Source organism: Chlorocebus sabaeus, chromosome 1 (assembly GCF_047675955.1).
Source record: "Chlorocebus sabaeus isolate Y175 chromosome 1, mChlSab1.0.hap1, whole genome shotgun sequence".
Lineage (NCBI taxonomy): Eukaryota > Metazoa > Chordata > Mammalia > Primates > Cercopithecidae > Chlorocebus > Chlorocebus sabaeus.
This window is the reverse complement of record NC_132904.1, coordinates 99,264,049-99,336,137: the sequence shown is the minus strand read 5'-3', so window position 1 is coordinate 99,336,137 and position 72,089 is coordinate 99,264,049. Positions and strand designations below refer to the sequence as shown.

At 39.1% G+C, this 72,089-nt stretch overlaps 2 protein-coding genes, 1 long non-coding RNA gene and 1 pseudogene across 3 annotated transcripts; 3 read left to right on the top strand and 1 right to left on the bottom strand.

The window, feature by feature from the left end:
* Positions 1 to 691: 691 nt before the first annotated feature.
* LOC140709442 (uncharacterized) lies at positions 692 to 3,464 on the bottom strand. Its single transcript, XR_012089937.1, has 2 exons — positions 2,855 to 3,464; positions 692 to 1,182 (listed from the first exon to the last, which is right to left on the bottom strand). It is a non-coding gene; the product is annotated as an uncharacterized lncRNA (long non-coding RNA).
* Positions 3,465 to 26,800: 23,336 nt separating this feature from the next.
* On the top strand, positions 26,801 to 28,005 carry LOC103248334 (casein kinase I pseudogene; annotated as a pseudogene).
* An 8,990-nt stretch (positions 28,006 to 36,995) lies between these two features.
* Positions 36,996 to 45,732, top strand: MMP1 (matrix metallopeptidase 1). Its single transcript, XM_008020656.3, has 10 exons — positions 36,996 to 37,178; positions 37,663 to 37,907; positions 38,001 to 38,149; positions 38,376 to 38,501; positions 39,566 to 39,721; positions 39,882 to 39,999; positions 42,547 to 42,680; positions 44,174 to 44,336; positions 44,863 to 44,966; positions 45,148 to 45,732. The coding sequence occupies exons 1-10, from the start codon at positions 37,074 to 37,076 to the stop codon at positions 45,255 to 45,257; spliced, it is 1,410 nt and encodes a 469-aa protein (XP_008018847.1). The 5' UTR covers positions 36,996 to 37,073; the 3' UTR covers positions 45,258 to 45,732.
* A 9,016-nt stretch (positions 45,733 to 54,748) lies between these two features.
* Positions 54,749 to 64,880, top strand: MMP10 (matrix metallopeptidase 10). The gene is made up of 10 exons (XM_008020658.3): positions 54,749 to 54,890; positions 55,642 to 55,883; positions 56,026 to 56,174; positions 56,640 to 56,765; positions 58,610 to 58,774; positions 58,960 to 59,104; positions 60,070 to 60,203; positions 62,379 to 62,538; positions 63,257 to 63,360; positions 64,491 to 64,880. Exons 1-10 carry the CDS (start codon positions 54,786 to 54,788, stop codon positions 64,589 to 64,591), a joined length of 1,431 nt encoding a protein of 476 aa, XP_008018849.3. The 5' UTR covers positions 54,749 to 54,785; the 3' UTR covers positions 64,592 to 64,880.
* The last annotated feature ends 7,209 nt before the right edge of the window (positions 64,881 to 72,089 follow it).

Genomic DNA, 72,089 nt, shown 5'->3' with positions numbered 1-72,089 from the left:
TGCTACCATGCAAAGTTACACTGTCTTGCTCTTTGATTTCTTTCACTTAACATATCTTGGCAGTTATTCCACATTAGTACACGCAGAATTGCTTTATTCAATCTTTTTTTTTTTCTTTAGGTGCACCTAATACCAAGAATACAATACAAAAGGCCCAAATACAATGAAAAAACACATTTGTCCATTGACACCAATGATAATGCTCTTTTAGCACATGCCTGCTGAATGGAATGGGGATTTAATAAAGTTCACTCCTGAAAAAAATCACCAAGTGAGTCTCACCACAGCCAACATCCTTAAGCAATCTAGTTGTGAAATGAACGTTTATAAGGCTTCAAACAGCTTAAACCTGAAGTTTGATACCACACCTTCATGTTTGCTCAGTTCTCAATAAGATTATCTACAGTATTTACAACCATTCAGAGGCAAACATTAAAACCACATTCATTTAAGACTCAACAGTTCCCATAAATATGTACAGTTATTATGCATCAATAAAAAAGAATCAAGTAATATAGCGCCTCAAACTAAATGGTTAAATATATGAACTACTTATACTGACAACTAACATTTGATTTTCCGTGACTATTTAAGGTTGGTTTTTAGCAAATAATTCCTTTAAAGGCAAAATTCGCCTCATTTGATTTTTGACCCAGCAGTTCAACAATGATGAAGTCCACAGTCTTACTGGCAAAACCAACATGTTGAAAAGTCCTCATTTAACGTCTGGATAAGTTCTTGAAAACTATGATTTTAAGCAAAGGGATGCATAAGGAAACCATTTTTCCCACAGGCTAATTGATATAAAGCAGAGTTAAATTTCTATGGCATATTTCTAAGTCACAAAAACATCACCAAACTTCTAAATAAAGACCAAAACACTTCTAAATAGTAAACACTGTAGGCCCAGCATGGTGGCTGACGCCTGTAATCTCAGCACTTTGGGAGGCCAAGACGGGCAGATCACTTGAGGTCAGGAGTTCAAGACAAGCCTAGCCAACATGGTGAAACCCTGTCTCTACTAAAAACACAAAAATTAGCAAGACATGGTGGCATATACCTGTAATCCCAGCTACTCAGGAGGCTGAGGCAGGAAAATCGCTTGAACCAGGGAGGCAGAGGCTGCAGTGAGCTGAGATCGCGCCACTGCACTCCAGCCTAGGTGACACAGCGAGACTCCATCTAAAAAAAACCAAACAAACAAACAAAGTAAACATTGAAATAAATGTGAGTTATGCATACATTTAAGAAAAATTAATAAAAAACAAGTAAGATAATTATTTACCCTCTTGTTCCAGGTCAGAGTGTGGAGTGGCTGGAGCCCATCCTGGCAGCTCAGGCCAGCCCTGGATAGGACTCCATTCCATCATCACAGGGCACGCTCACACCCACTCACACTCGCCAGACTGTGACCATGTGAGCCTCACGTGCACAGCTGTGGGATGTGGGAGGAAACCAAGTACCCAGAGAAAATCCGCACAGACACAGGGAGAACTTGAAAACGCCCCACAGACCGCGGCCCTGACCGGAAATTGATTTTTTTTTTTCTCTTTGACGTCATAACTAACCCATGTTATTTGAGGACCTGCTGTTTAGAGTTTCTTTTTTTTTTTTTTTGAGACGGAGTCTCGCTCTGTAGCCCAGGCTGGAGTGCAGTGGCCGGATCTCAGCTCACTGCAAGCTCCGCCTCCCGGGTTTATGCCATTCTCCTGCCTCAGCCTCCCGAGTAGCGGACTACAGGCGCCCGCCACCTCGCCCAGCTAGTTTTTTGTATTTTTTAGTAGAGACGGGGTTTCACCGGATTAGCCAGGATGGTCTCGATCTCCTGACCTCGTGATCCGCCCGTCTCGGCCTCCCAAAGTGCTGGGATTACAGGCTTGAGCCACCGCGCCCGGCCTAGAGTTTCTAAGTCACTATGCTCCAGGGTAAGAGTAATGCATAGTCCATTTTCCATTTTACTGGAATTTATGTTCAATTCATGATTTAAAGCCTCCGAGTTGTCATTTCTCCAAACTGTCCTAAGACACTGTTTGCCTTAGGACCTTGTTTCTCCCTCTATTTTCTTCAAACAGAAACATTTCTCAATTATCTACATGTTCCCAAAGAGGAATACTTCAGAGGTGGCCGCTTCTTTGGGATAGTGCAAGTCTACCAGGCCTCTGAAGCAAGAGGGATGGAGAGGGAAAGAACTGAAGTGCAAGGTTCCTTGGTAAGTTTCACATTAGTCATTAGGAGCTGGGGAGTATAAGAATGCACACGTATGTTTACTGTGGCACTATTCACAATAGCAAAGACTTGGAACCAACCCAAATGTCCATCAGTGATAGACTGCATTAAGAAAATGTGGTACATATACACCATGGAATACTATGCAGTCATAAAAAAGGATGAGTTCATGTCATTTGTAGGGACATGGATGCAGCTGGAAACCATCATTCTCAGCAAACTATTGCAAGGACAAAAAACCAAACACCGCCTGTTCTCACTTATAGGTGGGAATTGAACAATGAGAACACTTGGACACAGGAAGCGGAACATCACACACCGGGGCCTGCCCTGGGGTGAGGGGAGGAAGGAGGGATAGCATTAGGAGATACAGTAAATGACGAGTTAATGGGTGCAGCACACCAACATAGCACATGTATATATATGTAACAAACCTGCACGTTGTGCACATGTACCCTAGAACTTAAAGTATAATAATTTTTTAAAAAAATGTTTTTTTTTTTCTTTCCTCTCAAAAAGTCTGAGTGTTAGTGTAGAAACGAGTACTTGGCTGTCCCCCCAGGGACTTTCTAGTAGTGGGACTGTCAGCGAAACATTGACTGAGAATATGACTGGAGAGTTTACCTACCAGGCGTAAACTTCCAGGCACTCTATTCATTTTGGGCTTGTTCCAGTTTGTCTTCAGTCAGGGCCAGATCACCTTTCATTTTTAGGAAAACAAGTTGATGACTCGGTCAACCATTGTTGATCCGGCTATGCTGGGCCACTGGATTTGCTGGAGGTACTAAATTCGGGTAGGGCGCCTCGCATATCCTGCCTCTTGTCTGCTAGTCGCATCGCAGGGATGTTTTCCCCGCGCAGACTCTTGCTGCTGTTGCTTTAGTTTTCACTGAGGTTAAGGTCAGCGTTCTTGCCTCCAAAGCTTGCGCATGTGTTTCATATTGTTTCCATTTTAGAATTCATTCATCTCGGACCATCCGTTTGAAGTCTGTTTCCCCTTTGGGGAAGAGGGTTTTTTCTTGGTCATCTTGAATTCGAAGAGTCGCCTCCCAGATGCGGCCGTGGTGACCCACCGCCAGCCCCACCAGGGAGGAAAGGAGAGGGGGCAGGTCGCCAGCGGAGCCGGATTCGTCGTACCTCGCCCTGGCTCTTCCCCGGAGTCTGGCGCCCCTCCGCGGCCAGGAGACTCTGCGAGCTCCTGCTTATTGCACCAGCTGCGCTCAAAGGAAGAAATACGTAGCTTATTCAGTCCCCTGTTGGTGATTGAATAAATACATTTATACATGAAATAAATGCAAAAACCAAAGAAATAAAATGTTAAAATAACAAAAACATTAATTTGAAATAAGTGTAAATATTAAAAGAAAATAATTGTATAACATTTGAATATACTTATGTATTATTATATTTAAAATTAAAATATATTTAAGATAAAAATAGTAAAACATAAATCAAATAAAATTGTGTGCATCAGTAGATTATTTTCAGTATTCAGTGTATCAGTAGCTTATTTTTTAATATTTTGCTATGATATCCAGTGCTACAATGAATATCCTCAAGCACACTTGCATATTGGATGGAAAGTCTAATCTCCAAAGACTGAGCAGAGATAGAGGAGCTGGAAAACTATTTGTTGGATTCTCCAACATGAGGGTCACTGATGCTCTTTACAACAACAGCGTTGGTAAAGTAACAGAGCTGAATTCTGATTGAAGCTGATAGAAAAGTTAGCAAGTTAGGGTGCTTTTGGCTATAGGTAGCAGAAAATCTCAACTGATTTAAAAATAAGGAGTTTTTCTGGTTCATATTACTTAGAAGTACAGCACTAAGGCAGGTTTTAGTTTCGGCACAATCAGAGTTCTGGCTCCATCACTTTGCTGTTATCTTGATTCTGTCCTTGTGTCAGTTTTGCCTTGAGGCTGGCTTTCCTCATGGCAGCAACACAGCTACGTTGTTTAGTGTCCAGGCAACACACCGTCTTAAATCACCACCTTCAAACGTGAAAGGATAGTTCTGAGTTTGGACTGTCCTCCTGTTTGGACCATCCCTTATCATACGGTCATCCTAGACCAATCACCATGGCAAGGAGGATCAGTCAATTTCACTGCAGTCATGTTTTTGTTATAGAGTGAGGTGAAGGAAAGACATTGAGTCACCAATCTCCGTCCATCTACTACAAAGAGAAACTGGAAGGCGAGAAAGTCGAAATAACAGATGCAAATAATTCTTAGGAGACATTGTGCTGAGAAGGAGGTGGAAAATATTTTCTCTGTGCTATCAGACCTGATTCATAGTTCTTACGCATGTCTTAACTGTTAGGCTGGTGGTTGATCTCAATAATGCAGAAATATAAGTTTAGAGTAATTCAGTAGCATTGTCATAATCACATAGTAAGTACATAGCCAGGATCCAATTTCATATCCTTCTAGATTCAAAGATCATGTTCTTATTTTGTCTAGGGACCCAGACAGTAAATCAGCCTGGCTGCATTATCTTTTTAGTTTTGACTCCATTCTGAACTAGGGGTTCTGCAGTGTCATACCACATGACCACACTGGGGCTGGTTCTTCTGCAGTTCTTCAGTTTAATATCCCCACAGCCCAAGGGCCAGGGTTCTTTTGAGTCTGATATCTAGACCTGCTAAGTTTCTGTGTGCTGTCCTAAATTGTAATGAAAAATGGAGAACCTCACACCAGCTACTTATGAATTTCCCCAAGCAGTCTTGTTCCAGAAATGTTGGTTTGTTCCAGGTATGTATTTTTGTCCTGACAAGCCTGTCACCCGAATTTGGCACCGACCAGAGGCTAAGCCCCAGGGACCAAACATGTAGCCCATGTCAGGACGAGAACAACCCTAATGGTGACTGATGCTGAATCCCAGAATGATATTTGATAGCTGGCTCAATTCCTCTTGCTTCAGGCAGGTTTATTGGAGTACATTTGCATTTACAGAAAATCATGCAGTGACACTAGACTGGGGGAGGAACATTAGACTGGGGGCAGGGGAGGAAAGCAGAAGCTGGGAATCTGGTTTGGACTCAGCAATAAACCAACAGAAATATGGGTTTGACACAAATGAGAACATTAAAGATAAAGTACAGAATCTCATCAGTTAGCAAGCAGATGGGTTATAATGGCAGAAGCATTTAAGTAGCCTATTATCACAAATCAAGCAATACGGAGATGAGCCGTGATCCTATTGTGAAGGAGCACAGTGGGAAGAGCGCATTGAAGCTACTCAGATCTGGCAGGAATAACTTGTGAAAACAGTTTTCTGTAAAATTGAAAAAGTTGGCAGGGCTTAATTATGAGAAAGTGTCCAACTTGCTAACCTGGGATTTGGGTAGAATCATCCTGGAAGCAGCACAAACATCCTTTGCCTTGATTTACAATCACTGATAATAATCTGTGTGTAAAACTTCAGTGGCTGTAGTGGACCTAAAATAGTAATTATCTTTTCTTTGGTTGGGAGCAAATTAGCTACTTCTGGAAGGAATATATGTATGTACATTTTATATAATGCATATTATACATAATGTATGTAATGTATATTGTACATAATATATTATATTATACAACGTAATCTAATATATGAAAATCTATTACATTATACATAATGTATATTATGCGTAATGTATGTAATGTATATTATGCACAATGTACATAATGCTTATACAATGTATATGATATATAATGTATATATACTATATAACATTTATGTGTATTACATATTTATACAATGTAGATCATATATAATGTATGTTATGTATAATATATATTTAATAGAGAGAGAATGAATACAAGTGAGACTTTGGTTTAAGGAATGTTATTATGCTGTGTTATGTTTTGTAGTCACTGCTATTTTGAATGTTTTCTGTTTTTAAGATGTTTGAAAAGTGTATGAGAATTTGAGTTAAGTGAGTCAATTGATTGATTTATTAGATTACTAAGCATTACTTAAGTGTTTAGAAGTATCTAGCTTGTTGGGTTTTAAGTCTGCATAATAGATTTGCATTATCTGAAAAACTTAGCTACATTAAAAGTGTAATTATGATTTGAAGTGTTGATGAAAATATTACTTATGAATTCAAATAACATTAAAAGATTAAGGATAATTTATTATTTTTACTGTACAAATCAATAAATATTAATCAAAGCTAGTGAAAATGATTGTACTTTTTATACGAATACACTAGATTAATAAACAGAATAACAAGATTAGAAAGCTGAACTTAAAATATTAAGAAAACTTAGGATTTAACTCTTTAATAAATGGAATATTATTAAAATAAAAGTAAAACTCTAAGTATTAATAGGCATGCAAGAAAAGTCCCCCTTAGACATTAGCAAACCCAACTGAAAGGCTAAAGTGTATTACTATTGCTACCTTAACACAGAAGGGAAACAAATACTTTATATATACTATCTCATTTAATTCTCACCTATGAAGAAGATATCATTAAACTCTTTTACAAATATAGGGATTTATAAAGAGATTGTACAACATCCTCAAGGTCATATAGATAGTAAATAGCAGAACCAGAGATCTAATCCATCTTGTCTGACACCAAGCTTATGTTACATCCACTTTGCTGCCTCTCTATTCTTTAAGTTAACATGAATTAACCTATGATATGGTTTGGCTGTATCCCCACCCAAATCTCATCTTGAGTTGTTGCTCCCATAATCCACATGTATCATGGAAAGGACCTGTTGGGAGGTAATTGAATCATGGGGGTGAGTTTTTCCCTTGTTGTTCACATGACAGTGAGTAAGGCTCACAAGATCTGATAGTTTTGTAAAGAGCAATCCCCCTATGCATGTTCTCTTGCCTGCCACCATGTAACATGTGCCTTTGCTCCTCCTTTGCCTTCTGCCATGATTGTGAGGCCTCATCAGTCATGTGGACCTGTGAGTCTATCAAACCTCTTTCCTTTATAAATTACCCAGTCTTGGGTATGTCTTTATTAGCAGTGTGAGAACAGACTAATACAGTAAATTGGTATCAGTAGAGAGGGGTGCTACTGTAAATATACCTGAAAAGTGACTTTAGAACTGGGTAACAGGTTAGGTTGGTACAGTTTGGAGGGCTCAGAAGATATGAAAATGTGGGAAAGTTTGAAACTTCCTAGAGACTTGGAGGGCTCAAAAAACAGGAAGATGTGGGAAGTTTGGGACTTGCTAAAGACTTGTTGAATGACTTTGACCAAAATGCTGACAGTGATTTGGGCAAAAAGGTCCATGCTGAGGTTGTCTCAGATAGAGATAAGGAACTTGTTGGGAATTGGAGTGAAGGTCACTCTTGCTATGCAAAGAGACTGGTGGCATTTTGCCCTTGCCCTAGAGGTGTGTGGAACTTTGAACTTAGGAGAGATTATTTAAGGTATCTAAGGGAATAAATTTCTAAGTGGCTAAACACTCAAGAGGTGATGGAATATCAAAGTTTTGAAAATTTGCATCCTGACAATGAGATAGGAGAGAAAAACCTTTGAGGAGAAATTCAAACCTGTTGCAGAAACTCACATAAAACAAGGAGTCAAATGTTAATTACCAAGACAATGGGGAAAATGTCTCCACAGCATGTCAGAGACCTTCATAGCAGCTCTTCCCATCACAGGCCCAGAGGCCTAGGAGGGAAAAATGATTCTGTGGGCCAGGGCCAGGACCCCCACTTTGCTGTGCACAGCCTTGGGACTTGGTGCCCTGCATCCCATTCCAGTTGTGACTAAAAACGGCCAACATACAGCTCAGGCAATTGCTTCAGAGGGTGCAAGCCCCAAGCCTTGGCAACTTCCACATAGTGTTGGGCCTGTGGGTACAGAGAAGTCAAGAACTGAGATTTGGGAATCTCTGCCTAGATTTCAGAAGATGCATGGAAATGCCTGGATGTCCAGGCAAGAAGTTTGCTGCAGGGGTGGAGCTCTCATGGAGAAACTCTGCTAGGGCAGTGTGGAAGTGAAATGTGGGGTTGGAGCACCCACACAGAGTCCCCACTGGGGCACTGCCTAGTGGAGCCGTCAGAAGAGGCCCACTGTCTTGCAGACCCCAGAATGGTAGATCCAATGACAGCTTGCACTATGCACCTGGAAAAGCCACCCTCAATGCCAGCCCATGAAAGCAGCCAAAATGGGGGCTGTACCCTGCGAAGCCATAGGGGCAGAGCTGCCCAAGGCTATGGGAGCCCACCTCTTGCATCAGCATGACCTGAATGTGAGATATGGAGTCAAAGGAGATCGTTTTGTAACTTTAAGTTTTAATGACTGCCCTGTTGGATTTCGGACTTTCCAGGGCCTGTAGCCCCTTTGTTTTGGCCAATTTTTCCCATTTGAAACAGGCATATTTACCCAATGCCTGGTACCCCCATTGTATCTAGGAAGTAACTAACTTGCTTTTGGCAGAAGGGACTTATCTGTCTCAGATGAGAGTTTGGACTGTGGACTTTTGAGTTAATGCTGAAATGAGTTAAGACTTTGGGGGACTGTTGGGAAGGCATGATTGGTTTTGAAATGTGAGGACATGAGATTTGGGAGGGACTGGGGGTGGAATGATATGCTTTGGCTGCTTCCCCACCCAAATCTCAACTTGAATTGTAGCTCCCATAATCCACACGTGTTGTGAGAGGGACCCACTGGGAGGTAATTGAATCATGGAGGTGAGTTTTTCCCATGCTATTCTCATAACAGTGCATAAGTCTCATGAGATCTGATGGTTTTATAAAGAGTAGTTCCCTTACACATGCCCTTTTGCTTGCCACCATGTAAGACATGCTTTTGCTCCTCCTTTGGCCTCTGCCATGATTGTAAGGCCTCCTCAGCCATGTGGAATTGTGAGTCCATTAAAACTCTTTCCTTTACAAATTTCCCCATCTTGGGTATGTCTTTATTAGCAGCATAAGAATGAACTAATACAGCCTATAAATGTGATTAACACCAAAAGAGACACAGCAAAGAACAGCCTGACTGACATAATAGGGCAAGAGTTGGAATAGAGAAACAGCTGGAATAGAGGAAGTGGTTGGTTCTTTGTAGCAGGTTGAGTCAAAGGGGTAAGTTTAGGTGACTTAGGAATGGATGTATAATATAGGCATTCAGAAGTGGAATGTTCATAATTTTGATAAGATCCTTTAAGTGCCATTTTATATTATTTTTCCATTAATAAAATAAATCTTAAGCCTGGTAATGAAATATCTCATGTGCACCCAAGGGCCTATTTCTAGGTAATGTAGCCATTTCATAATTCAAAAATAGCTGATAATTTATCAATTAGGAAACGTCCATTACAAAATCACTGCAAAATCTTATGCCACAGGAAAAGCTTGAGTGACTCAAAAAAGAGTACTGTGTAGGACCTCTACACTCCTGTAACAACATGTGGTATCTGAGACCACAAATGGATTCTTAAAGGCATGGAAATATTTTATGCATCTGCTGCAGAATATTGAACCAATATCCCTAACAAATTTATCTGAAATGACAATTTAATCTTAAATTTTTCTGTGCGTGAACTTCCTTTGAATTTATTATCTCTCAAGTCTTAAAGTGTCACCCTTTGACTGTCAGGTAGATGAAGTAGTCTTTTTCTCAATGTTCTGAGCCCACATCAGTCTTGTGCAAATTACATCCTTGTGATTGAGTGATCAACTTATGAAAAGAGTCATAACCATGAGACTATAGTTCACAGAAATTTAGGTCAAAATCCTGCTCTGCTAAGAAAGGATAAAAATGCTTTCTACCTTTTGGGAGTACACAATTTGGGAATTATACCACTAATGTGGAGATACATAAGGAGCAGACAGGGTAGGAGATATTAATTTGCTTTTTCATTCATTCACTCTTTTGGTAATATTCACTAAGCACTCATTATGTGCCAAGCACACTTCTAAGAGCTTTGATAAATCAGTGTATTAGTTTGTATTCATGCTGCTGATAAAGACACACCCAAGATTGGGCAATATACAAAAGAAAGAGGTTTAATGGACTTACAGTTTCACATGACTGAGGAGACCTCACAATCATGGCAGAAGGTTAGGAAGAGCAATCATGTCTTACATGGATAGCAGCAGGCAAAGAGGGCTTGTGCAGGGAAACTCCCCTTTTCAAAACAATCAGATCTTGTGAGACTTATTCACTACCATGAGAACAGCACAAGAAAGACCTGCCCCCATGATTCAATAACCTCCTACTGGGTCCCTCCCATAACATGTGGGAATTCAAGATGAGATTTGTTGGAGGAACACAGCCAAACCGTATCAATCAGTGAAAAAAAAAAAAAGATCTTTGTCTTCTTAGAACTTGCATTCAAACAAGAGAGACAGATAATAGCAAATACATACATTATGTCATACATTAGAAGGAGATAAGTACTATGGAAAATAGAAAAAGTAGAGTGAGGTTGGGATTGCAAGTGGAGAGGGTTTGGGGTGGTGATGGTTGCAGTAGGGTGCTCAAAGTAAGCCTCGTGGAGAAGGTGATATCTGAACAAAGACTGGGAGAAGGCGAGAGAGCTTGCCGAGTGAATCTAGAAAATGAGCACTCCAGCCTGAAGAACAGCTAGAGTGGAGGATCCTAAGATGGAGCGTGCTCATGATGGTGAAAGGACAGCAAGAGGACTACTTACAGCAATAAAATAGGTGGGAAGGGAGTGGAAGTACTAGAAGATAAAGTCCCAGGGATAAGGATTGAGGTGGAAGCAAAGTGCGTGGGGGTATTGGACCAATATAAACACTAGCTTTCACTGTGAGTGAAATGGAGGTGGGCATTGGAAGGTGTGGAGCAGAAGAGCTCCTGGTGCTCTGCTAGATTAGATTGTGTGGGAGAAAGGGTAGATTCACAGAGACCTATGAGGAAGCTACTGCAGTATTCCAGCCAAGAAAGGATGGTGAGTCTAATCAGGATGGGAACAGTGGAAATGGAGAGAAGGATATATTAGAGGGTAGAACCAGCAGGATTTAATGACAGGCTGGCTGGGAAGTGTGAGAAAAATAGAGGAGTTTAGGATGACTTCAAGTCTTTTGGACTGAGCAACTGAAAGGATGAAGCTGCCAAGTTACCATCGCCTGAAATATGGAAGGCTGTGGGTGGAGCATGGAGTTGGAGGAAGATTAGAAGTTCCATTTTGGACACATTGTGTGTTTAAAAGGTCTAGCTGACATCCAAGTAGAGATGTTGGATATATGAGTATGCAGTTTAGGGAAAAGGCCTGGATTGGAGACATAAATTTGGGAGTTATCAGCACATAGATGATTTTAAGGCTTGAGAATGGATGAGTTTAACAATGCAGTAAGAATAAAGAAGCGAAGAGATCCAAGGACTGAGTCCTGAGGCATTTCAATACTGAATTAGAAAACATCTGCAATATAAGTTCATATTTTACCACTCTTCCTTTGTACTGGAATGCAACATCACAATCGTTAATGGAATAAAGCAGGATTGCATATATTATATACAACCTATATAACCTATATGGATTGCATGTGTTTAATCTATAATTATAGGTTGCTGCTTGTTGATATTTGTGAGAGTCAACAGTAGGAATTATAATATATACATTTATATACATGTGTCCGATGTTTATATACACGTGATGTGCTGGTAAGACAGACAGTTTGGTACAGAAAACTGTGAACACTTCATAGATGCTCCTAGGATGTGCAGGTGATGAGTGGAGGACTGTGTAAGCTATTTCCTTTCTCAAGGAAGGAAATGAGGGAGAAGTGATTGGAAAAGAGAAAGGATTAAGATGGCAAAATACAGAATGACATTAGGAAACTAATCTAGATTGATCATGTAGGAAGTGGGCAGGTGTATGGGACACCTCATACAGGAGAGCTCCGGCTGGCATCTGGCACAATCATGGCAGAAGGCAAGGAGGAGCAGTCATGTCTTACATGGATGGCAGCAGGCAAAGAGAGCTTGTGCAGGGAAACCCCTTTTTAAGACCCTTCTCACCCCTCTGGGATGAAGCTTCCAGAGGAAGGAGCAGGGAAGAGAGTGGTATCTGGGGAAAATATTCAGAGTCCCCAGGTTGAGACCAGAGAAGCTGCAGGAGGGTCTTCATTCCTCAAGGATTAGAAGCTGAGAGGGCTTCAGTCAGTCTAACTAAGAAGCAAGGCCAGGCTTAGCTTCAAGCAAGGAAAGGGATACTTGAGGTTGCTTGATTTGTGTCCATCTCATTCATTCATTGATGTATTCATTCCTTAAACAGGACATTTATAGAATGTCTGTGATTGCCAGGCACTGTCCTACAGATAAAAGATACATTCAGAGACGATTCCTGTTTATACTCTAGCAGGAGAGACAGAAAACTGAACAGGCAAGCAGGATACAGGATAAGAGTACTGTTTAGTGCAGGAACACAGAGCTGGGGAAACACATAGCAACTAACCAGGCTTGGGAAATCAGGGAAGGATTTTCGAAAACGTACATTTAAGCTGAGACCCAAAGGGCAAATGCTTAGTAAGTCAAGGAAAGGAGGGGTGGTATCTCTTCCAAATAGATGGTATAGGATGTAAAAGCCAAGAAAGGAGAGAAAAACCTAACTTTTTATCTACTTCGACTCCTTAGCAGGTATCAAAGCCCTTCATAATTCCAGCCCTGGTTACTTCTCCATCTTATCTCTTATTATCTCCTACCCCAAATACTACACTCCAGCCATTCTGAACCACTTGAAGTTCCCTGTATGTACCAAGCTCTCTTCTTTCTCCAGCCCTCAGGATCACTGTACCCACTGCCTGGAATATTGTGAATGATATGTTTGTTATGCGTGCCCACTTGTTTTTCCTTCTCAGACATGTCCTCCAAAGTCCCCATGGATGTGGCAGACCTAGGCAATAATGCTTGTACCAGCAATCTCACCACTGTGGCTCTAGTTGATTGGATTAGAGATGAACACAAGAATAAAGCAGAGCCTGTCAGGTGCTTTCTCCCAGTATTAGATATGATAGACCCAGAACACATGTCCATGATCGAATTCATAAGATGACCTAGGATTGGAACCAGAATCAGGACGACAGCAAGTCCTAGTCACACACAGACTGATGTTACTGAGGGGGAGCATCACTTTGAAGGGGCCTATAGAAAGAAAAAATAGCAAACATTCAGGTTAAGTCTATGTAAGAAAAAGAGAGAAACACAGAGAAGGCAGAGGGATGGGGGAGAGAATGAGAGAGACAGAGACAGAGCTTGTCATCTTTCCATTTCTCAAGAAGGCTGTCCTGAGACTAGATTCCATGAGAATCCCCAAGTTCCTTAGTATAAATCCCCTGTAAATGATCTCCCAACAAAAATATTTTAGGCTTAAACATAAATTAAAAGTGGGTTGGCAAGCTACAGACCTTCAGAGGATATGCAGAATTGGTGGTGGGGGTCCCTGGAAGGCACTGTAAAATACCATGTCAAAGTGAAGCCAGTACTTGAGGAGGGGGAAAAATCAGCTGATTACCTGCCATCTGTATTAAACTGTATCCTGGAACCCAAGCCATGGGCTTCCTGAGGGTGAAGTTTTAAGGTCTTTGGATAAAAAGTAAATGTATTTGAAGGTGTTGGTTATTCCTCATTATCTAAAGTCTATAATGAAAGGAACATGTTATAATCCAGATTTCCTTACAGAAAATAAGTAAATAAGTAAAATAAGTCAAAACACTAAAGAAGGCCTGAGACTTAGAGGCAAGATGGCGGAATAAGAATAACTCTGGTCTGCAGCTCCTAGCGAGACCAATGCAGAAGGTGGGTGATTTCTGCATTTCCAACTGAGGTACATGGTTCATATCATTGGGACTGGTTAGACAATGGATGCAGGCCACGGAGGGTGAGCAGAAGCAGAGTGGGGCATCGCCTCACCTGGGAAGCACAAGGGGTTGGGGAACTCCCTCCCCTAGCCAAGGGAAGCCGTGAGGGACTGTGCCATGAGGAAAGGTGCACTCTAGAGCAGATACTTCGTTTTTCCACAGTCTTTGTAAACGGCAGACCAGGAGATTCCTCAGGTGCCTAGGCCAGTGAGACAGAACCATGCACTCCTCTGAAAAGCGGGCTGAAGCCAAACAGCTGAGTTGTCTTCCCAGCAGATCCCACCCCAACAGAGCCCAACAAGCTAAGACTCACTGGTTTGAAATTCTCACTGCCAGCACAGTAGTCTGAAGTCGACCTGGGATGCTAAAGCTTGGTGCAGGGAGGGGCGTCCACCATTACTGAGGCTCCAGTAGGCTCTTTTCCCCTCACAGTGTAAAGAAAGCCACCAGGAAGTTCGAACTGGTTGCGAAATCAGCGCGGCAAAGCCACTGTAGCCAGACTGCCTCTCTAGATTCCTCCTCTCTGGGCAGGGCATCTCTGAAAGAAAGGCAGAAGCCCCAGTCAGGGGCTTACAGAATAAAACTCTCATCTCCCTGGGACGGAGTACCTGGGAGAAAGAGCAGCTGTGGGCACAGCTTCAGCAAACTTAAACATTCCTGCCTGTCAGCTCTGAAGAGAGCAGCAGATCTCCCAGCACAGTGCTTGAGCTCTGCTAAGGGACAAACTGCCTCTTCAAGTGGGTCCCTCACCCTCATGCCTCCTGACTGAGAGTCATCTCCCAGCAAGGGTCAACAGACACCTCATAAAGGAGAGCTCCGGCTGGCATCTGGCAGGTGCTACTCTGTGACAAAGCTTCCAGAGGAAGGAGCAGACAGCAATCTTTGCTGTTCTGCAGCCTCTGCTGGTGATATCCAGGCAAACAGTATCTGGAGTGGACCTCCAGCAAACTCCAGCAGACCTGCAGAAGAGAGCCCTCAACGTCAGAAGAAAAACTAACAAACAAAGCAATAGCATCAACATCAACAAAAAGGACACCCACATAAAGCCCCCATCCAAAGATCACTAAGATCAAAGACCAAAGGTAGATAAATCCAAGAAGATGAGGAAAAGCCAGCACAAAAAGGCTGAAAATTCCAAAAACCAGAATACTTCTTCTCCTCCAAAGGATCACAACTCCTCGCCAGCAAGGGAACAAAACTGGATGGAGAATGAGTTTGAAGAACTGACAGAAGCAGGCTTCAGAAGGTGGGTAATAACAAACTCCTCCGAGCTAAAGAAGCATGTTCCAACCCAATGCAAGAAAGCTAAGAACCTTGATAAAAGGTTACAGGAACTGCTAACTAGAATAACCAGTTTCGAGAAGAATATAAATGACCTGATGGAGCTGAAAAACACAGCACAAGAACTCCGTGAAGCATACACAAGTATTAATAGCCAAATCAATCAAGTGGAAGAAAGGATATCAGAGATTGAAGGTCAACTTAATGAAATACAACTTAATGAAATACAACAACATTTTTTTTTTCTTTCTTTTTTTTTTTTTTTTTTGCTTTAAAATCCTGAAATGCAATACATATTCAAGGACTTCATTATTAGTTTTTTAAAACCGTAAGAACAGAGTGAGCCTGGTTTTAACCTCTCTGCCACAATAACACCGTGTACATCAGTCTTTTACTGTTTGTTCCTTCTCCAGCAGCTGCTTCCTGGCTGGCCGACTGCAGAAGAAGAGCCCCTGGTACTCCTGGTGGGCCCTCAGGAAAAGCGTGAGCATCACGGTCATAAGATAAGATTAGAAAAAGATTAGAAGATATTAGAAGATATTAGAAGATAAGATTAGAGAAAAAAGAATGAAAAGGAATGAACAAAGCCTCCAAGAAATATGGGACTATGTGAAAAGACCAAATCTATGTTTGATTGGTGTATGTGAAAGTGACGGGGAGCATGGAATCAAGTTGGAAAACACACTTCATGATATTATCCAGGGGAACTTCCTCAACCTAGTAAGGCAGGCCAACATTCAAATTCAGGAAATACAGAGAACACTACAAAGATACTGCCTGAGAAGAGCAACCCTAAGACACATAATCATCAGATTCACCAAGGTTGAAATGGAAGAAAAAATGTTAAGGGCAGCCAGAGAAAAAGGTCAGGTTACCCACAAAGGGAAACCCATCACACTAACAGTGGATCTCTCTGCAGAAACCCTACAAGCTAGAAGAGAATGGGGGCCAATATTCCACATTCTTAAAGAAAAGAATTTTCAACCCAGAATTTCATATCCAGCCAAACTAAGCTTCATAAGTGAAGGAGAAATAAAATCCTTTACAGACAAGCAAATACTGAGGGATTTTGTCACCACCAGGCCTGCCCTACAAGAGCTCCTGAAGGAAGTACTAAATATGGAAAGGAAAAACCAGTACCAGCCACTGCAAAAGCATACCAAAATGTAAAGACCATTGACACTATGAAGAAACTGCATCAACAAATGGGCAAAACAACCAGCTAGCATCATAATGACAGGATCAAATTCACACATAACAATAGTAACCTTAAATGTAAATGGGCTAAATGCCCCAATTAAAAGACACAGACTGGCAAATAAGATAAAGAGTCATGACCCATTGGTGTGCTGTATTCAGGAGATCCATCTCACATGCAAATACACACATAGGCTCAAAATAGAGGAATAGAGGAATATTTACCAAGTAAATCAAAGTAAAAAAAAAAAAAAAAAGTAGGGGTTGCAATCCTAGTCTCTGATAAAACAGACTTTAAACTAACAAAGATCAGAAAAGACAAACAAGGGCATTACATGATGATAAAGGGATTAATATAACAAGAAGAGCTAACTATCCTAAATATATATATGCACCCAATACAGGAGCACTCAGATTCATAAAGCAAGTTCTTAGAGACCCATAAAGAGACTTAGACTTCCACACAATAATAGTGGGACAATTTAACAGCCCATTGTCAATATTAGATCAATGAGGCAGAAAATTAACAAGGATATTCAGGACTTGAGCTCAGCTCTGGACCAAGTGGACCTAATAGACATATACAGAACTTTCCACCCCAAATCAACAGAATATACATTCTTCTCAGCACCACGTAACACTTTTTCTAAAACTGACCACATAATTAGAAGTAAAACACTCCTCAGCAAATGCAAAAGAATGGAAATCATAAAAAACAGTCTCTCAGACCATAGCGCAATCAAATTAGAACTCAGGATTAAGAAACTCACTCAAAACCACACAACTACATGGAAACTGAACAACCTGTTCCTGAATGACTACTGGGTAAATAATGAAATTAAGAAATAAATAAGTTACTTGAAACAAATGAGAAAAAAAGAAACAATGTACCAGAATCTCTGGGACACAGCTAAAGCAGTGTTAAGAGGGAAATTTATAGCACTGAGTGCCCACAGGAGAAAACCAGAAATATCTAAAACGACACCCTAACATCACAATTAAAAGAAGTAGAGAAGCAAGAGCAAACAAATTCAAAAGTTAGCAGAAGACAATAAATAACTAAGATCAGAGCAGACCTGAAGGAGAAAGACACACAAAATCCCTTCAAAAAATCAAAAAATCCAGGAGCTGGTTTTTTGAAAAGATTAACAAAAGAGATAGACCACTAACCAGACTAATAAAGAAGAAAAGAGAAGAATCAAATAGGCACAATAAAAAATGATAAAGGGGAAATACCACTGATCCCACAGAAATTCAGCTACCATCAGAGAATACTATAAACACTTCTATGCAAATAAACTAGAAAATCTAGAAGAAATGGATAAATTCCTGGATACATACACTCTCCCAAGTCTAAACCAGGAAGAAGTCGAATCCCTGAATAGACCAATAATAAGTTCTGAAATTGAGACAGTAATTAATAGCCTACCAACCATAAAAAGCCCAGGGTCAGACAAATTCACAGCCAAATTCTACCAGAGGTACAAAAGGGAGCTGGTACCATTCCTTCTGAAACTATTTCAAACAACAGAAAAAGAGGGACTCCTCCATAACTCATTTTAGGAAGCCAGCATCATTCTGATACCAAAACCTGGCAGAGACACAACAAAAATAGAAAATTTTTAGGCCAATACCCATGATGAACATCGGATGCGAAAATCCTCAATAAAATACTGGCAAACCAAATCCAGCAGCACATTAAAAAAGCGTATCCACGATTATCAAGTCAGCTTCATCCTGGGATGCAAGGCTGGTTCAACATATGCAAATCAATAAATGTAATCCACCACATAAAACAGAACCAATGGCAAAAACCACATGATTGTTCCAATAGATACAGAAAATACTTTTGACAAAATTCAACACCCCTTTCATGCTAAAAAAAAAAAAAAAAAAAAAAAAAAAACACTAAATAAACTAGGTATTGATGGAACGTATCCCCCAAATAATAAGAGCTATTTATGACAAACCCACAGCCAATATAATACTGAATGGGCAAAAGCTGGAAGAATTCCCTTTGAAAACCGGAACAAGACAAAGGATACCCCTCTCTCACCACTACTATTCAACATAGTGTTGAAAGTTATTGCAGGGTAATATTGAAAGATAGCAGGGCAATCAGGCAAGAGAAAGAAATAAAACATATTCAATAGGAAGAGAGGAAGCCAAATTGTCTCTGTTTGCAGATGATGGTGATTGTATATTTAGAAAACCCCATCATCTCAGCCCAAAAACTCCTTAAACTGATAAGAAACTTTAGCAAAGTTTCAGGATACAAAATCAATGTGCAAAAATCAGGATCATTCCTATACACCAATAATAGACAAACAGAGAGCCAAATCATGAGTGAACTCCCATTCACAATTGCTACAAAGAGAATAAAATACCTAGGAATAGAACTTACAAGGGATGTGAAGGACCTCTTCAAGGAGAACTACAAACCACTGCTCAAGGAAATAAGAAAGGACACAAACAAATGGAGAAACATTCCATGCTCATGGATAAGAAGAATCAATATCATGAAAATGGCCATACTACCCAAAGTAATATATACATTCAATGCCATCCCCATCAAGCTACCATTGACTTTCTTAACAGAACTAGAAAAAAACTGCTTTAAATTTCATATGGAACCAAAAATAGCTAAGATAATCCTAAGCAAAAAACAAACAAACAAACAAAAAAACACAAAGGCATCACGTTACCTGACTTCAAACTATACTACAAGGTTACAGTAAACAAAACAGCTTGGTAGTGATACCAAAACAGATATATAGACCAATGAAACAGAACAGAGGCCTCAGAAGTAACATCACACATCTACAACCATCTGATCTTTGACAAACCTGACAAAAACAAGCAATGGGAAAAGAATTCCTTGTGTAACAAATGGTGTTGGGAAAATTGGCTAGCCATATGCAGAAAACTGAAACTAGACTCCTTCCTTCACCTTATACAAAAATTAACTCAAGATGGATTAAAGACTTAAATGTAAGGCCTAAACACCATAAAAAAATCCCAGGAGAAAACCTAGGCAATACCATTCAGGACATAGGCATGAACAAAGACTTCATGACTAAAACACCAAAAGCAATGGCAACAAAAGCCAAAATTGACAAATTGGATCTATTTAAACTAAAGAGCTTCTACACAGCTAAAGAAACTATCATCAGAGTGAACAGTCAACCAACAGAATGGGAGAAAGTTTCTGCAATCTATCCATCTGACAAAGGGCTAATATCCAGCATCTACAAGGAACTTAAACAAATTTACAAGAAAAAAAAAACCAAACAACCCCATCAAAATGTGGGCAAAGGATATGAGCAGACATTTCTCAAAAGAAGACATTTATGTGGCCAACAAACATCTGTAAAAAAAGCTTACAAACATCTGAAAAAAAAAAGGCCTACAACCTGTTATTCACATTCAGACTACCCAAGATGTGTCTAGGGAGGGAGGGAGGGAAGGAAGGAAAGAAGGAAGGAAGGAAGGAAGGAAGGAAGGAAGGAAGGAAGGAAGGAAGGAAGGAAGGAAGGAAGGAAGGAAGGAAAAAGAAAAGAAAAGAAAAGAAAAGAAAAGAAAAAGCCTACAACCTGTTACTCACATTCAGACTACCCAAGATGTGTCTAGAAATTAGTCATTCACCTGGCTGAATTGCAACAGAGAAATGCAATCAAAACCACAGTGAGATACCATTCACACCAGTTAGAATGGTGATCATTAAAAAATCAGGAAACAACAGATGCTGGAGAGGATGTGGAGAAATAGGAACACTTTTACAGTGTTAGTGGGAGTGTAAATTAGTTCAACCATTGTGGAAGACAGTGTAGCGATTCCTCAGGGTTCCAGAACCAGAAATGTCATTTGACCCAGCAATCCCATTGCTGGGTATATACCCAAAGGATTATAAATCATGCTACTATAAAGACACATGCACACATATGTATATTGCAGCACTATTCACAATAGCAAAGACTTGGAACCAACCCAAATGCCCATCAATGATAAACTAGATAAAGAAAATGTGACACATATACACCATGGAATACTCTGCAGTCATTAAAAAGAACGAGTTCATGTCCTTTGTAGGGACGTGGATGAAGTTAGAAACTATCATTTTCCATAGACTAACACAGGAACAGAAAACTAAACACCTCATGTTTTCATTCATAAGTGGGAGTTGAACAAAGAGAACACATCGGCACAGGGACAGGAACATCACACACCAGGGCCTATTGGCAGGTGGGGCAAAGAAAGGGATAACATTAGGATAAATATCTAATGTAGATAACGGGTTGATGGGTGCAGCAAACCACCATGGCACATGTATACCTATATAACAAACCTGCATGTTCTGCACATGTATCTTAGAACTTAAAGTATAATTAGAAAGGTAGAAAGAAGGAAGGAAGGAAGGAAGCAAGGAAGGAAGGAAAGAAAGAAAAGAAGAAAAAGAAAGAAAGAAGAGAGAGAAAGAGAGAAAGAAAGAAAGAAAGAAAGAAAGAAAGAAAGAAAGAAAGAAAGAAGAAAGAAAAGAAAGAAAGAAAGAAGAGAAAGAAAGAAAGAAAGAAAGAAAGAAAGAAAGAAAGAAAAGAAGGGAAGGAAGGAAGGAAGGAAGGAAGGAAGGAAGGAAGGAAGGAAGGAAGGAAGGAAGGAAGGAAGGAAGGAAGGAAGGAAAAAGAAAAGAAAAGGCCTGCAACCTGTTATTCACATTCAGACTACCCAAGATGTGTCTAGAAATTAGTCATGCACCTGACTGAATTGAAACAGTTGAATGCTCTGCCCCACCCAGATGGTAACAGGAATGATAGTAGTGAGTAGTGAGAAATGGGTTAGAGACCAGTGAGGAAAGTTGGTGGAGTGTTCAAAGTAATCTAACTCCACTTGCCCAATGCCTCCCTTCAAAGTGCTTCTCATTAATGGATTCCATCAGATTCCTCTGATTCTTTAAGATAATCCTCCCTTTAATTCAGTTTGACATTCCAATCAAATGGAAAGATTGCCTTCCAATCAAATGGTTCCTGATGAAAATGATCACACTGTTCTCCCGTTTGTCTTGCACTTAAAGACCCAGCTCAGGGGTTATCACCTTTGGGGACGTTCTGAGACCTTGCAACTCTGCCCACTGGCTGTGTTCATTTCTCCTTTTATGTGCTTCTATTCACACACAGCACACTGTAGCTGTCCACTGAAATGCACCCCACATGGGCACGTTGGGACGATGCCCAGCATCAAGCCCCTGACTTAGTCAATGCTTATTAAACTTTTGTTGAATGAAATGAATAAGTTTGGCAAGGCAGCAATGTTTGATCCTTGGTGTGAAGAAGTAGTAGAAGTCTATCAGGTCAAGTGTGAAGAGGAAAGAAAGAGCATAGGCAATGGCATTAAGATATGAGAGAACATGTCATATCTAGGAAATTACAGGGTTTTGATTACAGTAGGAACAGATGGTCTTTTCTGAGTTATAGTGTAGAGGGAAGAATATGAAGTAATTTTCTAATTATGAGGTTTATGAACATTAAATATCATTAAATAAATATAACAATTGAGAAAATTATCCTCAAAACCCATTAATCCATTAATTCAGTCATGAATAATTATTCAGTTTTAGCAGCAAATCTATTTGAAAGTAATCAGATTATCAACAACAAATTAAACTGTTAGCATACTTCGCTAATTTACCCTGCGCAAAAAGTAAATGTCTAAAGCATTTCTGAAATAGAATAAAGGTGCTTCATAAAGGGGCAAAAAATATTGGCTATAAACACCCTGGCCTTTCAAGAATTTACCAAAGAGAGGTACGTGAGGATCCACATAAGTCACGTAATCCCTGTAGGTCAGTAGAAAAAAGAGTTGCTCTGCGGAAGATTCCACCCTGGGGTACGTTCCTCGTAAGTGACAGATCACAGCATAACAGGAAGCTGATTCTTAATATAACTATATTCATCAAGAATCCTCAGATTAAGGGAACATTTTAACTTTCCTAAGATAAAACTAAAGGTAGGAATTATGATGCATGACTTCCTGGCCATGATTTATGCAACTAAGGAATCTGCTGCCTTTGCATTTATTCTTAGAATCACATTTAACTCATGGCAATGAAAGTGATGATGATGACAATATAACACTTTATCATATGGCTGCCTCTCAGGCAAGATTCCAAAATTAGTAAAGAAGGTAACTCATTGTGTTGGTTCATGATGTGCATTTAACAGAAAATTATATTCCAATGGACTTGCTTTACCTCATTGCATTATAACAATTTCCTCAAGAATCATATGTAATTTACATTCTAGAAAATCATTTAGTATCAATATTTAGTGTGTTGAAATATTCTAATCAAGACACTTGAGCCGCAGTTCCAAAAAGTTTTGCTCCCAATGAAATAAAAACAAATGAAAATTTAGGGGCTCAATTTCCTCATCTGCAATGTAAGAGGAATAAAATGGGTGATTTTAGGTGTCTTTCCACTCTAAGAGAAATCGACATTTATTGAGCTGCTATTATGTGACAAGCATAATGTACGTTTGCATTTGGGTATTTAATTATCCTCAAAGCTGTCATGGTGGATATTAATGTTATTATTTCCACTGTATAGATGAGAAGACAGCATTAGAAAGGTTAACATACCCAAGAATACAAGTCTCAAAAGTTGCAAAATCAGTTTTTGAATCCAAATCTGCTTTATACAAAATCAATTTTGTTTTCACATAAGAATGCTGTTTCCAGTTCTATGTTTTGTTTCTGTGTACATCTGGTAATTCAACATTTGTAATCAAGCTGCTTAGAGTATAGTGAATGGGAGTATATAGAATTTGTAATACATGTATACAGGTAGTATTTTGATTAATATTCTAGAGACAAATTTCTTTTTTTAGTTCAAGAAAATGCCATAGACTAAGAAAATGAGTTCTATGTCTGTGAATTCCTGTTTACCTTTTATTGCTGTGTAGTACCTGATAATGAGAAACAGTCTTAAAGGTCAGAAGGCAGTAAAAACAACATATGTAGTCATTCAATTCGCAAAATACTTATCAGTTCAATTATATCATAAATAAATGGTGTAAGCATTATTATTTCCTTTTGGCAGATAACACCCAAGGTTACTAGGCTGTGATTCAAACCTGTATCATTTGATTCCAAATTCTGCACTTTGTCTATTACATCCTTTGGAGAATACTTGAAAAATACATCCCCTACACATCCCCCTTCCACATACGAGATAACTATCTTCACTCACTGCAACTAAAAAGCACTGAGATTGGAAAGTGCATTGACTTTGGAACGAGACCTGGGTTTAAATTTCCATTCTGCCACCTACTGGAGTTTTGGAGAAGACAACGTATGAGTTTCCATTTTTCCTCACTCACACACTCTACCAGATCTGCGGGATCCTGCCTCCCTAGGCCCACCTCACAACTACCCAAGGGGTCTCCAAGGACCTAGAAGTAGAGCATGGGTCTTTATGCCTGCTGGAAACAGCCCAGATGTTGCTCTTTCCAGTTCAAGGAAACCTCTCTCTCTCTCATGCCTCCCCAAAAACTTTTTCCTTTCCCCTCTTAGTTGAAGACATCTGACAACCTCTTCCTATGAGCTCAGGCTTTTCCAAAAGTTGGAAAGAGATAGTGCCTTCATGTAGATTTCAACTGAAGTCCTGAAGACAACTCTGAGACTCGGAGATACATAGTTCTTGGCAAAGTCAGGGAAAAATATAGAGGAAAATATAATTTTATATCTCAATATATTACCCTATGACATACTCTGTCTATAGAATTATATGTATATATTCTTTTGCTGGAACTGTGTTAAGTACATTTACATATGTATAGTCACATAGGTATATTTACAAATATTAAGTCATAAAGATCCAAGTGTGCAACAGGCACTGGTACCTTTTTATAGAAAGACTGCGCTAACCTTCCATGTAAATAGTATGTAGATTTGCTCTTACAACGTCGACAGCAGGGCCCTAGGAGAGCTCAGTAACAGAAGACACTGGGGGACCTGATGGACGCTTATGACCTCAAGCTGAGCCTTAAAGCCAGGGAAGAAAACAAACAGAAGCTCTAGTTGTGTAGCCTTTAAGATAGAGTTTTCTGAGGGGTTCTGGCTCTAATCCTCAGAGATTTCTATAAAAATGATTTTGTCCCATGCATTGTATCTATATACATTCTTCCACACCACCATAGGCATTCTATTTTTGAAAGCTGTGTGGCCTGGAAACCTAGTTTTCTTTCCCAAGACCACAGAGGAGAACTAGGCTGTGCCTAAAGATAGGGCACTGTCTTTTATCAACTTCGCTGCAGAACCCACAGAATCTAGTTGCAGGGTGATAGGCTAAGGCTCTTTCTGCATTTTACCTGAAATTGAATTCAGTTGAGAAAGCACACACAAAAATAAAAATAATAAAGCTAACTCTTATTTAGCATATATTCCGCTATTCTGTGTCAGAAACTATTTTCATTGCCATGATTTAAATGGGAAATAATACATTTATATTACCCTAACTTCAAGGACCATTAATATGAAATAGGGAAGCAGAAGTTGATTTCCTTTTCAATTGATCCCTAGGATTAAAATTTTTTATGAGACAATTCAGATAGTAGGTAATTTGGTCTCCTTTCTGAAATAGATTGAATCTCTAAAATTCTCCACAATGCAGTATGTGATTCTGAAACTGACTAGTTGCATGTCCTCAGCCTTAAGCCAAATCCCAACAAATACCTACTCATGTTCTGGTGTATAAAATGGCTTAAGAATCATTCACTTTTATCAGCTCCCCAAGACCCAACAAAGGACCCTCGCAGGCAGGGTTTATTGAAATAGTCCAGACAGCTGTCTAACCACACAGATCCTTGTAAGTCCCTCTCCACTTACCTCTCCAAGAATGCCCAACAGATATTAGTTATGACAATATGACAAGATCTATTATCAGTAGTAAGAAGTGCCAGAACTAAAAGAGTAGTAAAAAAGGACTTTGATTAAATTTGTTTTGACTATTAACAGATTTCTGGATAAATTGCTAGAAAGCACATACTTGTATTTTGAATCTTATTTTCCCTGTCTTTCATAATAATTTTGGAGCTATATACCCACATAAATATTCATTGGCATAATAGGAATTACACTTAAGATTTTAACAGCTACTTGAAGAAATAATTTATGCAATAATTAGGCTGCATCCATTTCATGAGCGAATTAACTTCTAAGAGTTAAATTGGTGTCTGATTACTTTTGCAATTTCTAGCCTTGCAGATCCCACCCACTCACTAAGTGAGAGTGAGCTCAGTCTACTTTCAATTTGTTCATACAAAAGTCCAGGGGATACTTGACTAACATGTTGTCCACATATACTGAGACAGTCTGATAAATATATTTTCTTTGAGAGTTCACTATGGTTTCTTGGGTTTAACCATGTATTAGTCTGTTCTCACGCTGCTAATAAAGACGTACCTGAAACCAGGTAATTTAAAAAGGAAAGAGATTTAATTGACTCACAGTTCCACATGGCTGGGGAGGCCTCACAATCCTGGCAGAAGGCGAATGACAAGCAAAGTCGGGGTCTTACATGGTGCTAGGTAAGAGAGCATGTGCAGGGGAACTCTCCCTTTTTAAAACCATCACATCTTGTGAGACTTATTCACTATCACGAGAACAGCACGGGAAACACCCGCCCCCATGACTCAATTACCTCCCACAGGATCACTCCCAAGACATGTGAGAATTATGGGAGCTACAATTCAAGATGAGATTTGGGTGGGGACACAACCAAACCACTTTAGCATACATAGTGACTATGCTTCCCCTCAGACTTGCAAAGTGAGAGAACTCTTACTGAAAGAAGGGACACTTACCTTCAAAAGCACTAAGTGCCACCTTTTCGATTCTATTGCGTGTAACCTAACATTTCCCCTGTTGAACAAGTTTCTACAAATCAGCTGGTAAACCTTCGAGAATGGGCAGGGACACAATGAAAACATCAGCCTTTTTTTCAACGAATTACCTTCCATTAAGAGAATGAGGTGAAGATAAGGAAAATATGAAAAGGGTTTTAAGAAAGTGTAATGTTCTAAGAAAATTCAGAGTGAAACTATCGGGCTGGAGCTGGAGTAACAAGATGGCGGCGTCGGCAGAGGGACAGGGGTCCTTCCGGGCTGGAGCCACTGGCAGTGGTGGCAATGGTGGCAATGTTATCCCTGCCCTAGCTCACTGCACCCCGTTTTCCAGCCTGCACATTGCTGAGACAGCAAGGCAGTGGCGCCGCCCAGAAACAAGTGGCCCAACCTTGTAACTGCAAGAACTCCTTTACAAACTGAGTCTGGCAACAAGAAACCTGACTGAGCAGCGGGGATCAGGTTCCCCCTCAGTTAATTCTGGGCCGCGAATATGAGGGAGACCTCCGTGTTCCATGTCCCGTTTCCTGCCACCTTCCACCGTGGAGGAGCCCCAGAGACCTCCGTCCTTCTCTCAGAGGCATCTGGGCTTGGCCTCAGCCTCCATCTTCATCTCTCAGGATGGCAAGTAGCAGCGGATCCAAGGCCAAATTTATTGTTTGAGGGAAATATAAACTAGTAAGGAAGATCCGGTCTGGCTCCTTCTGGGACCTTTATCTGGCCATCAACATCACCAATGGCGAGGAAATGGCAGTGAAGCTAGAATCTCAAAAGACCAGGCATCCCCAGTTGCTGTAGGAAAGCAAACTCTGTAAGATTCTTCAAGGTAGGGTTGGCATCCCCCCCACACCGTGGTATGATCAGGAAAAAGACTGCAATGTACCAGTCATAGACCTTCTGGGACCTAGCCTCGAAGACCTCTTCAATTTCTCTTCAAGAAGGTTCACAATGAAAACTGTACATATGTTAGCTGACCAGACTATCAATAAAATTGAGTATGTGCATACAAACAGTTTTATACACAGAGACATTAAAACAGATAACTCCCTAAAGGGATTGGGCATCACTGTAGTGAGTTATTCTTTATTGATTCTGGTTTGGTAAAAAAATACAGCAACAGCAGGACAAGGCAACACATACTGTGCAGATAAGATAAAAACCTCACTAGCACTGCCTGATGTGCCAGCATCAATGCACATCTTGGTATTGAGCAGTTACAGAAATGACGTGGAATCCTTAGGCTGTTTTGATGTATTTTAATAGAACCAGCTTGCCATGGCAAGGACTAAGGTCCGCAACAAAGAAACAAAAATATGAAAAGATTAGTGAAAAGAGGATGCCCACTCCTGTTGAAGTTTTATGTAAGGGGTTTCCTGCAGAATTTGCCATGTGCTGTAATTGCGGTAAATTTCCTGCAGAATTTGCCAACTGTAATCACGGGCTACACTTTGAGGAAGTCCTGGATGAGGTATATCTCAGACAGCTATTCCGCATTCTTTCAAGGACCCTGAACCACTAGTATGACTAAACGTTTTATTGGACAATGTTAAAGCTGAAAGTAGCCCAGCAGACCACCTCTTCCAGTGGGCAGGGTTAGCAGGCCCAAACCTCCACAGGTTTCTAAGCATGAGCTGAGGAACAGAAGAAGCAGAGCAGATGATCGGAGCTGCATTTGTTGCTGCTAGAAATTTTATTTCATATGTACCCTAGCCAATGGTAGTTGCAACCATTTACTTGGTGTTAGGAACTTAATTTCAGTATGAACCGACTCTGGGCAGTACTGGTAATGCTATATCCTGAATGGCAGCTGCTGTAATTGTGAATATTAACTGAGATAGTGAAACATGGTGTCCGGTTTTCTATTGCATTTTTTTCAAGTGGAAAAATTAACTGAATGTTTGACTCACACAAATTAGTGGAGAAATTGGGCATATGCCAATTTTTTTGTTAAAACCTTTTTTTCTTTTCTTGAACTATACTACTTTGAGATCTCATTTAAGAAGAATGAGATAAAGTCTTCAGCCACAGTCGTGACGGTTGTAAGTGCTCACAATTGTGCATTCTTAGCATTTTTCCATCCCTGGGGTTTGCAAGTTCTTCACTTAAAACATTCTCAAAATGGTTGTCCTGTTGTTTGAAAGCCAATTGATATGGTAGCAACCAAATATCCCATTGTTTGAGCATATGAAAGACTGCCTGCTCACTTGTGCTAGAAATAACAGCATCCAAAGTGGAGATGTAAGAAAATCTTAGTGACTACTAGGTTATTCTTAGGACTCTGTATTAATTTTATAATGTTCTTTTTATTTCAAAAAGCATATTTGTCACAGAAATTTAGTTAACATCTTACAACTAAATATGTATGTATGTTGCTTAGATAAATGTAATCACTGTAAACATCTATATAATCTGGGATTTTGTTTTTATTTTGAAATGGGAACTTTTTTTGTTTACAAGTTCATTGAAAACTAAAAACTTTCTTTAAAAAAAAAAAAACTATCCCACAAAGGGAGAAAGGTAATGGAAGACATTATCAGTGAAGTAACATTTAGACTGAGCCTTGCAGAATGGGTAGACTTGTATTAAGTAGAAATAGAGGAGAATAAAAAATATTAAAAAGCAGGACAGGTGCAAGGCACATTTGGGAAACAATGTAATTCACTTTGTTTGTAAGGGGGTAGGATGAGAGGGAAGTGGGATGGGTAAGTCATTTTTAGACCTGAGCATGGAAGGTCTTAAGTGCTAAAGTTGGTTTATCTCTGTTTTGCTTTTTTTTAAATTAATTTTTTATTTCTATAGGTTATTGGGGAACAGGTGGTGTTTGGTTACATGTGTAAGTTCTTTAGTGATGATTTGTGAGATTTTAGTGCACCCATTACCTGAGCAGTATATACTCAGTTTGTAGTCTTTTATCCTTCACCCCCTTCCCTTCTGAGTCCCCAAAATCCATTGTATCTTTTTTTTTTTTTTTTTTTTTTTGAGATGGAATCTTGCTCTGTGGCCCAGGTTGGAGTGCAGTGGCGCCATCTTGGCTCACTGCAAGCTCCGCCTCCCGGGTTCACACCATTCTCCTGCCTCAGCCTGCCGAGTAGCTGGGACTACAGGCGCTGGCCACCACGCCCGGCTAATTTTTTTGTAATTTTTAATAGTGATGGGGTTTCACCGTGTTAGCCAGGATGGTCTCGATCTCCTGACCTCGTGATCTGCCTGCCTCGGCCTCCCAAAGTGCTGGGATTCATTATGTCATTTTTATGCCTTTGCATCTTCACAGCTTAGCTCCCACTTATGAGTGAGAACATATGATATTTGATTTTCCATTCCTGAGTTACTTCACTTAGAAGAACAGTCTCTAATCTCTTCCAGCTTGCTGCAAATGCCATTAATTCATTCCTTTTTTTGACTGAGTAGTATTCCATCATATATAATAGTATTCCATCATATATAATATATATACTATATATATCACAGATATATATCTGTCACAGATATACTATATATATCACACTATATATATATATCACACAGTTTCTTTATCCACTTGTTGATTCATGGGCATTTGGGTTGGTTCCACATTTTTGCAATTGCGAATTGTGTTGGTATAAACATGCATGTGCAAGTATCTTTTTCGTATAATTTACTTATTTTCCTCTGGGTAGATACCCAGTAGTGGGATTGCTGGATTAAATGGTAGTTCTACTTTTAGTTCTTTAAGGAACCTCCACACTGTTTTCCATAGTGGCTGTACTAGTTTACATTCCCACCAGCAGTGTAGAAGTGTTCCCTGGTCACCGCATCCATGCCAACATCTACTGTTTTTTGATTTTTTGATTATGGCCATTCTTGCAGGAGTAAGGTGGTATCGCATTGTGGTTTTGATTTGCATGTCCCTGATCATTAGTGATGTTGAGCATATTTTCACGTTTGTTGGCCATTTGTGTATCTTCTTTTGAGAATTGTCTGTTCATGTGCTTAGCCCACTTTTTGGTGACATTGTTTGTTTTTTTTTCTTGCTAATGTATTTGAGTTTGTTGTAGATTCTGGATATTAGTTCTTTGTCAGATATATCAATTGTGAGGATTTTATCCCACTCTGTGAGTTGTCTGTTTACTCTGCTGACTGTTCCTTTTGCCATGCTAGACAATGGACACTGCCGAAGCATTTTATTCATAAAAATAATTACAAATATTTTGTGTGTGTTCACTGTGTGCCAGTCATTGTACTAATTATTTTACATGCATTATTTTAGTCTCCAAACAACTATCTAAGGCAGGTGCTGTTATTATTTCCATTTTTTAGAAGAAAATAAAAAGGTTGAATAATTGGTCATTTAGCTAGTAACTGGCAGAGTTGGCATTTGAACCCGGGTCTGTGATTTAGCAAGCTGTGCAAGGTAAGAGGTATATAAGGAGAAATAGGAGTCTTGGTTTAAAAGAAAATGAAACCAGATCTATCTAGATGGAAGTGTCCTGGTGGCAGTGGAAACTATGAGACAGGAGTTCAGGAAAACAGTAGGGCTTGAGTTTAGGAAGGCATTTTTTGTGGGGATGTTGGGTAAAGTTGTGGAAATAGATGAGACTGTCCTGGGGAAATAGTGGCCAGAGATTAAAAGTGAAGACTCTAAACAGGACGTTGGTGAATGGCTAAATTCAGGAGGAAGGAAAGGAAGGAGATGCCAGAAAAGGAGGGGAAATAATCAGAAAGGTACAGGGAGAAAAATAAAGTGCAGAAACTCCAAGCTGAAGGTTTCCAAGACTGAGCACTGAACGCTAAAAAGGACTGATGAAAATGTGAACTGAAGAAAAGCCATTTGACTTTTTTTTAAATGGTGGGTGTTAATAGTAATGTTTGAAAATGTACTACAAGGGGGTGAGCTCAAGGTCAAGATCAAAGTTAGGTAATAAGGCTGATGATAAAGAGAAGTGACACTCAAGGAGTTATGGATTGCAACAATTGTTAGGGTTGTGCTCCTCCGTTTATTTCACAGAGTAACCATGTTCACAGGATGAGGGGAAGAATCAGTGCCAAGTACAAGAAACACCCTTGAGAGAGAAGGGTATAATTCACAGGAGGGGACTGTGCAGTCTTATTGGTGATTTCATCAATAATTTTCTGTTAGAACTAAAAAATGCATCTCAATGTCAAGTATAAAAAGATGTCTGCAGGGATTAATCTTTTGTATTAAGAGCTGAATGACCTGGTTTTGCAGCCAAAGACCTTTTTCAAGTTTCTGTCTCTACGGCTTGCTAGAGGAACCATCTTGGACAAAAGACTTAGTCATGGAAAGTTGTCTCAGTTTCTTCATCTATGAAATAGAAATAATAGTATCCACCCTAACTATTCCACAGGATTATTGTGAGGATAAAATAGTTTTGTAAGTTAAATGTATAGAGAGCCCAGTAAAGGTTAAATGTTATTTCTTTCAGTGAGAACTCATAAGAATTGACTGATTCTTAGCCAGGCATAGTGGTGCATGCCTGTAATTCCAGCCACTTGGGAGGCTGAGGCAGGAGAATTGCTTGAGCCTGGGAAGTGGAGGTTGCAATGAGCCAAGATCATGCCACTGCACTCTAGCTTGGGAGACAGAGTGAGACTCTGTCTCAATAGAAATAAAAAAAGAAGAAGAATTGACTGATACAAGGAAAACCAGGTGACGAGCCCAATGGTCATCATAAATGATTATAACTTTAGGAGGCTAATGAGGGAGGATCACTTGAGGCTAAGAGTTTGAGACCAGCCTGAATAACATAGTAAGACCCCGTCTCTACAATAATAATAATAATAATAATTAGCTGGGCGTGGTGGCATACACCTGTAGTCGCCCAGTTGCTGTATGAAAGCTATAGTCCCAGCTACTTAAGAGGCTGATATGGGAGGATCACTTGAGACCAGGAAGTGGGGGCTGCAATGAGCCGTGGTTATGCCACTGCATTCCAGCCTGGGCAACCAAGCAAGACTCTGTCTCAAAAAAGTATAATAATAAAAAAATAAAGAATTATAGCTGAGGCATGAATAGTTAAGAGTAATTAAAAATAACTGGGTAATAGGCTTAGAGAACATTTCACTTTGTGAAAAACAGAAAAATTCTGCAACAATGGAATATAGTTTGAATTCTGAATCATGGACTAAAAGCTCTGCAGACCACACATGTGTGTATGTCAGAGACTCCAAACAAGCAAGTCATAGTCTGGGTACATGATAAAATCTCACAGGAAGCTTCCTCACATATTTAAGATCCATCTCAAATTCATATTCACAGATATAAGAGCTGAGAAAGGATGGTTTTGACAGGGCTGAACTGAGCTATGGTACAAGTAACACTCATTCCCAGAAAGGCTCTTGGTTTGAATTTCCTTTAAAAGGAGATACAGCTGCAAAAATCTGTTTCACAAATGTGCTAACTATAAGCATTTTCCACAGTGTTTAATAAACTATTCAGATAAGAAAATATTATTGGCAAACACATTAATAAAATGCTCAAAATAATCAGATACTAAATGCTTGTAGCATGGCATGCAAATCACCAAAAATTAATATGCTATGCTTCATATAAAATCTCCAGTAAGGCCAGATGTGGTGGCTCACGCCTATAATCCCAACACTCTGGGAAGCCAAGGTGAGAGAATTACTTGAGGCCAGGAGTTTGAGACTAGCCTGGCCAACATAGTGAGATCTCATCTCTACAAAAAAATTTAAAAATTAGTGGGACATGGTGGTGTACATCTGTGGTTCTAGCTACCTGGGAGTCTGAGGTGGGAGGATTGCTTGAGCCCAGTAGTTTGAGGTGCCTACACTCCAGCCTAACTGACAGATACTTTTTTTGTCTCTAAATAAAAAAATTAGTTAATTGAATCTCCAGTCAGTTGATATATCCAAATTTTTCCCATGATCATTTAAAAAACTTTAGTCTTAGGAGAGTAAAAGACATAAAAAGCTAGTCATGGGCATAAGACTTCTTATAAACAACTCAGCCTAATGAGAAATAGATCCTTTATTTAAGTGTCATTTAAGTATCTATTTCTTCATTGATCTGTCCATTTATTAAGTCATGTAACAATCATTTGCAGACACCTACTAAGTTGAGGTAATATAAACTACAAATTCAAGAATTTTGGTAAGGGAAATAAGGGAGATTGAGTGACAGCTTGAAGGGGAAGATTCTTTCAGGCCTGTGGGAACGGGTGGTGGCATGGAGACATTATTGTGGACTTGAGGGAGTTAACGTGATAGTCCTCGTGTCTCCAGACACTCTCTCTCTGTTAGGAAAGCAAGATTTCTATCCCCAGAGTATGTATGTGTCATGTCTGGACTGCAGTGGCACAGAGCTGTGTTCAACGAGTGACTACCACTCTGCTGTGTGCCCTGGGACTCAGGGTTAATTGATCAATCATTTCTACCTGGAAGGTAACCATGAGGACTAATGGAACCAGTGTGTACCAAGCGTCTGTGAAGTGTCTGGTCAATGGTTATCCATAAAGCTACTGTATGGCCATATGTAGGAAGAATACAGACAGTGGGGCAAATTTTTCCCACGTGTAACTCTCACAACAAAATAGCATTAAATACTTAATGTTTCTGGCTAAAGACCATTTCAAGACTTGCAGGACAAAAGAATAGGAAAAGTATCTGACACTCAAATGGAGTTACAAAATTTAAAAAGCTGAATTCCCAAGCTTACAAAAATATGAAGCAAGATTGAAATTTCAAGACCAAGTTTAATATGGAAAAATATAAATATATTTGAGGACTTTCACAGAGCGGCCAGCATGAATCAACCAAGAAAACCATGGAAATAATTTGCCTCCCTGGAAATAGTCTGGAGTCAGCTGACACAGCCACACTCATGAGAGCCCTCTTATGCTTGTCATAAGGAGTAGAGGAATAATTTCAGAAATTACATTTAAAAGAGAATTATGGGGGAAGAAGATGCTCCCAGAGGAAATAAATAATCTGGATGTGAAGAGCAAATACAAATGTAACATGTTTTGAGCTTCTTGGAAACTATGCTAAGTCTAGGCATTGCTAGGATTTGGTAGGATTTAATCCCAAGCTTTCTGTTCTAAATTTTTGTTTTCTTTTTTACTCTCAAATAAATCACATGCTAGCACCAGCTGCAAAGTTACATATGTCGCATTAGAAGATCTTCCGTGAATACCTAACTGGAAATTGCAAGATTCAGGGCCATGTAAATCTAGGCTGGCTGCTTAACCAAAACTTAATTTAACTTTTTTTGCTTTTGAAATTTTTTTGCTTTTTTTGAAAAAAAAAAAAAATGAAAAGCTGTTTCAAGCAACCAGTTTCCAATCTACGTCAGCAACTGTGACATTTAATGAAACACCATGAGCATTTAGCATGAGAGCTCTGGACTCAGACGCCGGGGAGCTTTGCTAGAGAAGGGAGGACAAAGCAGGCATGATGTGGGGACTTGTGTGGAACTCCAAGGCTCTATTTCCAGCTTCCATCAGAGAACTTCTGTTTTCATCTGGTTTTCAAATTTGCTTTCCAAAAGGGATTTTGTTTAAGTAAAGGATACAGAAGTTTATAAAAGCTTGAAAACTCCTGGACTGTAGGATGTGCAGGCTCTTGCCAGATGGGACAGTGTATGAGACTCTTCCAGGCTGACGTCTTATGCAACTTCCCATCCAATCGCAGATGGTCATGACGCTGCTTTCCTGAGTTAACCTATTAACTGACCCTTGTTTCCCAGGCCTCAGGAGAGCTAGGGGTGTAACCTCTTCACACTAACTAGATTCCCTCACAATCGAGTATATCTGCCACTCCTTGACTTTTAAGACATAGCCTATGTTCACCCTGTGATGTGAACAGCCCCTTTCACTATTTTCCTTGTCCATGCTGGAGTCACTACAGTGGCAAGTGTTCTTTGGTCTCTGCCCCACCCTCCCTCTGATGCCTGTGAGAAGGAGAGGATTTCATTTTCGTGAGAACTTCTTCCTATTCCTCTTACCCTCTTGAAATTACGTTACTCCACTTAGATGAGGAAGTTGTGGTTAAATTATTAGAGAGGATACAATTTATTTCAAAACAATCCAAGATATATTGAAGTATTGTTTATGAGTAAGATATCAGTCTTGGCGCAGCAACGAAACAGGAATCCATAAGGGGAGGAAAGTCTTGAAAAGCAAACCTGATACAGTGGAAAAGGTGGGAGACACCATAAGGTGCTGGAGTGTTAAAACAGAGGCCAGGGTTTCTCCACTGTATGTTTCCGATAAATGCTTCCAAGGAAGGAGAGTGGGGCATGAGTGGAGGAGCTACAGAGATAGACCAACTTTTCTCACCAAGAATGCTACAGATAGCACTGGTAGTACCCAAGACAACTTAATGTGGAACGTAAGTACATGAATATACATCTTTCATTACAGAGCCATGTAGTTATTTTAATGGGCAGGAGATGCTAAATAAGATCTTTTGAATGGAGGAATGCATAAATATATGAATGAAGGCATACATGAAAGAATAAATAAATGCTGCCTAGCATCAAGGAGCAAAGATATACTCATATCAGGGGAAACAAGTATGATTAAAAATAAGACCCCAGAGTCATGCTCAGTCTCTTTCCAACATTTTCATCATCTGGTACATTTGGACAGGTTTCAGAGAAGGATCCTATTTGTCCCATGATGATGATGGGCAAGGCCTACAGAGGGTGGGGAGTTATACTCCACCTGTGGATGAGGGGTCTTCTCAGGTAAGGCTCTTAAATCCTAGGCCTGAGTAAATTTTTTCAAATTTTATTTTAGACAGGGTCTCTCTCTGTTGCCTAGACTGGAGTGCAGTGGCACAATCACAGTTTACTGCAGCCTCAACCTCCCAGGCCCAAGTGATCCTCCCACCTCAGCCTCTTCAGTGGCTGAGACTCCAGGTGCATGCCTCTATGCTTGGCCAACTTTAAAAAATGTTTGTTTGTTTCTTTGTTTGTTTTTTATAGTGGTGGGGTTTCACCATGTTGCCCAGGCTGATCTTGAACTCCTGGGCTCAAGCGATTCCCCTGCCTCGGCCTCCCGAAATTCTGGGATTATAGGCTTGAGCCACCATGTCTAGCTCTGAGTAAAGATTAAGGGAAGCCGTGGTGCTATCACAATAGGGTACCAGGCAGCTTAACAAAGGGAGAAGGGAACCTCAGAGAACCCCAAAGAGCCACCATAAAGTGAGTGCTGGAGGAGCTGAACTTCAGTCAGCACAGGTGATGAACAGCCATAAGGTGCGCAGTGTTAGTAATTCCACCCTCTGCCCTGGGAGCAAGGTGTGTGGGGAAACCTGTAGCACTTTATGACCATCAGAAATAAGTCTTTTTTAAAAAGGTCATGGAGTACTCTTTGACCTGTGTATATAACAAGAGCCTTTCTCAAATCAGATAGAAATGAATTGGAGGAAACCACTGTTTACATGGCAGAGTGTGTCTCCTTCACACACGTCTTGTTTGAAGTTAATCATGACATTGCAACACCAGGTGATTCTAAGTAAGCTGCTAGGAGTCACCATTTCTAATGATTGCTTAATCTATTCATAGTTAATCAAGAGGATGTTGTAAAACATGAGTCACATAGCCTCTGTCTTTCTAGAAAGGCAAGGACTCTATATATACAGAGGGAGCTTCCTAGCTGGGATATTGAAGCAACAGGAAGCTGAGAAGTCATCACTTACCTTGGGCTGAGAAAGAAGACAAGGGCCAGTATGCACAGCTTTCCTCCACTGCTGCTGCTGTTGTTCTGGGGTGTGGTGTCTCACGGCTTCCCAGCGACTCTAGAAACACAAGAGCAAGATGTGGACTTAGTCCAGGTAAATGCTGCATTGCATCTGACAGTAATGCAAATCTTTAGTTTGTATTTTTCTGCAGTAATATAATAGAGTTTTTTAAGGATGGATTTCCTATAAAGAGATTTTTTTTTTTTGCTAGAAACAGCACCCTCCCCCAAAACGTATCTAGCCATGCATAGGCTCTCCTTTTCCAGTTGGAGGTGAGAGTGAACTAAAGGAACAGCATCCAAACCTCTCTCCACAAATTGTAGACTTGTAACAGTATGCAAATCTTGCTCTATAAAAATTACTCTACTATGAAGTTCTTACTTCACAGTAATTAATAGTAGGAACATTTCTACTCTGAAATTTCATTTCTCACCAAAAATAAGGATAAAAGCAACTGCGAAATCTAAACACAAGCTTTAAAAGCAGTTCTCTGTTCTGGCTAAAACTTAATGCCATCAATTTTTAGAATAATGAGAAAGATTTTCCATGCTGTGTTTCGATAATTTTCTTTTGTCAGAAATACCTGGAAAAATACTACAACCTGAAGAATGATGGGAGACAAGTTGAAAAGCAGAGAAACAGTGGCCCAGTGGTTGAAAAATTGAAGCAAATGCAGGAATTCTTTGGGCTGAAAGTGACTGGGAAACCAGATGCTGAAACCCTGAAGGTGATGAAGCAGCCTAGATGTGGAGTGCCTGATGTGGCTCAGTTTGTCCTCACGGAGGGGAACCCTCGCTGGGAGCAAACACATCTGACCTACAGGTAGGCAGATGGAGAGCCAGAGTGAGAGAGCTATTTCCCACGATAGTGGTAAGAAGTCATGTCCAATGTGTCTCTATCTTGTTTCATTCTAAGGATTGAAAATTACACGCCAGATTTGCCAAGAGCAGCTGTGGACCAGGCCATTGAGAATGCCTTTCAACTCTGGAGTAATGTCACACCTCTGACATTCACCAAGGTCTCTGAGGGTCAAGCAGACATAATGATATCTTTTGTCAGGGGAGGTAAGTTCTTCTTGTAGAATCTTAACCTCACCTTGCCCTTAAATCTCGTAGCTGTGCAGCTGGAATTGCTTGTTTAAGAGGAATGTTGATTTTATGGGCTCAAAGAGGGAAACTGCATCACATTTGATGGAAGTCTTTTGGCCTCTTAACAAAGCTAATGCTTGCCCTGCTGGCTTAGCTTACATAAGAACCACAAGGAAACTTCACTGAATTCTGTTTCTTTCAGATCATCGGGACAATTCTCCCTTTGATGGCCCTGGAGGAAATCTTGCTCATGCTTTTCAACCAGGCCCAGGTATTGGGGGGGATGCTCATTTTGATGAAGATGAAAGGTGGACCAACAATTTCAGAGGTAAGTCAATCAAATTTGCCTCTCTCAATTCTCCCCCCTCCCTTTCATGTTTCATTGTAATATTGGTTGATTTAGTTGAAAGAATCATTCGTAGAAGTATATATTTTTCTATTACCACTCAGAAAATCAGTGATATATTTAGAAAAGTGAAAGATCTTTTCTGCCAGCTAACAACATCTTAGCAGTGACAACTAGGCCACTCTAAAATTTTTATTAAGAAAATGTTGAAAACTTTGATGTTTTACTTGTGGGCATCAACATTAAATCTTTTTAATTAGAAGAAAACAGCAAAATTTAACAGTGGTCATAAACTTACATGAAAATTAAAGAAAATGAAGGCTTTTTGTATTTTCCAAAATTTCCAGCAGTCAACATTTATCAGTTTTGTAAATAAGAAATATATTAAATGTTAGGCTGGGTGCAGTGGCTCATGCCTATAATCCCAGTGATTTGGGAGGCTGAGGCAGGAAGGTCACAAGGTCAGGAGTTCGAGACCAGTCTGACCAACATGGTAAAACCCCGTCTCTACTAAAAACATAAAAATTCGACAGGCATGGTGGCACATGCCTGTCATCTCAGCTATTCAGGAGGCTAAGGCAGGAGAATCACTTGAACTCAGGAGGCGGAGGTTGCAGTGAGCCAAGACTGTACCACTGCACTCTAGCCTGGGTGACAGAGCAAGAATCCATCTCAAAAAAAAAAAAGAAAAGAAAAGAAAAAGAAAAATATTTAAAGTTAATAGAACTTTATTGTTTCTCTGCAAAATAATACGTGTCATTTAATCATTGATAATATTGACTAATCCGTGGTGGGCTTTCAGTCAGCTGAATTTGTCTTTTAATTGTATCAGTGTAATCATAGAGTTTAGATTTGTAACCTGTCTCTTCATTGTTAATAAATGCATGCCTTCTGCCTTCGGAAAAAAGATATACATACATATATTTCAAAAAGTCACTGATAAAATAGGAGCATTCTTCCTTGTAGTTGTAAATTATTTATTAGTTAAATGTCTCAAAACTGAATACATTTCAAATAATTACAAATGGATGTATTGGCCTTTTTAGAGTACAATTTATATCGTGTTGCGGCTCATGAACTCGGCCATTCTCTTGGACTCTCTCATTCTACTGATATCGGAGCTTTGATGTACCCCAGCTACACCTTCAGTGGTGATGTTCAGTTAGCTCAGGATGACATTGATGGCATCCAAGCCATATATGGTGAGTATGGAGAAAAGCATTACCGACAAGGACCTGGTGGTCTTTATACCTATTTCAAATAAAATAGTCATTAGCGATATCCTTGAAGAAGCTGTCTTCATTGTTTATGTAGTTTTCTAACACTAGGCAAAACTAACTGCAGGTATTTTGTTTTCATTAGGAGGTTCCCAAAATCCTGTCCAGCCCACCGGCCCACAAACCCCAAAAGTGTGTGACAGTAAGCTAACCTTTGATGCTATAACTACGATTCGGGGAGAAGTGATGTTCTTTAAAGACAGGTGAGATGTCAGCTCTTCTTTGTGATCTGCATTTGTAATAATAACAACATTCACTACTATGGTTAACGATTATGCTTCACATGTTACTTATTTCACACTGATTTACATCTATAATTATATGGTAGCAACTGCATGCATTTGTACAACATAATGTACTTGTAACAACTTTGTTTTTCTACATGTATTAGGTTATCTGATCCTCAGAAAATAGAGTTGATTTAGAAAATCAGTATGTATGGTCTTGTTTTACAGATCAGCAAAGTAAGTCAGAGAGAAGGAAAGAGATTTTTTGGGGACATAGAGCTCATTGGTAGCAGAGCAGTTATTGGTCTTCTGTCCCCTACTTCAGGTCTCTTTTCATTATGCGACTCTTTATGATGATAAGTATCATAAGACTTTCTTAGGAGAAAGTGGTCCTTTCCACAGCAACGTCTCGCTGATAAGGGTTGCATAGCCATCCTTTAATTATCTCCCGTGCCAGCCTGGAAAAATGGCCCTCCCAAAGCCTATTTTCTTGAAGGGTCTCTGTTGCCCCCTGGAGGCCCAGAGGAGAAGAGATGGGACAGAGCCAATGCTGGGAAAGTCTCCAAGAACTGATGTAATCCCTCCTGGGACAGATAGGGGTAACGTGGTGCTTCCCTCTTCAGAGAAGAATCCCAGTACTTCCTCTGCAGCATGTGGACTCAAAAAGGTTGGGGTCATCTCACATGCAAGGAGGAGGCCTGCTGTCGGTACCATAGTGATTCCTAAAGGATCAGGCAAAATAACACACTCTTTTGGTGTATTATTGCACACTGCATTTGGTGAATGATGTAGTCCACAGAAAGATCAACACATAGAAATTCAGGGTGGTCTGAAAGGCTGGTTCTCTGCAGCCTTTCAAGTGCTGTGGCACTGTTTTACTACTCTGTAGTTGCATCTCTCCTAGAATTCCGGGCACTGGCTCATAATTCTTTCTGCCCACTCTTGAGTTTTTAAGTGTAAAAGATAAGGCTGGAGGTAAACTATACAGGGTGTGGTTCAATGCTGGGACAAGTTAAGAAAACAGATGGTTTTAAAGGAAACCTCTCAGTACAGCAGGACACACCTATCAAACCAAATAGTACTAGGTGGAATGGGACCAATTTGAGAATTTGCCAGAATTGAAAGGACACAGAGATCATTTAAATGTCGCCACTTCGGGGAGACATGAAATGCTAGAGATAGAGATAGTAACTGATTTGCCTAAGGCATCACAGCCAGGCAGAGGCAGGATGGGACCTAGAAGTCAGGTTTCTGACAGCCAAAGCCATAGGCTTCCCTGTGGCCTGGAATCTGGAGCTCTTCTGTGTCAGCCCACATGACGGTCCATGCTGTGCTGTTACCCTAGTCCCTATAAACTCAATAATCCACTTTGTGTAAGTACTACTAACCAAGGGACAACAAAGGGAGTGGCTGCCAGACCTCAGTTTAAAAATCAACCTTAGCCTCTTACCAGCTGGGTGGCCTTACATACCTCCCTTAGTCTCCCTGACCTCAATTTCTCATCCTCAAATACTCTCTTGTAGTGTCCTTGTGATAAGGTCTGATGTAAGGACTGGGCCTGGTGTGTTGTAAGTAATCACTAAATACAGGATATTAGAGTCATGGTCCAGCTGGTAATGTGCACAGCCGATCCCTAATGGCTCACCAAAGCTGACTGTTAAATTTTGATGTAAGGACTGGGCCTGGTGTGTTGTAAGTAATCACTAAATACAGGATATTAGAGTCATGGTCCAGCTGGTAATGTGCACAGCCGATCCCTAATGGCTCACCAAAGCTGACTGTTAAATTTTGAAGAATTTTGCATGTTAACTGTGAACCATAGCCATTATTAAAAATTAAATTATAGGCCAGGTGCAGTGGCTCACACTTGTAATCGCAGCACTTTGGGAGGCCGAGGTGGGGGAATCATTTGAGGTCAGGAGTTCAAGACCAGCCTGGCCAACACGGTGAAACCCTGTCTCTACTAAAAGTACAAAAATTAGCTGGGCGTGTTGGCCTGCACCTGTAATCCCAGCTACTCAGGAAGCTGAGGCAGGAGAATCCTTGAACCTGGGAGGCAGAGGTTGCAGTGAGCCAAGATTATACCACCGCACTCCAGCCTGGGCAACAGAGTGAGACTCTGTCTCAAAAAAGTAAATAAATAAAAAATAAATAGATAAAACTTAAATTATATAAACAAAATTAAATTACATTAAAAGGTAATAAAAATAATTAAAACTCATCTCTTTGTCATAATTTTACTGCATTTTTCTACTTGTTTATGTTCTTAAAGTTACTTGTGCCTATTTTATTTGTATGCTGTACAACGGTGCTCCACTGAGACTCGTGAAATTCATCGTAATGGGAGTATTTCAACCTAGTGAAATCAGCAAATGCTATAAACCAACCCTCCTTTGGGGAGCTGAATGTTAAACATTTACCAGCACACCTCTAGTGCCAGCAACAAGAAGGAGTTGGAGCTGGATATCTGCCAGAGATTACCAGAAATTAGATGGAAACTTTTCTTTCTTTTTTTCTAATCAGATTCTACATGCGCACAAATCCCTTCTACCAGGAAGTTGAGCTCAATTTCATCTCTGTTTTCTGGCCACAACTGCCAAAAGGGCTTCAAGCTGCTTACGAATTTGCTGACAGAGATGAAGTCCGGTTTTTCAAAGGTAATCCTTCTAATTATTTTTCACTGTTTTAATAAATCAATTTTTTATTCCCTTTGGGGCTGAGATATAAGGGTACTAGCTACATTCTCTCCAGGGACTTTTGAAAATCTCAGTCTCACCAACCAAATCAGTGGAAGTCCATCAACTTAACTAAACAGTGCATAGTGCATTTTGGAGTCATTTTAAACAAAAGGCAAATGACTAGAGAAAGAATGTTCTGGCCTTTTTAGTGAATCTAGATTTACAAAAATGTTTTCTGCATGAACTACGTATTTAAAACCCCCTTCATATTCCTGGGAATACTCAAAGTAAAAATCAAGACTTGGGCCAATCCTACAGAGGATGGAATAGAAAGATTTTGTTTGTATGATTTCCTAGACTCTATTTCAGTACAAACTACCCTCTTGAAAAGGGGAGAGGCTCTCAGTAGGCAGTTAAGATAGGGGATGCCACAGGCCTGCTGTAAGAGTGTGGTCCTCAGACCAGCAGCATTGGCATCACCTGACAATCTGTTACAAATTCAGAATCTCAGGTCCTGCTTCAGATCTTCTTTGATAGAATCTGAATTTTAACAAATTTCGTGGGCAATTCATATGCACATCAAATTATGAGAAGTTCTGAATACTGTGAATTGATTGGGAGAAACTTCTTCGATTCTGTCAGAATGAAACACAATCCAATGATCAGCTCCTGGACTTTGAAGACACTGTGTCATGCACAAGTATTTTTACAAACATGTGTTTAGCATAGTACAATGAGTAAGACATTTGACTCAGCCATACACTCAAGGCAAAGAATTAAATGCAGGTCAGGTGGGCCAAATGCTTTGAAACAGAATTTCTAGCCTTTAAATTATGAAATTAAAGGGATGTTAGAGACAGAAAGTTTCACATTCCTCTTTCATGAGGAGTAAATAGAACGTGTGTACAATAAGAGAAATCTTGGCTTTAGTATATGAGACCAGCTTTATGTGATGAGGGGCTTACTGAGTATAAACACGGAAACTGGACACAGCATTAATTCAAGTATTTGGAACTGTCTTCTAGCCAAATGCAGTGATTTGAATCCAGGATTGCAAATCCTTATAGGTTGTGAGTCACTACAGCACTCTTCTCTTTATTATACAAATTGTTTGAACTTCCACAGTCCATGAGCAAACCTGGAGAAATGAAGTTTCTATCACCAAGGTGGCATAATTAACTCTTTAGTCATTTGAACATCTGACTTTTGAAAGAAGCCCCCAATCCCATAAATGAGTCATTCTCAAAGCTTGCTGCAGATTAGAATCAACTAAGAAGCTTCAAAAGATAGACACATTTAATTGGTCTGGGATAGGGTCCTGGCATCAGTATTTTCAAAAATCTCCCTAGATGATTCTAATCTGCAGCCAGGGCACTGCACTAGCATGTGAAACTAAGAACTTACCTAGAAATTAACTTACTGCCTAGTGAAGTCTTAGGCAAGTGTTTTCATCACTGTTTCTTGATTGGCAGGGAATAAGTACTGGGCTGTTCAGGGGCAGAATGTGCTACCCGGATACCCCAAGGACATCTATAGCTCCTTTGGTTTCCCTAGAACTGTGAAGCATATCGATGCTGCTCTTTCTGAGGAAAACACTGGAAAAACCTACTTCTTTGTTGCTAATAAATACTGGAGGTAAGTTTAAGTGCAGAGAATGTTAGGGCCTCAGTTCTTTCTACATAAAAAGTTCTAGAACACCCCATTTCAAAGTGAGTCTCAAACTGCCTTGGCCAGCATCCTTTTCTGCAAATGGCTGGTGCCAATCTATCATCTATTTAGTCTGTTGACCAGTAGTCATCACACAATGCCTGTACTGGGAATCCAGAGAATGTAGGGGGATGAATTTTAAAAGGATGTAGAATTGAGGGCATTCATCTTAACAGAGCTGCTTTGGCCAAAAGTTACTTATCTTCCATAGTATGTTACCTCAATAGGACATAGCATAGAACCTACTGGAGAATTCGATGTTGGATTTCAGAGGGGCCTTAAAGGCCTTTTAGTTCACCCAATATTCCACCTTACCCCATCTACTCCCCATTTCACAAATGATCTATAAAATGAAATATTCTGGTTAAATTCCTCATGGTATATTTTCTGTAATGATTTTGAGAGTGTACATGTTTAGCAAAAGGTCTGACACTCTTAACTTTTTTCTGACCAGGTATGATGAATATAAACGATCTATGGACCCAGGTTATCCCAAAATGATAGCACATGACTTTCCTGGAATTGGCAACAAAGTTGATGCTGTTTTCATGAAAGACGGTAAGCAAATATGCATGTATTTCCTCCATTTCATTGCCATAGCAATAGCATCATTATTGTTAGTTGGAACAACAAATGCCAAAAAGATCTGCACTCACAAATGAATTGGTTTCTCAAGAATTGAAGTTAAACCTAGAAACTACTTGTATAATTTAGTAAGTCTCTTTTGTTTTGTTTCTAGGATTTTTCTATTTCTTCCATGGAACAAGGCAATACAAATTTGATCCTAAAACGAAGAGAATTTTGACTCTCCAGAAAGCTAATAGCTGGTTCAACTGCAGAAAAAATTGAACCCTACTAATTTGAATGGAAAATACATTATGTGAGTCCAAAGGAGGTGTTTTCCTGAAGAACTGTCTATTTTTTCACTCATTTTTAACCTCTAGAATCACTGATACACAGAATATAATCTTATTTATACATCATTTTGCATATTTTTTTACAATTTAGAATGTAGCCCTTTTTGTACTGATATAATTTAGTTCCACAAATGGTGGGTACGAAAAGTCAAGTTCGTGGCTTATGGATTCATATAGGCCAGAGTTGCAAAGATCTTTTCCAGAGTATACAACTCTGACCTTGATCCCAGAGAGCAGCTTCAGTGACAAACATATCTTTTCAAGACAGGAAGAGACAGGAGACATGAGTCTTCACTGGAGGAAAAGCAGCTCAAGAACACATGTGCGGTCACTAGTGTCACGCTGGATAGGCAAGGGATAACTCTTCTTACACAAAATAAAGAGTTTTATGTTTGAAATAAAGTCAACCTTGTTTCTACTGTTTTGTATACTTTCTATGATATTTATTAGTTATTTTCTGATGACACAGTCACACTTACAGAGACTGCTTTTCAAATTTGAAATGGGAAGTAGACAATATAAAAAAAATTCATGTGGGAAATTAGGATATACAAAAATCTCAAATATTCTCTATTCACATGGAATTTATACTACATAAACTGGGGTGAGGGAGGGGAATCCGTTTCCCTTGCCCCATGTATGGATTCCAAAAGCGGTTTTAGATAAAATCAGTGACATTATGGTAGAGCATTCTAGGTGTATGTCATTTTCTCTCTTCTGAACATATGGGAGGGTTCCATTTTCCCACAGTCCAACTCCTTGCAGAGTTGGGTGGTGGGCAGTGGGGCATCTGACTACTTCTAACCAGTGGGTTGAGTGAAGAAGTGAAAAATATCATTTTCAGACTGGAACATTTAATTGCTGGTGGAAATTTCTCTAGTAGTCTATTCCTTCTGTCCTTCTGTGGTGGTTGTAGAAGTACATCATGAGAGAGTTGCCACAAGACAGAACAAGCTGAATTGCTGGAGATAACTGCTTTAAATAGTTACACAAACTTCAGTAGACTTTGCTTAAGTAGGAAATCAAATTTTAGGCTGGCCATGGTGGTTCACACCTATAATCCTAGCATTTTAGGTGGCTGAGACAGGAGGATTGCTTGAGCCTAGGAGTTTGAGCCCAGCCTGGGCAACATAGTAAGGCTCCACCTCTACAAAAGAAATTTTGAAAATAGCTGGGTATAGTGGTACACACCTGTAGTCCCAGCTACTCAGAGGGCTGAGATGGGAGGATCACCTGAGCCCAGGAGTTGGAGGCTGCAGTGAGTCATAATCCCAGCACTTTATTAGTCCGTTCTCACGTTGCTATACAGAATTACCACAGACTGAGTAATTTATAAAGAAAATAAGTTTAATTGGCTCATGGTTTCACACGCTGTACAGGGAGCATGGCTGGGGAGGCCTCAGGAAACATAATCATGACAGAAGGTGAAAGAGAAGCCGGCATGTCCTACATGGCTGGAGCAAGAGGAAGACAGAGAGCAGGGGGAAGTGCTACACACTTTCAAACAACCAGATCTTGTGAGAACTCACTATCACAAGAACAGCAAAGGGGATATCCACTCCCATGATTCAATTACCTCCCACCAGGTCCCTCCTCCAACACTGAGGAATTACCATTCCGCACAAGATTTGCATAGGGACACAGAGACAAACCATATCACCACTGCACTCCAGTCTGGTCTACAGAGTGAGATTCTGTCTCTAAATATATATACAACTTTTATTTGCTAATATCATCTACTACAGAGTGAGAGTCTGTCTCTAAACATATATACAACTTTTATTTGCTAATATAATATTATAATGTTATATTAATAATATTATTTGCTAAGTATAATATAAAATATAAGATTTTATATTTGGAAGTGATTGTCAAGATAATCACTAGTTTATGATGACTAATTTGGGAGGAAAGTTTATGTAGACAGGAGTCTTGCAAGTAGCTTTACATAGGCAGAAGCAAGCTCTACAAAGGTAGAAGTAGTACCTCCTTCTTGCCAGAGGAGCAGAATCTACGCTTGCATGGAGAATTGATAAGGACCTCATTTGAGACAAAAACCTCACAAGATAATGCTTGCCCTCCTCCCAAATTGCTCTTCCCTCTGCTCATTATTTTCAGCAAATGACTAAGATCAGGTCTCAGCATAGCTCAGATCCTAGTAATGGTAGGAAATAGGTTACTAACCAAAAGACTTATTGGACCTGGGCATTAAGTATCATCAAAAATCAAAGAAACACATATGGGAGTAAATCTGAAAGGCATTGGATTAAGTTGGGGGATATAAGGCTGGAGAGGGAAGTATTTATTGACATAAATACACACATTCTTGACTTGGGATACAATTTTCTAGAAAGGAAACCAGGAGCTTGTCTAATACTCTGCTGACATGGATTCTCAAATCTTGGACACAATGATGTCCTATGGTATATGTGGTGGAGATGCCAGAATTTCTGTGGCATGATTTTGAGGAAGAAGGCAGAAGGCACAGAGAGATTTGAACCTTAAAATGAATCTAATACATGAGAGTAAAGAACCCACCAGCGTACTCTGTTGCCTGGGAAGGCCCAGAAGGCACGCCTTTCATTGGCTTTCATTGAAGCCATAAGGACCACACTAGTGAGGGTACACACTGGTGTCTGAGAGATATCTGGTGGTAGCTGTTCTCTGTGGGGTGGGTTAAGAGTATGAGGTGTTTCTGGGGAATTGGCCTCTCTAGTATTATTAAAGATGATGGGATAGCAGAATGGAAAAAGTGCATACATACAGATGTATACGTATATACATGTACATACATACACATCCATATCCGTATACATATGTATGTATATATGCATACATAAATATCTCCATTTATATACATACATATACTATATATACATATGTATATATGAATCATACTTGTCATATCATATGTATGTACAAATAATACAAAACATGCCTAATATGTATAGGTATCATATGTATACACAAATCATACAAAACATACATATATGTATGTGTATATGTGTGTGTATATATATATGTATGTGTATATATGGAGAGAGAAATCCTCCTTCAGGGGGACCTAGTCTCTCTCTCAAACACACACACACACACACACACACACATATCTTAGTAACTGTGATGCCACTGTATACCAAGGATCACATATATCTTTTAAATTATCCTCATAAAGGGACATAAGGCCATCCACCAGGGTAACTGTGCACTGGGGAAGAAGAGTACTCAGATTTTGCAAGGACAGTTGGATACCAGATCTGAACTGACCTGGTATCACAGGTCCCAAAATGGTATAATGGCCTTCCAGTTTAGAAAGGAGGCATATGAGGGAAAGTGATAAATAGAGTTCTGACTCAAGGTCATCTCACAGTGGGCCCAATGGGCCCACAGACCATCTTGTGGTTGTTCCCTGACGTCTGGAATAAGATCTTTATGGTAGGAAGCACCAACTAGAAGCCCCTGAAACTGCTCCTCCTGAACTCTGGCCAAAATAGTAAACCAAAAGCAGCAAAAAGCCAATGTCACATCCTGGGAGGATTGCACAGACTGGTTACACCATCAGAGATTTAAAAGCAACAAGGAGGGTAATCCTCTCACAACCTCATTCAATTAATCATTGGAGCCCTTGCATACACCAAATACATCATGATGGTGGACTTACCTAGTGGGTAACTACCTGGCAGATGATTTACCTAGAGGGTAATTACCATTACAGCTACTATTTCAGACAGTATTTATTTACTAGAGCAAATTAACACAGCCTCAGAAACATGATACAGAGTGATTCAAGAGGAGTGTTTAGAGATTTCCCCTATTGTCTTTGAGCCCAGAAATGCACTAGAAAGTAGGGGTTTGGCTTGTTTGGGTTTTGTTTGGCTCTAGCCTTCCAGTTTGAATCCTTTTGGAGAATTTAACCCCAAACACCACTCTAAGGGGAAGTTGTAGCTTTTTTCCAGACGTATCCCATGTGTCTTAAGGAGGAAGTGTTCTGGCCAATGAATTGCAGTGCAAAGCTGCAAGATCTGCTCTGCCACTCAACTCTGTGTGATCTTGACCATTCTGAATCTTCATTTCCTTTCTGTGGTAAAGGGAATATAATACTAACTTCCAGTTTTGTCGTAAAGATAGAAGAGGTTAGATCACCTAGCACAGTGCCTGCCATGTTGAAAATACTCAACAAATGGTAATTTCCCTTTTCCTTTGCATATTCCCCTAAAGCCAGAAATGTGCTTCAGTGCTTCTTTCCTCCCCAACGAGGCTCTTCCCACCAGAAAAGTCCACTGCACCAAGGAATCAACATAACACATTGTTAACTGTATTTCCTACACATTGGAAATACAGTAACCACATTCATATAGCATTAATGTATGTGTTTAGGTATTGTTAAAATAATAATGGCCATTATAGGACACAACATAAAATTATGTTTTCTAATCTTCACAACACTGAAGTCATGAATCTGAGGTCTGTCTAACTCCTACTTTGATACTTTGCCTCCTTCGATTGATAGTATTTTCTATAGCAAGCATAAGTGACCTGCAATATTTGGCTAAACTATCAGAATAGAGAAAAAATGAACAAAAATCGAACAATAAACTGTGTTCCCATTGTGAAGCAGTCAAATTGGAACTAAAAGCGTGGGCAAGAGGTGAACTTTTCACTTGTTATGAGTCTGTGTAAAAACCAGTAATTTCCAACAAAAGAAGAAGTTGCAAAATACTGAAGTCAGCGTCACACCACGGTTGACTCAGCATTATATGTGTATGTGTACAACCTCAAAATCAGAGGTATTTGGGTGTTGAAAATTAATAGCTAACCAGTTTTCCCAAGAATTAGATAAACTGGAAGTGAAAAGCCATTACGCATTTCTCAGTCAGTTACTGAAATTGCAATGGATTGTAGACCTGCGTTCTGTCTGGATCACATCCGTGCAGCACAGCCCAAGAGGAGCTGCAAGTGACAGAACAGGTAAACATAGATCGAATGAAGCAGCTGTATTAGCAGGATGATCAGAGAATTGGGAGAAAAGAACAGAAGCTAAGGAGATAAATTGAAGGCATGTTCAGGGGTGAGTTCAAGAATGGGAGATAAAGTGTCAAGACATAAAAGTAAAAAAGTTGGGGAAGAGCCAAAGTCCAAGCCAAGAGATTGTTTTAAAACTTTTATTATTATGATTATTTTAAACATATTTGGGGGGTACAAGTGCAGTTTTGTTACAGGGATATTTTGCATAGTGGTGAAGTCTGAGCTTTTAGTGCAACCATCACTGGAATAGAAGACATTGTGCCCCCATTAGATAATTTCTCATCCCTCTTTTCCCTCCCACACTCCCACCCTCCCAAGTGTCCAGTGTGTATTATTCCACACAGTATACTCACGTGTACACGTCATTTAGCCTCCACTTGTGAATCAGAACATGTGGTATTTGACTTTCTGTTTCTAAATTATTTCACATAAATAATGGCCTTCACTTCCATCCATGCTACCGCTAAAGACATTATGTCATTCTTTTTTATGGCTGCATAGTATTCCGAACAACATGGGAATTTCTCAAAGACCAAAAAAATAGAACTACCATTCAACCCAGCAATCCCACTACTGTGGGATGTCTACCCAAAGGAAAAGAAACCGTTATGTTGAAAGATACCTGCACTCATATGTTTATCACAGCACTATTCACAAAAGCAAAGATATGGAATGAAGCCAAGAGGTTTCTGATAAACGTCCAAGTTGTAGTCTTGAAGGTTTTTTCTGGCAGTTCTTAATCATCTCTTCCCACTTGTTAGCTTTTGATCATGAACTTGTTATTCAATTTTTCTAATCTCAACTTTGTTGGGTTGTTCTGAAGTTTAAAAATAACTCACATTTAAGAACTGGCATACAGTGGAAGCTCAATACTAGGGGTTTTACCTTTCTTTAAATATGAGCTGTGTATGCTTCCTTGCCTGACCCTACACATACTTCAGTAGGTTTAACAAGTAATTATTTATTTAAAGACAAACATAGGACTCACCTGCTCCAGGTCATTAATTTCTTCCAGGTGTCATGGTTTAATGCAGGACAAGTTTACATACTAACATCGTTTCTGTGAGGCATGTGCTACCCTATAGGCTCCCAATTATAGTTGTAGCTATTACTACACTGTAAACTTTGATTGTATCATTACCACATAATAAAATCCATTAACAGGATGTGTCAACACTAATAAAGTTATGACTCAAGCGAAAATGGGCATCTCACAACTTATCAAATCAGTGCCTAGGGGCATTGTCATAGATTTGTCGGGCCAACAAGCTTTGTCTGTTAAAGGTATTAGAGTGAAATAAAAAGAGATTTGTTCCCCAGCATAAAGTGTACATATTAACCCTGTGAGTGTGGTTACATCCACCCCATTTTACAGATGACAAAATAATGGCCTGAATTAATTATACACAGTCATGTATGACTTAACAATGGGGGCGCATTCTAAGAAACAGGTCCTTAGGCAATTTCTCCATTGTGCAAACACCATGGATTAAACTTAACCTCTATGGTACAGCCTACTACATGCCTAGATTATATGGTATAGCCTTTTAAAAATTTTTTGGGGAAAGTGATCCTCCCATCTCAGCCTTCCAAGTAGCTGAGAGTAGAGGTGTCAGCCACCATGCTCAGCAAGCCTATTACTCCTAGACTACAAACCTATACAGCATGAAATTCAACTGAATACTGGAGGCAATTGTAACATAATAATAAGTGTTAGTGTATCTACACATATTTTAACATAGATAAATACAATAAAAAGATGGTATTAAAGATAAAAAATGGTACAACTATATAGGGCACTAACCATGAATGAAGCTTGCCAAACTGGAAGTTGCTCCGAGTGAGTCAGTGAATGAGTGGTGAGTGAATCTGTACACTATGTATACTTTATGAACACTGTATACCTAGACTACACTAAATTTATAAAAACATTTTTCTTTCTTCAATATAAATTAACCTTAGCTTACTGTAACATTTTTACTTTATAAACTTTTCAATTTTAACAAACTTTTTGACTCTTTTGTAATAACACTTATGTTAAAACACAAACATTTCAGAGGTGCAAAAATATTTATTCTTGATATCCTTATTCTATAAGCTTTTACTATCTTTAATTTTTTTATTTTTTAAACTTTTTTGTTAAGAGTGAAGACACAAAACACACATTAGCCCTGGCCTACACAGGATCAGGATCATCAGTATCACTGTTTTCCACCTTCACATCATGTTCCACTGGAAGGTCTTTCAGGGCAATAACACCGATGCAGCTGTCATCTCCTATGGTAACAATGCCTGTATAGGGCACTAACCATGGAATACCTTCTGAAGGACCTGCCTGAAGCTGTTTTACAGGTAACTTAAAAAAAAAAAAAAAAAGAAGTACACTCTAAAATAAATAACAAAATGTATAGTAATTGCATAAACAGTCATTTATTACTATTATCAAGAATTATGTGCTGTACACAATTGCATGTGCTAGACTTTTATATGGCAGCACAGTAGACTTGTTTATACCAGCATCATCACAAACTCATGGGTAATGCATTGTACTCTGACATTATGATGGCTACAATGACAATAGCTGATGGGTGCTTATCAGCTCTGTATTAGTTGGTTCTTGCATCTCTATCAAAAATACCTGAGACTAGGTAACTTATAAAGAAAAGTGGTTTAATTGGCTCACAATTCTGCAGGCTGTATAGGAACCATGGTGGCACCTGCTTCTGGGGGGCCTCAGGAAACTTACAATCATGGAAGGCGAAAGAGGAGCCTGCACTTTCCATGGCCAGAGCAGGAGGAAGAAAGAAAGCAGGGAGGTGCTATACACTTTTAAACAACCAGATCTCATGATAACTCACTCACTCACTATCACAAGAACAGAACCGAAGGGATAGTGCTAAATGGGCATAAGAAATCCGCCCCCATGATCCAATCACCTCCCACCAGGCTTCACCTCCAACACTGGGGATGACAATTCGACATGAGATTTGGGCAGGGACACAGATCCAAACCATATCAAGCTCCATTATAATCATATGGGACGACCATCATGTATGTGGTCCATTGTTGACTGAAACATTATGCAGTGCCTGACTGTTCTTACTCAATGTCCGGCTGACTTCATTTGAGTCTGGTTATCAGTCCTTCTCCCTCTGATATTCAAGCCGATGTGCCCACACTGTAGAGCAAACTCTTTGGCAACAGTAAGCCACAAGTTGACTTGTTTCTCCCCAACTCTGGCTTGGAAGTCTCAGAGCCTCTTGGTTCCTGGAAGTCCCACCTGTCCAGGTTACCCTAAGTAGGGTGTGGATGGTGGGTGATACTGAAAAGATCTTTCCTGCACACTTATTATTTTAATCTCTCATCACTTTGCAATTATATACTTCAGACATGGTAGAATTAATTTATCTTTAGCAAGAGAAAAATATAGTTCTTTACTACAAGAATTTCAGGGTTCTTTATACTAACAGGTTAATTTGACAAAACAGTTATTGCAGACTTACTGTGTTACTGTGTAAAAAGCACTTTATTTGACTGAGAAAACAAGAAAGAAAATACTATTCGTGGGCAGGGGTAGATCATTAGACATGTGAAAGAAATGGAGGATTTGAAATCTTTTCCCATTACAGATCTCAATCCATCTCCTCCTTTGTACCTTAAGAGGAGAAAGAAAGGATGAAAAGAATTTTTTAAAGCAAAGAAGAGGAGGAAGGTAGAAGGACCATTTTGGTCTAACGTGCAATTTAATTTTTTCCATTTAACAAGTTTTATGGAGCAGTTACCTTGAACATAATTATACACTGGGAAATGGAGAATGAGTGAACACCAAAGGTTCACTCTTTGGATTCTTTTCTCTACATGCTCCATGTCCTTCTCACAATACCCCTACTCCATGGCCAATAAATCCATGTGAAAATCAGTAACAGCTGTTGTAAACAAGGACTCAAGAAGTGAAATATTTGTTTTAATATCTTTGTAGATAGCAATTCCCACAGTTAGACCACAACTATATTTGGAATTTGTTTCCATTGACCTACTTAATTCTTATCTGCTTATATTTAAGTTTAAAACATAGTCTTATTAAAAGAAAATTGCACTGATTTTAAAATGTCTAAACATTTGGCATTTTACCAACCTTGTCAGTTCTCTTTAGGTAAATACACAGACATGAATTACCTAGTCAATTCTTTCTTGTCTTTACAAACATAGAAATCATTTCCTGGGGATTAATCATTCTTTCAAGTTTAGAATGTTGAAGGAAAATACCAATGTAGGCTGTATCACCATTACATTAAAAGTTTGTGAGCATTCAGACTTAAAAAACATATGCATGAATCATGCTGTTGGTGACCTAAGCATTGTCTCTGTATAAAAGAAAGGACACTAGGGGGTAGAGCTAGAAGCCCAGTAGACAGAGAAGATAAGGACAGTGAGAATGATGCATCTTGCATTCCTCGTGCTGTTGTGTCTGCCAGTCTGCTCTGCCTATCCTCTGAGTGGGGCAGCAAAACAGGAGGACTCCAACAGGGATCTTGCCCAGGTAATTAATGGTGGCATCTAATGCAGCTACTGGCCAGCCCAAGTGTGTCTACTTGGCCTTCCAACACAAAGCAGGATGATTAGACTAGAGATCACTTTGTTAGAAAACTGTAGCACCAGAGAATAATTAGCAGGCTGGAGGTGGAAATTATTTTTAAGTTAACAGAGAAGAAAAGAAAGTTTCAGAAAGGGCATATAATTACTCAAGGTTACAATAAAATAGTAGCAGTATATTTGTGGCTAAGTGAAAAGAACACATGGAGAGTATATGAAAGTCCTCTGGTTTTAGAATTTCTTTAGTTAAAATTATTGGGGAGGGGGAGCATGCTAAGTCTGATCTTTAAATCACAACAGGTAACAGTTTTTATATTTTTTCTTGTCATATTTGGACAAAAGAGTTTACCGCACTTCAGTCTTAAACCAAGTCTATAATAACAATGTAAGTGGAAAAGGTTAGTATTCTAACTTTTCACAAAACTATGTTAAAAGAGGGTTTCTTTAAAAACAGACAAAAGTAATGCTAGACCTGAATTTCCAAACCCAAATTCCTTACTTGACTAGCAAACTAACACTGCAATAAAATTTAAAAATTTGTATGAAATGGGGAGTCTTAATGAAAAAAATCAAATTAAATGTGTGATCGACTTTTGTTTTAAGAAACTAGAGGAAAATTAAGATGTATTATAAAAGTTGGGTAAGTCATGGAAAATCGTAAAAAAATGACCTAAAAATTATACTCATTATTCCATTAGCAATACCTAGAAAACTACTACAACCTCAAAACAGATGTGAAACAGTTTAGAAGAAAGGAGAGTAATCTCATTGTTAAAAAAATCCAACGAATGCAGAAGTTCCTTGGGTTGGCAGCAACAGGGAAGCTGGACTCTGACACTCTGGAGGTGATGCGCAAGCCCAGGTGTGGAGTTCCTGACGTTGGTCACTTCACAACGTTTCCTGGCATCCCGAAGTGGAGGAAAACCCACCTTACATACAGGTAATGGTTCAGAGTAGTTTTCACGTAATATTGAAACTTCATAAGTTCCTTGTCATATTTGGATAAGTAACACAAAGTTTTCTTTAACAATTTTTCATAATGGCAGGAGAAAATAATATCCTCTTCAATTTTTCTCCTCCAGGATTGTGAATTATACACCAGATTTGCCAAGAGATGCTGTTGATTCTGCCGTTGAGAAAGCTGTGAAAGTCTGGGAAGAGGTGACTCCACTCACTTTCTCTAGGCTGTATGAAGGAGAAGCTGATATAATGATCTCTTTTGCAGTTAAAGGTAATCAAATAAAGCATCCATTTATCTGGTGTATTAGTCTGTTTAGACTGCTAGAGCAAGATACCTTGGACTGTGTAATTTATAAACAACAGAAACTTATTGCTCACAATCCTGGAGGCTGGGAAGTCCAAGATTAAGGTGTCAGCAGATTTGGTGTCTGATGAGAGCCTATTCTTCATAGATGGTACCTTCTGTGTCCTCACACAATAGAAAGGGCCAGGAGGTTCCCTCAAGCCTCTTTCATAAAAGCACTAATCTCATTCATGAGGGCAGAGCACCTATGACCTAATCACTTCCTAAAGACCTAACCTCTTAATACTATATCACAGTGAATATCAAGTTTCAACATATGAATTTGCAGCAGACACCAGCATTCAGACTATAGCATCTACTGTTATTTTATTGGAACAGGGTAAAAATAAATTCTGAACACTTATATTTCCATTAATTTTTTTTCCCTATCAGAACATGGAGACTTTTACTCTTTTGATGGCTCAGGACAGAGCTTGGCTCATGCCTATCCACCTGGACCTGGGTTTTATGGAGATATCCACTTTGATGATGATGAAAAATGGACAGAAGATGCATCAGGTGGGTAGTAAATCTCTCAGGAACATTTCAGGAATAATGTCTAATCCTACCCAAAAATAATTGGATTATCTAGAATGAGCAGTAAATGGAATATACTAGTAACTGAATTTTTTTATTGCCTGAGCTTTAAACAGAAGTACTGTTTGTTTCAATCATTATTGAAGAATTTTATAAAATGTCTGTATTTTCATGTTTGCCCCCACCAAGTACAATATTGTAAAAGCCATTCAGACTTATCTCCACAACTCAGGATCTTGTAGGGGTTTGAGGATCAGCACAATTAATGTTTTTGATCACTTTAATGACAGATGATTACGGTAGAATGAATTCCATTAAATCAGTTTCAATCCTAAAATTTGCCCTTAGGTTTTCTTTCTTTCTTTTCATTGGCCTCCTTTTTACTTAAAAGTAGAGATCAGGAGAAAATGCCAGGAACTGAAAAAAAAAAAAACTGTTAGGTCATCTTTTTAAATAAACATGTCCCTATCTCTAGCTTAGATGGGGTTTTTTCCCCCTAAATTGGCTTTGAAACACTTTACATCTAAACATAATGACAAAAATTAACTGTATGCTATTTAATATTTAAAATGGCTTCTGAAGTTTAGAAACACACTGTTGAAACAATCACTATTTCTGAGAGTGCCTGGAATTTTTAATGTAAATGCAAAGAACATCTTTCCTGAGTACAAGACTCAGAAGGCTGAGGCACGAGAATCGCTTGAAGCCGGGAGATGGAGGCTGCAGTGAGCCGAGATTGCACCACTGTACTCCAACCTGGGCGACTCTGTCTCACAAGACTGAAATCTGTGTTGCATGAAATGATTGCCTTTTATTTGAACAATTGTCCTTTTCTGCACAATTCTTGGAGCCTTGGTCAAATATCTACTACAAAATTCAGTAAAACTCTCTTTATAATATTTTTTAAAAGCTGAATCTAGCTGTGTTTGTACTGCAGAAACCTGTTATTGGGCATGTTTCTGTTTTAAACTAAAGATTGTACACATCCAATGGCATTTATTACTGGGAAGATTTTTGACAATCAAAAATTGTTTTATTATGGCTGAGCACCGGTGGCTAATGCCTGTATTCCCAGCATTTTGGGAGGCCAAGGTGAGTGAATCATTTGAGGCCAGGAGTTCGAGACTAGCCTAGCCAACATGGTGAAACCCTATCTCTACCAAAAATATAAAAATTAGCCGGGCATGGTGGCACGTGCCTGTAATCTCAGCTACTCAGGAGGCTGAGGCATGAGAATCGCTTGAACCCGTACTCCAGCCTGGGCGACAGAGTGAGACTGTCTCAAAAAAACAATTACTTGAGTATGATGAAGAGGAGGAAGAGCAAATCAGACTAAACTCCACAAGAAATAACTACAGTCTTGTGGCCTAAAAGTTTGAGGAGCAACGTAAATGTTATATGATTAATTTTAACCGAGGTTGCAACTGGCACATGTTCCTAAATTTGAACAATGACTTTTCACTTTTAGACAACGAAGAGTTATATTTATTGACATGCTATTAGTTTTGTCCTTTCAAAAAAAAAAAAATCTTTGGAAACAATGCTTCTCATTTGTCAATATAGGAAAAGTGTCTTAGTTTTCCTGACCAAGGAGGGATCTAGGGAGCGATACGGTGAAAAACTGTCTTATATATTGACTTAAAGTCAACCTTGAAAAACACATTAATTTCTATAAAGTATGGAATATGCCAATCAATGAACCAATCCACAAATACTGAAAAGACCATGTGGTTTCAAGGATGGCCTGCACAGCTGGCATATGTTCTGTATGTGTATTTATGGAATAAATAGCTGGTAGATTCTGAACATTTATGGTTGTCATACAGGCACCAATTTATTCCTCGTTGCTGCTCATGAACTTGGCCACTCCCTGGGGCTCTTTCACTCAGCCAACACTGAAGCTTTGATGTACCCACTCTACAACTCATTCACAGAGCTGGCCCGGTTCCGCCTTTCACAAGATGATGTGAATGGCATTCAGTCTCTCTATGGTGAGTGACGCTGGAAAAATTAAGCATTGTAGCTCTACAACGACAGTCCTCAAGAAAGTTTTCCAATGCTACCTAAAGTATTTCTGATTTAGCTTGAAGCACTTTGAGAATGTTTGAAAGGCATACAAATTGACAGTTGCATCACATTTTTTAAATGTTTGCATCCCCAAATCTCTTTCCTTTAGGATCTCCCCCTGCCTCTACTGAGGAACCCCTGGTGTCCACAAAATCCGTCCCTTCAGGATCTGGGACGCCAGCCAAGTGTGACCCTGCTTTGTCCTTCGATGCCATCAGCACTCTGAGGGGAGAATATCTGTTCTTTAAAGACAGGTCAGACCAGAAAATTATATTTTTCTATCTATTCTTTTGATGTACAGTGCTTAGAAAGGAAAACAGAAATTTGATAGAGGTTTTTTTAAAAAACTTTTATTTTAGGTTCAGGGGTACATGTGCAGGTTTGTTATATAGGTAAATTCATGTCACGGGGGTTTGTTGTACAGATAATTTTGTCAACCCAGTGCTAAACCTAGTACCCTGTAGTTACTTTTTCTGCTTGACAGAGATTTTTTTAAATACAAAATTTTCTCTGTATTTTAAAATCATTCAGATCTAGTTCTTGTTGAACTTTTAACATCCTGTTAGAATTGTCCGGGTCATTTTTTACACTTACAAGGGATGATTCTAGACTGTAAGCTTGATTAAGGCAGGGAGTTATATCTGTTTTGTTCATTTTTTAAAATATAAATCATGGAACTTCTTCAGAAAGCACTGGTGAATCCTTAGAAACAGGGTGATATCTTTCCCTTTGCTAAAAATTGCTACTACTTAAATTAATTACTTTTGGAAAAAAGTGATATATGCTTATGGCACAATATTTAGACACTGCCAAAAGATACAGAGTTAAAAAATCTCTCTCTAGTCTTTGGTCTACAGTTCCCCAGCTCCCTTCACATGTGTAACCACGGCTATCAATTTCCTTTAACTCTTTACAGAAATGTTCTATTCATATACAAGCATCAATACGCACATAATATTTTTTAAAATATTAGGACATAATATACACACTGTTTATGGACTTTCAGAGTGGAACCAAGCTAAATAATTTTATTGGAACCAGTCACAAGTCCTGCCATCAATTTTATTACCCTGCCATCAATTTTATTATTACATGCAGGAGGATGGTTTAATATAGACTTCTATGAATGCGTGAATTAGCATGGATTTTTTTTTAAAAGAATACTTTTTTCACATAGCTAAAGGAGAAAGACAATTGCAAGTAATTTTATGTATTACAGATATTTTTGGCGAAGATCCCACTGGAACTCTGAACCTGAATTTCATTTGATTTCTACATTTTGGCCCTCTCTCCCGTCATATTTGGATGCTGCATATGAAGTTAATAGCAGGGATACAGTTTTTATTTTTAAAGGTGAGTACTATATAAGAATTTTCAACTTGCTGGAATAAATCCTATTGTGAAAATTTTATCGACATGAGTTTTCTCCATTATATTAAAGTTTAGATTACTGCAAGACCTTGTGCTAACACTTAAATAAAATTTGTACAAAGAACATTATAAACTTTATTTTAGAGACCTCTTAAGTGAATAGGTGGTATTCCATATTCATGGATAAAAAATGCAATATAGTAAAAATGTCAATTTATCTATAGATACAAGACATTTTCATTTCAAATGCCAAAAGATTTTTCATGGAACTTGACAAATTAGTTTTACAATTTATACGGCAGCAAAGACCAAGAATAGCCAGGATGCTCCTGGTGAACCCATCTTATTAGATAAGGAGAAAAGCCCTGTGTTATAAAATTTTAATCAGTAAGATGTAGTATCAGTTCAGGGAGAGATAAATTAACTAATGGAGCTATTCAGGTATGGCGGCTTCTTTATCAGATTTTTAAACTACGGTTTCAATTTGTTTTATTGGTAATATGCTATTTGAGTTTCTATTACTTCTTGAGTCAGTTTTGTTAACATGTTTTTCTAAAAGTTTGCCAATTTTGTCTGTTTTCAAATCCATCAGTAAAAAGTTTTTGGAAAATTATTTTGTTGTAATTTGAATTATTGCTGAAGTTTTGTTCTCTTTTTCATTCCCAATACTGAACCCTTTTGCCTTTCTCTTTTTCTCTTCATCAATCTCATAATATATGTAATAATGTTATTGATCTTTTCAAAGGACTGACTTTTGGCTTTATTTATTCTCTATATTATATTTTGATTTCCCATTTAACTCATTTCTGTTCATATCCTTATTGTTGCCTTAAGTTTTGTTTACTTTTAATTGATCCTGTTATTATTGTTATAGCTTAAGTTTGACACTTACCTTATTAACTTGTAAATTTTTTCTTTTCTAATATAAGCATTTATACCTATAAATAACCATTTCTTCTTTTTTATTTAGCAAATTTTGATATGCAGTATTTTCATTTTGTTCAATTTTAATTCTTTAATTTCTCATTTTTATTTTTCCCCTAGACTTATAGGTGATATTGGAATATTTTTAAATGTCAAGCTTTATGAAGATTTTAAAAATGTTTATTTCTGGCAATCTCACTTTTGTGAAGATTAAATGAATGTGAAATTGCAATAGAAATTGTAAAGAATTATAACTCTAACATATCATTATCCAGTAATGTATCTCACATTTACATATCACTTGCACTGTGTCAGACACTATGCTCATTAGTGGAGGTCAGGACTGAAAAGGGCTCATATTCTAGAAGGAGCAGCAGAGATGAAGCCATAGGCAGCCTACGTATGACAAGTGCTGGTACTGAGAGAAGGAAGGGTGCCATGGGAGCATCTGACTCATATCCAGGGCTCAGCAAAGATCCCTTAGAGGAGGTGATGTTAGGATGGGTCTTGAAGTTCTCTTTTGCTGTGCAGAGATCGGCTGGGTGCACAGGAAGTAGAAAGGTCTCTAAGAAAGAAGAAATTGTTTTTGCCAAGTAAGAGCATATCTGGAACTGCTCAGACACATAAAAGTCATTCAGTTCAGATGAAGCAAGAGAGATAAACAACAGATGGACATTTTAGATTAGTGAATCTGGCAGTAGTATGAAGAAGGAATTCAGGCTTGGGGTCCTAGAGAGTGATGTAACAAAGTAAAGGCAGAGAGATGGATGGGATTTTGTTGTCCTAACTCACTAGAATTTGAATGAATTCCGATTGTGTTCAGAAGAAGCACAGATTGGAATTGGTGACTGTGAAATATCTCAAAGGAAGTGTTCAATAAGCAATGATCTATTAGTATGAAACTTAAGAGAGAGAGGTCTAGGTGAGAAATTCAGGTTAAAAAGTCACCAGCAATTATAAGAAATAACTAAAACTGATCTATAAATAAACTATAACTTATAGATACAAATATATAAGCCACAGAAAGGGCAATGAATCAGAGTTATCTACTCATTTATTCATTCTTTCACTCACTCATTCATTCAGGGAGTATTTATTAAAGACTGGCTGTGAACTGGGCATTATTAGGTTGGAATTAAAACCAAGACTTCCTCTTTACCACAACAATGCACTATAATCATTTTTAAAATCAACGGCTTCATGTAAAATTTATTGGATTTGTTTTTTCAACAGGAAATGAGTTCTGGGCCATCAGAGGAAATGAGGTACAAGCGGGTTACCCAAGAGGTATCCATACCCTGGGTTTTCCTCCAACCATAAGGAAAATTGATGCAGCTGTTTCTGACAAGGAAAAGAAGAAAACATACTTCTTTGTAGAGGACAAATACTGGAGGTGAGATGCAAGAGAAATGACTTTCTATGAAGCCTGATTAAGAAAATTATTTTCTTTCTTTAAGGATATTTCCCTACCCCCATGCTCTAACTTTCTCTAACTTCAAAATTTATGATTATGAGGAAGACAGCTTATTGTTCTACTTCCTGGATACAAAGGGCTCTCAGAGCGGTGATCACTGGGCCATATACTCAGACACCAAAAGACATCAGGAGAGGCCAGCTGAGGTCCAAAGATATTCCCTTCTTATCCCGTTTCCAGTCACCATGTGGCTGCCATAGGAAGCCCAGGTGTGGCAGGCTTTGGAGACAAGATCTACAGGGTCCCAGTGTGACTGAGAACCAGAGTTTTGGTTTTAGCTAAGTGATTTAATTCATTTTACATATTATGTCTACACAGTCTTTATGTATTTGTGGTAGACACATAGAAATTTGGGTTCTGTGTGTCCAGGCTTAGAAAATTTGCCTCAGACATATGTATGGAACCTCTGTAAAATGACAGAATGTTCCTGTTTCTGGGAAAATATTGTTTTATGCATTAAACTTGTAAGCCCAGGAAAGTAACCTATTCTTGTAGCTCTAAAAATGTTTAACACTTTTTTACACAACTTAAAAAGTTTGTCTAGGATTCCACACTGGAAAATTAACATCACATTGTACTATTGTGTGTAATGGTACTACTACACAACATTGAACTGTATTTCTTTCATTTGGCTTAGATTTGATGAAAATAGCCAGTCCATGGAACAAGGCTTCCCTAGACTAATAGCTGATGACTTTCCAGGAGTTGAACCTAAGGTCGATGCGGTATTACAGGCATTTGGTAAGAAGACCCTTATTTCATTGTCAATGCAGGAATCTCCAGGCATTTTTATGATTTCAAAATGAAGTGCAGAATCAAAACAGTTTTTAAATCATTCAGTCTGATACCTTTTTTACTCCAAATTCCTGAAAATCTTAACTTTCCAATTTATGCAAAGTGGGTTTAAATTTTGTGTGTGTGTGTGTCTGTGTGTGTGTGTGTGTGGTTTTTTTTTTTCCTGAATAGCTTCCAAGTCTCTGTTTCATACCTACACACAAAATCAAAGGATACTTTCTCACACAGAAACCATTATCTTTCAGGTCACTATGTTGGTATAAAAATACAATCTATGTGAGCCAAGTTTACTAATGGCTGGTTGTCATTCTATTCTATCCCATCCTGTTTTCCCTTTCCTTCTATCCCATCCCAGGGGAGCCTTGTCTGGGCCTCTGTTGCAGTCTGCAATTTCCTACATTAGTCATCTGTAAAAAAAATAGTAGTCCTCCCATATGCTCAAAATAGGTAAAATGTGATTCATGGTAATGGGTAAATAGGAAAGCAAAACTTGTTCTTGATTACTCTGAAGGAATTTTGGAGGGAGCTGCCAGTGCTTGACAATCCAGTGCTCATGAGGCTGATGATCTTGTTACTAAAATGACTTAACCATGATGGATGCAAAGCAGGAAATGGACCTCTGGCTCATTTATCATTTGTCTGATTCTCTTGGGTCTAGTTGTCTCCTAAGCTGTAATTTAGGACCTAGCAGAAGAGGAGAGGTTGGAAAGAAAGGAAAACAAGATTTTAAAATATTATAGAATGTTATATATTTAGAACCAGTATAACATAATGTTTTAGAGCACTTCCTTTGGAGTCAGATGAGATGGAGTCCTCCCTCCATCCTTCCTTACAGATACTACCTTGTTAAAATTACAAAACCATCCTAATTTTTAGTTTTGTTCTCATCAATAACACATTACACTTTTTTGTAAGGGTAATTGAGCTAAATATGTAAAGTACTTAGCTCAGTGCCTGGCATAGAGTAATCACTTAATAAATGCCATCCATTATTAACTTGTACTTAATCTAAGTTACATATGTTGCAAAATGACATATTTGAAGATGTCTCATCATTTCCTTCTCTATATTTACAGGATTTTTCTATTTCTTCAGTGGATCATCACAGTTTGAGTTTGACCCCAATGCCAGGATGGTGACACGCATACTGAAGAGTAACAGCTGGTTACATTGCTAGACAAGATAGGGGGAAAACTGATATGGGTGTTTTAAATAAATCTAATAATTATTCATCTAATGTATTATGAGCCAAAATGATTAATTTTTCCTGCATGTTCTATGGTTAAAGAAGAGGAGTCTTGCAGACATCTGTATGTGTCATGAAGAATGTTTCTGGAATGCTTCGTTTGCTTTTGAATTACATTCAACAGAATTAAGAAATACTCATGTGCAATAGGTGAAAGAATGTATTTTCATAGATGTTTTATTACTTCTTCAATAAAAAAGTATTTTATTTTGGGCCTGTTCCTTACTTTCTAGAACAATTCGTGTTCAATACCCTGACCACACTGGGGACTGATTATTTGACAGATACTCTGCCAGTAGATGTGGTAGGATCACACACTATAAAGGAGCCATGTGGCTGTCACATACCCTCTCCTATTCTCTGCACCAACAGGATCTTTCTTTTTCATCTCACATATATTGTAAGCATTCCTTACACACCTAACAAAGAAGGTAAATCAACAGTTGTCCTGTATCTAGGAAGGATCAAAGCAGAATGGAGAAATGGAACTCTAGAATGTTAGAGCCTGGGAACCTGGCGTATTATTTAATAGACTTTACAATTTTACAGGTGGAGAAATAAAACTAGTTTGGAGTCCACTCACCTCTTGTTTTAACCCAAATCTTTCTTTATTGGGATTCCTTTCCTGCTCTGCAGACTAAATTTCTCATCTCACCCTCACCCTCACCCTCCTGTTAGAATATTCTCTTGCTGCCATTTTGTATGTGGAAGCCCCTGGGTGATAAGAGCACATGTGCACATGTGGTAATTTTCTACTCAGCAATAGATATCTAATATGTTGGGTGATTACCTTATTTGGAGCCTCAGCTACATAGCAATTATCCAGATGATTCAGGCCAAAATCCATTTCTGCTAAAGAAAGTCTGGAGGCAGAAATATCCCACCTGCTTTTGGAGCTCATAACCAGCAATGATACCCCTGACATAGAGAGACACGTGACTGTGTCTAGGATGGGCTTCAAGGCAAAATTTTGAAGTAGAAATGAATAGCCATTAATGCTCTCACTTTATTTGGGGTATCTTTCTCTTATCTTTCTGTATTTTACTCACCACTTTTTCCAGGCACCAAGCAGCACTAGAACACAGAATTTGCAGTCATTAATAAAATAATGTATGATAATAAGTTTAGAGTGTGTGAGTTATAAATGTTCCTTTCTTGCTATTGACTAACATTAGGACATACGGTAAATATGCATGTTTTAAGAGACAGAGTAGTAGAGTTAGAGCAAAACACACACACAGAAAGACAGGCAGATGAACGAAGAGAGACAGAGAGGAGGGAAAGGGTGACACAATGGTGATAAGACAAGTGTAGGGACGAACATGTGAACTGTATTTGAATTGCAGGAAGGTGATTCAGGTATGAGAAGGCCGAGAAGCAAAAATCTGATCAGTGGAGGGAGGAGGAGCAAAGGGAGTGAAGAAGGAAAGAGTTAAGGTAATAAAATGTAAGACTGCATTAGGAAATTCCACTGGGACCGGCCACCTAAGGGGCAGTCTGGAGATCAAGGAGGGGAGAGTAAACTGGAGAGCAGTTTCATGCTAAGCCCTGGGGTATAGTAGACAACCTTGCAGGCAGGCCTTCATGCCTTAAGGACCAGGAGCAGAGAGAGTTCAAACTGGTCCACCTAACCACTCTCTATCTAAGTGGGGAAGGGAGTGCTTGCATGAAGTGGGTTTTGGAAGGCTGAATGGCAGTTCCTCCTCCACTCCACCATTCATTGATTAATCCACTCATTTAACAGATACCCACTTAATATCTACTGTGTAGTAGGCAACATATGTATAGTAGGCATATGCCCGCAGTGTTGAGAGATTAGGGGGCTTCCAAGAGTAGTAGGCATCTATATGGAGAGCCAAAGAGCAAGAACTTAACAGGTAAGAAGGAGGGAGGTGGTCCAGGCAGAGAGAGATAAAAATATTGGAGAGTGTCAGTTACTTCTATGGCCCAAAGCAGTGCTTCTCAAGCCATCTGTAGTGAAGGACCAGTTCCTTACATTTCCAGTTCACCACGGATACTTTTGTAAAATATAGTGAAAGGGAATTACTATGAAAATGAGATGACAAAGACATTTTTAAATGTTCAGTTTTTAAATTATCGGACTAGATCCAATAGACATAAAATTACTTTATCAAATTGTTGTGAAAGCATGCTTGATTGCTGAGCTTATCACACACCAATTACAATTCATGAATCATCCCTGATTCACAGACCACACTTTAAAGAGCACTTGCCTATAGCATACAGGAAAAAGAGAAAAATTACAGTCTAGAGGATTCTGGATGAAACAGACAAGGAAAAGAAGAATCAGTGAGATGTTACCAGATGCTCTTTCTGGGTGTAGGTAGCATTCAGAGTGCAGAAACCTGTGGCCAGAGAGTCATCATGCATCCGGCTGAATTGTAACCACTGAATTCTCACCACACCCAGTGTCTAACACTAGTTAATTAGGTAGAAAGTGGGACACAATCAGTGAAACAGAGGATTTTAGAGGAAGCTGAAGAAGGAATTAGGGATTATCAACTTCCCCTTCCCACTCCAGCTTCAAAGTTTTGTTAGTTAGTTTATAAGAATACTCTGACTCTGATCATTTTCATGATATTGATCCTTCCTATTTATAGATTCAATGCCATCCCCTTTAAGCTACCAATGACTTTCTTCACAGAATTGGAAAAACTACTTTAAAGTTCATATGGAACCAAAAAAGAGCCCACATTGCCAAGACAATCCTAAGTCAAAAGAACAAAGCTGGAGGCATCATGCTACCTGACTTCAAACTATACTACAAGGCTACAGTACACAAAACAGCATGGTACAGGAACCAAAACAGAGATATAGACCAATGGAACAGAACAGAGCCCTCAGAAATAATACCACACAACTACAACTATCTGATCTTTGACAAACTTGACAAAAACAAGAAATGGGGAAAGGATTCCTTATTTAATAAAAGGTGCTGGGAAAACTGGCTAGCCATATGCAGAAAGCTGAAACTGGATCCTTTCCTTACACCTTACACAAAAATTAATTCAACATGGATTAAAGACTTAACTGTTAGACATAAAACCATAAAAATTCTGCAAGAAAACCTGCAAGGCAATACTATTCAGGACATAGGCATGGGCAAGGACTTCATGTCTAAAACACCAAAAGCAATGGCAACAAAAGCCAAAATTGACAAATGGGATCTAATTAAACTAATGAGCTTCTGCACAGCAAAAGAAACTACCATCAGAGTGAGCAGGCAACCTACAGAATGGGAGAAAATTTTTGCAATCTACTCATCTGACAAAGGGCTAATATTCAGAATCTACAAAGAACTCAAACAAACTTACAAGAAAAAACAAAAACCCCATCAAAAAGTGGGCAAAGGATATGAACAGACATTTCTCAAAAGAAGACATTTATACAGTCCACAGACACACGAAAAAAATGCTCATTATCACTGGCCATCAGAGAAATGCAAATCGAAACCACAATGAGATACCATCTCACACCATTTAGAATGGCAATCTTTAAAAAGTCAGGAAACAACAGGTGCTGGAGAGGATGTGGAGAAATAGGAACACTTTTACACTGTTGGTGGGACTGTAAACTCGTTCAACCACTGTGGAAGACAGTGTGGCAATTCCTCAAGGATCTAGAACTAGAAATACCATTTGACCTAGTCTTCCCATTACTGGGTATATACCCAAAGGATTATAAATCATGCTGTTATAAAGACATATCCACACATATGTTTGTTGGGGCACTATTCACAATAGCAAAGACTGGAAAGCAACTCAAATGCCCATCAATGATAAACTGGATTAAGAAAATGTGGCACATATACACCATGGAATATTATGCAGCCATAAAAAAAGGATGAGTTCATGTCCTTTGTAGGGACATGGATGAAGCTGGAAACTATCATTCTCAGCAAACTATCACAAGGACAAAAAACCAAACACTGCATCTTCTCACTCATAGGTGGAAATTGAACAATGAGAACACTTGGACACAGGAAGGGGAACATCACACAATGGGGCCTGTCGTGGGCTGGGGAGTGGTGGGGGATAGCATTGGGAGATATACCTAATGTAAATGACGAGTTAATGGTACAGCACACCAACATGACACATGTATATATATGTGACAAACCTGCACGTTTTAACATATGGGTCACAGAGCTTCACAAACACGGCCAAACTCTTACAGAGCGTATATTCTCCAGAGGGAGATGGAGAAGTAAGCAGTCTATGTGATACACTACCAAGCATGATGGCCACAATGGGGGAAGCACACAGAGCTGTGGGATCACCAAGGACGGGCTCTGCCCCCAATGCTGAGAGATGAGGGGCCTTCCTAGAGTAGTAGGCATCTATGTGGAGAGCCAAAGGGCAAGAACTTAAGAGGTAAAGTATTAAAAAAAAAAATCCTCTGACTCTGTAAAATAAACACCCCTTCCAATTCAATGGTTTCCAGCTAAAAGGTGGGGAGAAACAACAAAAAACAAGCAACCAAGCAAATAAACAACCACAAAACCTTCCACAACAGCAAAAGCTTCCCACACATCCATCTGCGTCTGCTTGCCTGGCTACTGCCTTGTTTCTCAGGACTGGCTGCAGAACTTTTCTTTGCTGAGATGCACTCTCTGGCCCTCCTGAGCTGCATTGCATGTACTTCCTGTACATTCCCAAGATACACTCCAATCACAGCACTTACCAATCTTTATTTAACTATCCCCTCAAATTCATCCTACATTGGACTGCAACTTCCTTTGGTTATTTTCCACTGTAATTCAGAGATTGACACATGGTAGCTACTCCGTAAATTTCTGTTTGTTAAATGAAAGCATGCATAGCTCCCCTGAACTAGGAAGAAAATAATGTCAATTTTAGAATGTGAAGAATGAGTTTTAGTTGATAGGCATCTGGAGATGTCTGGAGAGGAAGGGCATTCCAAGGGAAGCAAGCCGCATGCACAATGGCACGGAGATGTTAAAGGATATGTTTGAGGGATCTCAAGGGAACATCTGAGAGAGCCAAAGAAAGGGAGTCACATTAATTTATGTTTTAGAGAAAATATATGAAGCATCAACTTTCTATGTGATTGAGTATAACATTAATGAAACATTTCAGTAAATGAAACAATAGAGTAAAATTTCTTCCCAAAGTTTGTAAGTCATTGTTTTTCATTTAGTCACTCATTTAGCACATTTACTCATTTAATAACCATTTCATTGCACCCATCAAATCTCTTTTTGAAGTAGGAAACATAAATAAGAAATAAATTGCCCACTCACTTAGCTAAGTAACACACATTACCACTACATGTGTAGTATATTTTCTCAACAGCAATAAAATAGGAAGGAAAAATTACTTCATCAATTAAACAAGCATGCACTAAAGAAATGCTCTGGTTTCTTTTCTCTCTCTCTCTTTTATTTATTTATTTATTTTTTTGGCAACTGAGTCTCACTCTGTCACCCAGGCTGGAATGCAGTGGCGCTATCTTGGCTCACTGCAAGCTCCGCCTTCCAGGTTCAAGCGATTCTCATGCCTCAGCTTTCCAAGTAGCTGGTCCGCCACCACCCCGAGCTTATACACACACACACACACACACACACACACACATATATATATATATATTTTTAGTAGAGACGAGGTTTCACCATGTTGGCCAGGCTAGTCTCAAACTCCTGTCCTCAAGTGATCCTCCCGCCTAGGCCACCCAAAGTGCTGGGATTACAGGCGAGAGTCACTGCTCCCAGCCTGCTTGGTTTCTTAAGGATTAAATCAAAAAAGGTAGCTGAAGATACGTACAACCTCCTTAATCCCTGCAAAGTCAGTAGGAAATCAAACTCTTTAACTTCTTCCCTAGAACAAGGACATGGTGAATCACAGACCTACTTATATTTAGAAGCAGATTTATATTTATGCATACTAGTAAGACCTTCCCAGCCAAATTAATGGAATGTCACTGCATCACCATTAGATGCAACTAAAAGGTGACAAATGCATGGTAAGTGAATTTAGAGTGTAAGTTATCTCGCTTGGAAATTTGCCACCTCCACAATTGTTCTTAAAATCATATTTGGCTCACAGATATGATGATGGCGATGATAACAATGATGATTATACAATGATGCAATACCTGGTAACACAGCTGCTTCTTGAGCAATGCTCCCAAATCTCTAAAGCAGATGATTCAACTTGGTTTCTTACGGAGATTCAGCAGACGTTATTTGTTTTACCCTTGCTTTATTTGACTGCACAGCAACAATTTCCTCAAGAGTCATTTCCTGTGGTGAGTTTAAATCCCCTTAAAATGAACTAACCCTATCCCTTGAATCATAGTCACATTGTTTTGCTTTCTAAGAAATAAAACTACTAAGAATTTCAAGATCTCAGTTTCCTCATTTGCAACGTAAGGGAGTTTAATTAGGTTTTGTGGTTTGTTTATTTGTTTTACCGTTACAGAAGAGTGGTCCATATTTTGGGGGTATATGTGATATTTTGACATATGGATACAATGTGTGATGTTTATACCAGGGCAATTGGGACATTCATCACTCTAAACATTCACCCCTTCTTTATGTTGTGAACATTCTAATTCTTCTCTTCCAGCTACTTTGAACTATACCGCAAATTATTGGTAATCATAGTCATCCTACTGTATTATCAAAAACTAGATTTTATTCCTTCTATCTAACTGTATATTTACACCAATTATAATTAAAACCTTTTTTTTGGTGGGGGGGTGACAGAGTCTCACTCTGTCGCCCAGGCTGGAGTGCAGTGGTGCGATCTTGGTTCACTGTAAGCTCCGCCTCCTGGCTTCAGCCGTTCACCTGCCTCAGCCTCCCAAGTAGCTGGGACTACAGGTTCCCGCCACCACGCCCGGCTAATTTGTTTTTGTATTTTTTAGTACAGACGGGGTTTTGCCATATTAGCCAGGATGGTCTCGATCTCCTGACCTCGTGATCTGCCTGCCTCAGCCTCCCAAAGTGCTGGGATTACAGGTGTGAGCCACCACACCCGGCCATAATTAGATATTTTTTAAAGTATCTTTTAACTCTAAGAAAAAAAATAGCAATCATGAAATACTCTGTAACAAATACCAAAGTAGATATATGTTATATGTATAATTTTGTTTAATTCTTCTGAAAACCATTTTGGGATTGGGGGGAATTTTATTACTATTATTATAATTTTCTAGTCAAGAGAACTGAACTAACTTGAGTCTTCATACCCAGTTAGGAGTAGGGTTGGATTTCCAATCTCTACCCACTAACTCTCTATCTACCTCATACCCAAAATCATACCTTCAAGTTCTGTCTCCCATTCAACATTCCATAAGCCCATGATTACACAATTTTTCAGAATTTTCAGGGCAGCAATTTAGAATGCCAGTCATTTGGGGTTTGTATCATGCTGTCTTGTATTTT

Coding starts and splice junctions, on each gene's coding strand:
- MMP1 (XM_008020656.3), top strand. CDS start 37,074: ATGCACAGCTTTCCTCCACTGCTGCTGCTGTTGTTCTGGGGTGTGGTG. Junction 37,179..37,662: donor AAGATGTGGACTTAGTCCAG/GTAAATGCTGCA, acceptor TTCTTTTGTCAG/AAATACCTGGAAAAATACTA. Junction 38,150..38,375: donor GATATCTTTTGTCAGGGGAG/GTAAGTTCTTCT, acceptor TGTTTCTTTCAG/ATCATCGGGACAATTCTCCC.
- MMP10 (XM_008020658.3), top strand. CDS start 54,786: ATGATGCATCTTGCATTCCTCGTGCTGTTGTGTCTGCCAGTCTGCTCT. Junction 56,175..56,639: donor GATCTCTTTTGCAGTTAAAG/GTAATCAAATAA, acceptor TTTCCCTATCAG/AACATGGAGACTTTTACTCT. Junction 58,775..58,959: donor TGGCATTCAGTCTCTCTATG/GTGAGTGACGCT, acceptor TCTTTCCTTTAG/GATCTCCCCCTGCCTCTACT.